This window comes from Pituophis catenifer, unplaced genomic scaffold (assembly GCF_029215685.1).
Source record: "Pituophis catenifer annectens isolate HBS135680 unplaced genomic scaffold, rPitCat1.0.hap2 SCAF_10, whole genome shotgun sequence".
NCBI classification, from domain to species: Eukaryota; Metazoa; Chordata; class Lepidosauria; order Squamata; family Colubridae; genus Pituophis; species Pituophis catenifer.
This window is the reverse complement of record NW_027256890.1, coordinates 14,045,014-14,116,852: the sequence shown is the minus strand read 5'-3', so window position 1 is coordinate 14,116,852 and position 71,839 is coordinate 14,045,014. Positions and strand designations below refer to the sequence as shown.

Below are 71,839 nucleotides of genomic sequence, written 5' to 3'. Positions count from 1 at the left end.
GGGGAGAACAGGTTTGCAGGTTCTCCTTCTTAGGATCTCCCTGTGGGATCCCTTATCTTCTCAATGGGAGAAACTCTGCTTTCATAAAGTCAGTCATGCTCTCCCTCCAGAGCTGCCGGCTCTCAGGAAACTGGCTTTTGCTCCCATTGCAGAGCCCTGACTCACCGCAGGCTTCGGGTGACTCATTGCCCGGCAGGAGAGAAGAGGCTCCCCAGGACCAGCCAGAGGCGTCTGGAAGGAGTGCCAGCTCCGTAGGTGCAGATGTTGATGGTGGAAAAGGTGGAAGAGCTGTCTCCCTGCTCAGTTTGCCCTTTCCTCCGTATGCACCTAGGACACTGATCGGCCCTCCCGAGTCTCTTTCTTAAGTACAGGTAGTCCTTGACTTACAACTATTTAGTAACCTTTCAAAGTTGCACTGTAAAAAGTGATTTAGGATTTTTCAGTTACAACCTAGTCAAAATTCAGGTGCGTGGCAACGGGCTCGTATTTATGACCGTTGCTGTGTCCCAAACTCACGTGATCCCCTTTGGCGACCTTTGGACCAGCAATGTCAATGGGGAAACCCAGTGGTGGGTTGTCCCCGGTTTGGACCAGTTCTACAGGCACACACAAAGTCCAGGAAAGCAGTTCAAGAGTCAAATGGGTCAGGATACATGGCACGAGCACACAAGGCACGAACTGGGCACGTTGCTCCAGCAAGACTTAAGTTCTCGGGGCACGATTGAGTAGGCAACACCAATGCAGCCTTTCATGAGAGTCGAGGTTGCCTCCTTGTGAATAGTCTAGCTGATAGGTATTGTGCCTGTCTCCTCTCTGTCCCCAAGGACACGTCAGGCAGCAGGTGCTTCTGGTCCTAGCCTGGAGCCTCCTGGCCAACTCACTGCAACTTGCCCATCTCAGCCTCAGCCTGTCCCTCCTCCGATCAATCCAGTTGAGGCTGCTCTGTCACGCTAGCACTCTCCGACCCCTGATCCTCATCAATACTTGTTCCCGTGCTTTCCTTTGCTGATTCAAATTCCTCCTCCTCCTCTGAAGTCATGTCCAGAGATGGGTCCAGGGGCAGATCCGTGACACCCATTGATTCTGCTTGTCAGAAGTTGGCTGGAAAGATTGCAAATGGTGATTACGTGACCACCAGGATCTGGCAAACATCATGAATACCTGCTTATCAATGAAGCTGTATACCATCTGTAAAACATTTTGTGCCAGTTTTCTCCTAAGTTATAAATTTTTGTAAATTGAAGAGATTTGTTCTACAGTTCTTCCCATGGTGTTGGTTTTGTGATTGTATCACTGAAGAGGAGCCAATCATTTGATGATGTTGGTAATCAACAAACTGGGGGAATAATTTGAAAATGGGCATCTCCATGAAACCTTTCTGAGCAGATCATAATGATGGCTTAGCAGCTGCCCTTTGGACTAAATGAGGACGATCACAGATGGCTTCCGATTTAGAGGAAGTAAAAGCTGTTGTTCCATCAGGCAATGTTTACATCCTTATTTGAATTTGGTGCCTTTGCAAGCTCACAACATTCTTTGCATAAGTGTTTGATGATGTATGTCTAGTTACACTTTGCTTTTCAGCTGACAGCCTGGACCTCCTCTTGTTCTTTCCTCTCCTTCCTCTTCGATTCTCTCTTTCCTCATATCTCTCTCATTCCTGCTTTGAATGCATACAGGCTAATAAAGAAGAAAAAAGAATGATATTGCCATAGGTGTGTACTACAGGCCACTCAACCAAGCAAATTAGAGGAACTTTTTGCCAATCAGTGTGTTCAGGAAACAAACCACAGTAATAATGGGGGACTTTACCATGACATCAACTGGGAGACACACTGGGAAATCAAACATTATTAAAAGGTGCCGATACTGCAATATCAAACATAAGCACTAGCTCACTGCAAGAAGCAGTACAGCACAGTTGACAAGAAAGAAATGGTACAGTCTGGGCACAGATATGAGATAACCCAAAGAAATACAGCAAGAACAAGCTTGGTTAAAGGAGATGGAGAAGAGTAAAAAAGATTGAATGAAAGAATTTATAATAACAGCAGAAATGGCAGAGAAAAGGGCATGGAATTGGTCAGCACCAGGTAGAAATGAATTGCATGGATTTTGGTTGAAACATCCAACTAGTCTACGCCCTAACTGATGTGATAGCTGGTCTACAGAGAGGCCAATGGAGAGGAGATCTCTCATATACGACTACTCTGGTTAGACCCTACATCGCTTTTGAGCTCAGAGGAGGTCAGCCAAGGGTTGAGATGATGAGTAATACTGTAAAGCAGGAGATAAAGTCAACAGAGCGATTAAAATTTACTGGACTTTAAAAATGCCTAGGTAAACAAAGAGGAGTTTTGCTTGCAATTTTTGGAAAGTTAAAATATAGAGGCCAAGCCAATATCTCCAGGCTTGGCCTGGAGAAAGCCTTTGCTTTTTCTTTGCATGGCAAAGAAGCCATCTTCCAAACAGCCTGAGCAGACCAGGAGGTGTGAGAACAAACACAACTGTTGCTATTAGGGACCTAAGCCATTTAGCGCTTTCAGTAAGGTCCAGTACCTTGAAAACAACTGTGAGAGGGACTTTGGAATCCTAGTGGACGATCACTTAAACATTAGACAGCAATGTGTGGCAGCAACCAAAAAAGCCAATACAATCCTTGGTTGTATAAATCAAAATCACGCAAAGTATTAGTACCGCTTTATAAAGAATTAATAAGACCACACCTGGAATACTGCATCCAGTTTTGGTCACCACGTTACAAAAATGTTAAGACTTTGGAAAAAGTACAAAGAAGAGCAACTAAGATGATTAAGGAGCTGAAGACAAAAACATAAGAAGGATGTTGTAGGATTTGGGTATGGCCAGTCTAGAGAAAAGGACTAGGGGTGACATGATAGCAGTATTCCAGTATTTGAGGGACTGTCACAAAGAAGAGGGGGTCAACTTATTTTCCAAAGCACCAGAAGGCAGGACAAAAAGCAACAGGTGGAAGCTAATCAAGGAGAGAAGCAACCTGGAACTAAGGAGAAACTTCCTAACAGTGAGGACAATTAACCAGTGGAACAGCTTGCCTCCAGAAATTGTGGGTGCTCCATCACTGGAGGTTTTAAAGAAGAAACTGGACAGCCACCTATCTGAAGTGGTATAGGGTCTCCTGCTTGAGCAGGGAGTTGGACTAGAAGACCTCCAAGGTCCTTTCTACCTTAGCTCTAACCTGATTGAAAAGCGCTCCAAGTGGGCAGTTTAATAACTTTATTATCATTGTATGTGTATACGCAGTATACCCTTACAACGAAATTCACTTAACACCCAGAGACCAGCACATATAACAATCCCCAAACACTCCCACCCACCACAATTCCCCATCCCTAAACCACCCAAACATCCACACAACAGACCAAGTAATACTGTCCAACAGCTCACTGATGGTGGCCCTTTAGTTCATTGTTGAGCGCAATTATAGCAATTATAGTTTATTAATATGATTTAAAACATGACTCAGGCTGTATCAGTAAAAAATTCTTTGTCTGATGAACCAGGAAAGTTTTTCTGGAACAAATTTTTGTCCTTAATCCCCATTTTCCTCCACCAGTTTTTTTCCATCATTTTTCCATCAGATACTTATTCTGAAGTTTGGGGGTAGCGGCTTCTAGCAAACTAGAAGGCTGCTCCAATTCTCCAGGGGGAAGAATGCCACCTGCTGGCTCCCTTGCAAAGTGCAATCCCAAAGCCTCATTACTGTTGAAAATAAAAGGATGCAAACTCCTAGAATTATAGTTGCAAAGTATTCAGAAGATGCCAGATAAGGAATAGTTACATTAGATTAAGAACTGAGCCATATTTTACCTGTTTATATACACCTAGATTTCCTTTCTCCCCCTCCAAAAACTGCCTCCCCCAAATTCAGAAGGGAAAAAGAGGTAGCGTAGTGGAGAGGGCATTGCTTAGCTTTTTCTGATTTTGTTGCTTCCTCTATTCAGATCAGCCTTTCCTCTGCCCGTTTCTGGTTTGGTGGATTCAAACCTGCATTTAATCCATTAAACTATACCTAACATAAAATGTAATGGAAGAGAGCAGAAGAAATATTTTTCCTAGTTTTGGAAAGTTTATACTGTGTTTAAATGAAACTGGAGTTCTTTCAGGGCTTACACTGCAGTTGGAATGGATGAGGTCCCTTCCAACTCTGTTATTCTATTTTTTAATGTTTCTTCAGTCAACTCTGGCTAAGGAAGCCATAGCTTAGAATGTAACCAATATATACAGCAACTTGAAAACCGGTATATACAGCACACTGAGAGTACATGTTTGATTCAATAAACCACAATCAAGGAATCCATGTTTTCTTATAAATCGAACCACTTATTTTTTTTCAAACAAACGCTAATATTCTCACAGTTTTGTCCCTTGACATTGTGGTGGATTGGGCTCTTTCTTGTGCACAGTGCAAAAATGGGATTTGGAGTAGAAATAACCAGCAAATCCTCTTGGCTGCTTCTATCCAGGCAGTCCTTTTGGCCTCCAACCTCTGGTGAGCAAAACCCATCCATACGTTACTTAGTCAAGTCTGCTGTTTTTGCTGCTAGAACGTTGTCTTCTGTTTCAGGCCTCCTTTCCCACATCCCTATCTATCTTCTTGAAGGACTGTATCTTGAAACTCATAAATCTGCAGCTTGAAAATCCAGCTATCCCAGAGAATAAAGGCGTAGCTTTGGAGATAAAACGGGAATGCAGACAGCCAAATTCAGCTTCTCAGTGCAGGGAAGATTTGACAATCCTCAAAGGCCTCCTCTTCCCTCAATGCAGCAGCACTGAATTGCCAAGTCTTGTGCCAAGGGCTAACTTTGCTGCTGTTTCCATGGTTCCGGCTGCTTTTGGGAAGGTGGCAAAGGGGTGGTGGTGCACCTGGGAGATTGGTAATGTCTCTAGCCACATTAGCAAAACAAAGAAATTCCTTGTCAGTGAAAGATTAAAACTCTGGGGGTCCATTAAATTCCTAATTTCTATTCCTGGAAAATCGTTATAAGATTTATAAATGCAGTAGTCCTTGACTTATGACCACAATTGAGTCCAAAATATCCATTGTTAAGTGAGGCATTTGTTAAATGAGTTTTGTTCCATTTTACAACCTGTCTTGCCAGAGTTGCTAAATGAATCATTGCAGTTAAGTTAGTAACACAGTTATTAAGTGAATCTGACTTCTCGATTGTCTTTGCTTGTCAGAAGGTTGCAAAAGGTGATCACGACTATGAGACACTGCACTCGTCATAAATTATGAGTCAGTTTCCAAGCATCTGAATGATCCTATGACCATGGGGATGTTGCAATGGTCATAAGTATGAAAAAAAGTCATGTCATTTTTTTCAGTGCCATTATACCGGTAGTTTTAAACAGTCACTAAACAACAGGTTATAAGTCAAGGGCTACCTGTAGAATTTGCTAAAATTTAGTATCAATTATCCTGTTAGGTTCATTTCTCCTACAGGAAAACATTTCCTTGATATTTGTGCTCTCTGCTTGTAATTCTGAGTTTTAAAGAAATAAAGGTTTATTGAGAACTCTTTTTGCCTATATTGACTGAATGCAGTCATAACATGCTAACAGTTATTAGGTTAATCCTTGTTGCAATTTAAGACTGTTAGCAGTTTACCACAGCCACTGCTACAAGTAATAAAACATCCACACTACAATAAAACCAAACATAAATCTACAAGAGTGCTGAGCCGTTATCAACTCAAATAAAATTTTTATTTAAAAGCCCCATTTTTAATAGCTTTGACTAGACTCGTACATTTAAAGAGATTTTTTTATGAAGAATGGAACATTTCTAGTTTACAGAGACTACTTTACTCATGTTGTACAAGCATGTACATGAGAAATCCAACTATTTTGGTTTGTAAACCATGGCTTGTTCCATAGTTTAGAATTTGCTGGCTCACTCAAAATGTTAAGACAGCAGACATGATAAATATCTAGTGCAAACCATAGTTAAATGACAATAATGTAAGTTGCTGTAAAATACTAACTGGGTTCCTATATTCTAAGAAATGAAAACATCGCTTTGGCTGAGTAGTTACCCGTACCAAGCTGTTGCTTCTTTAATTATGGGTAAACAAATCAGGACTTAATCTCCTGTATGAAGGTGCATGGAAGAACTATTGGTAAAGCAGCTGGAGGAAGTCTCTGTATCTCCTCCCCAAGAAATTTGTTGACAGGAATAAAAAAATCAAGGTTTCTAATGGAAAAAGCATGTAGATTTCAATCATGTGACTATCCAGTATGGAACCCAAAGCTGCTACTTGGATTGATTGCATTCCTGAGCATCCTCATGCAGCACTTATATAGAATGAAGATGAATGTACATGTCCCAGGATATTGTAGGATCCAATCTGGGTTGGTCACCGGGACCAGATGTTTCGTCTTCCGAGTTTTCGGACTTGTGCTGAAGCCCATCTTCAGGGAACTTCTTTCTAGCCTTTTTCTCTGGAAAGGAAACCTTTAACATCCCAGAGCAATTAGCTACTTTCCCATACCGATGTTTTATTTCACTATTTCTTGAACACAGGCTTGCTAGCTTGCAACCCAGATTCCTAACCATGTGAGGAATGTGCTCCTATAGTTTAATATTTAGAACATGGGTTTATTGCATTCTTTGACAAAGTGATTAAATTAGTGGATCAGCAAAATGCTGTGGACATAATATACTTGGACTTCAGTAAGGCATTTGACAAAGTAGATCACAACTTGATAAGATAGAAAAATGTGGGTTAGATCACCATCAGATGGATTTATAAGTGGCTGACCAACTGCACTCAGTGTAGTCTTTAACAGAACTACATCTACATGGAGGGAAACATGAAGTGAGGTACCCCAAGATTTTGTCTTAGGCCTAGTACGCAACATCTTTATACATAATTTAAATGAGGGTTAGGGTTCACTTAATGGCCCAACTCCCCCACTGACTTTGCTTGTCAAACTGGGAAGTTTGCAATTTGTTTTTAAGTTATGGGGTATTTTAAATTTGTTCAGCCAAATTATTTAATTCATTTTTATTCTATTTTAAATTTTTGTATTTATGTGTTTTATCCTGTGGCTGTTCACCACCCTGACTCCTTCGGGAGTAGGGCGGTATAGAAATTTAAACAAACAAACAAACAAACAAACAAACAAACGTATGTATGTATTTATGTATGTATGTATGTTAAAGGACAGCCAGACTTTGAAGGGCAAAACTGATGCAATTCTCCTTAGCTTCAGCTTAAGTGCCATAAAAATTTCTCTTGCTAATAGAAGACTCAATTGCTAGTCTAGTCAGATTTACATTGTGATAGGAGGGAATGCCATTTTATCTTGGTTCTTTTTGTTTCCTTAGGACAACAAAATGTCTTAATTTGATAAAAGTTGAGGGGAAACTGGATTTTCTGGTTAATCCTATTCTCTTTATTACTATCACAGGAGGAAGAAAGGGGGATAATTGCTCTTCTGAACACCAGATGGTTTAAATCAGTTTTCTTTTTCAGTTTCTACCATCCCTTAATCTTTCCATGAAGTTTTTAAAAAATGATATTTATATCATGTCTCTCTTCTAGAATCTCAAGGCAGCATACTTATTGTAATATTCTCTTCTTTCCTCTTAAGCAGTTCACTCCAAAATAGAGGCTTAAAAATACTGAGGTGCTACTGAGCTATAATTTACTGGATTTGGAGGTGTTCTTGAAAAGACTTATTGTAATGGACAGATCTGTCAGGACATAGTAGTTGAAGATTTTTAAAGTTTACATTGACCATAAATTGTCTCCGATCCCAGAAATAACAATCTGAGGTAGGTGAATGTTGAAATTGAAAAATCTTCTGTCTCATCTCAACTGTAGAGTTTAATCTACTGAAAGTGGCTTTTCATTCAACTACTTAACTCTGTAACCACCATTCTACCTGATTCAGTTTTGTTAAGTGTTGATGTTTGGTGGAGAACATCCGAGATGCCATAGAATTACTTTATCTTCATTCACCACATTATTTTGCATTCTTGTTTTTCTCCAATCTTCATATCTCAATGGAGAATTCTGGTAATGTGTTTTCTTGATTGCAGTTTCCTTTTTAAACAGATATTATTCCACTATTAAATGCCAATTTATAATAGTCATATTATTTACATTGATAAATATATGGTATTTTTCCAATTATATGGTGGAATGCAGTGGTTAGAATGCTGTATTGCAGACTAATTCTGCTGACTGCCAATTGTCAGCAGTTCGATTCTCACCAGGTTCAAGGCTGACTCCATCTTCCATCCTTTCAAGGTCAATAAAATGAGGATCCAGATTGTTGGGGGCAATATGTTGACTATAAACCACCAAGTATAGAATAGTATAGAAGTCTAAGCACTATTGCTGTATGCTTTTAACTAGATATTTTATAGAGTAATTCTTACAGTTGGTTTGCAAACCAAACATCTCTTATGGGATGTGTGTAAACATGTTCATCCTTAAAAGGAAAATATTTCTAGCTCAGGGTTGAAATGACGTGTCCTTGGTGCTTCCTTGAGCGTGATAGTTTTCTTGCAGATGTTTTATAACTAGGTAACATCATTAGCGCTAATAAGGAGCGGTTGGTGGTTTCTGAAATGTTTTTGATGTATGCCAGTGTTCTTCTTTTTAGGGCTTGTGTTGGGTTGAGTGGTCAGGCACTTTTTGATAAAATTAAATGAATATCCATTTTGTTGGAAGATGTTGTTTAGATGCTCTATTTCCTTTTTATGCTGTTCAGGATTGCTGCAGTGAATTTGTGCTCATCTAAATGAAGTTATTAGACAGCTTCACTTGTGGGAGGTTGGGTTACTGCTTTGGTAATGAAGCACCTGGATAGTATGGGTCGTTTTTCTGTACACTTGCGTTTCTAGTTTACCATTGTAGTCTCTGCTGATCAGGATGTCCAGAAAGGGTTGTGAGTTGTTCTTTTCTTCTTCTTTGGTAAACTGGATTCCTTTCAAGATGTTGATAGTTTTGTGGGTGTTGGTCCTTTTTTATTATGGTCAAAGTGTCATCTACATATTTGTTCCATGTTTTCGATTGTATTTGAAGAAGGATTCCATTGCATAATGACCCACATTATAAATTCTGAAAGTGATTATCCTATAGGTGTACCTTTAATTGGTTGGTAAGTTCGTCCATGAAATTGGAGGAATGTGGCTAGGCAAAGGTTTATGAGATCCATAATCCTGGGTGTTTCAAACTTTGTGTATTTGGTTAAGTCCCCAATACTCCAATCAAGAAATTGCCAAATAAGCCAACAGTAACAGCTCAACCAAAGAACCTCTAAACATTAGCTAAATCAACAACAACAAAAAAAGCATTTCTATAAACTTGCCAAAAACCTGGGTATTTTTTGTGTCAAAAATATGGGTATTTTTTTTATTCCTAGTGTCAAATTTTGGAAAGGACTTTGTATTTCAAAAATGCAAAGAGCTTTAAGAGTTTTTATATAAATGTTTGAGTACTTCCTAACTCAAAAGGGTAGAAAACAATAACACCTATTTTCAGTAATCCTGTTCAGATATTGTTCCACTGGCCAAAAAGCATTTGAACAAGCAAATCAAATCCAAACCCCATCAGGTTGGAAGGTCACATTTGGGACTGAGGACTCAAATTATCCACTACAATTCTAAATATTAATTTCAGAAAATTGTAATTAAAGAAATAAGGGACATTAACTTTAATTTAGAATGTGCTGAATTACTCATATATGGAATTACCAATAATTGTATTTGCAATTTGAATATGTACTAGAACTGCACTGCTTTCCTGCAAAGAACAGGGTAAAGATGTTTTGTACTTTTGGATCTCAACCTGGAAAAAAATGGTGTGGGCACAAGAAAGTATGACACAGTGGTCAACATCTTCTTAAAAAACATGTGTCTTTCCCTGGTAACTGGACAAGCTATGAAACAAGGAGAGGCTGAAAAGATGCATGCATGCAGAATCTCCTTTAATTCAAACATTTGTTTTCCTAGGATACACTGAAATATATTCATAGATGCCTAAATCTGATCTCTTTTCGCTATACTGGGCAATTAATTCATAGGGTATTTTAACTATTCCTTCCACATGCAAATATCTAGAGGGTAAATTTAAAATGGAATATACTTATTAGTATAATTCATAGTAAATCCTTGAATCTGCATATTTATGTGAGTAGAAGGGGTGAATCCACCATATCAAAGCCTCTCACAACTTCCTACAGTATACGTCTGTTGCTATTAGCATGCCATAAACATACAGAGTACCCATTCAATACTGCAAGACGATACCATGCAAAACTGAAAGAGCTGACTATATACTGTATTCATAAACATGTTGCAATTATGACCAAATGACATAATTAATTGAACGCAGCATTTCTAGAAAAACAAAGAAAAATCCCTTGACTGTATGTCACAAATACTAAAAAATTGCACCTTGGGGTTCCAAGAATATTCCTTTTCAGGCAGTCTATATTAAACTTATATACCACCCAATTCCAATGACTAAGCAGTGCACAACAAATTACAATATAACCAGTAAAATACTAGGAAATAAATGTTTCCCCAGTTTAGTAAAAAACGATAAATCTCATGGCAGTTTCATCAAATGTATTAAGGAATACAAGTTAAAATTGGTTTTAGCAATCTGTGTGCACGTGTGTACCTTCAAAGTAACTGTTGACTCCTGGGAACTGCCTGGGCAAGTCCCTGAAGTTAACAGAATAAGAGAGTTGGAAGGGATCTTGGAGGTCTTCTAGTCCAACCCACTGTTCAAGCAGGAGACCCTATGCCGTTCAGGACAAATGGCTCTTAATCCTCCGACTCTCCTTTCCCCTCTCTATCCTTTCCCCTCTATTAATGTCTCCCACAGCCCAAGAGCACAGCAGCAGTCCCAGATAAGGAGGGGCATGGTGTAAGCAAGATTTTTGACTGTCTGCAATGTTTTTCTAAGTGCATTTTTGCCTGTTTCTTAGGATTGAGAAGGTATGACTTGCAGAAAGTTTCCCAAATGGCTTTGTCCCTAAGATACTATTTTTCATTTTGTTATTCATTCTTCTGAGTTGTCTTCATATTCAAGAAAAATAGGCCATTAACCCCATAAACTTTGAGCTTTCCTTTCTAATTTACCCTCTAATCTATCTCCAAGTGGAATATGTTACAACACAGCATAATCAGAAATTCCAAGACTATTGGGGTCTCAGTTGACAAGAAAGTAAATGGCACTTATAAATTATGTCATTGTTGTCTTTTTTTAAAAAAAAAAACCTTAAAACCATTAACCCACTATTTTAAATCAACTGCAATCACAACAGGTAGGAATACATAATCTTCTAGATCCAGCAACCACCAATCAACCACTGTAAAATCGAAGTGTGCCAAAACAATGTTATATCCTTTAATATGCATGGCCTTCAAAATGAATCCGACTTTTGGTTAAAACATTCACTGGCTTCTCAGGTTAAATAGTGAAAAAGACAAATTCTGCATCAACTTGCACATTAATGAAAACCTACCGGTATGTGTATGAACTGAGAATGTGGGCAGGTACAAGGACCAAAATCTTCCACTGGGCTTACAGAAATCTTAAATCCTGATTCAGAATACCTGTCCTAAAATCATTCCATGCTGCATGATACACCAATAATCAGAGCTCAATATCCTAAATGAAATTTATTGCAAAGCTATTATCAGATTTATTCACTTTCATTTTTGTGAAATATGCATTTGTTTACTTCATAAAAAAATTAATGGTTATTACTAAAACAGCCTTAAATACACATCAGAAACATCCTAAAAGTGCTCACAAACAGGACTGTATTCAGTAACTTGCAAATTTGTTCAACTCTAATGAGCAAAAACACATTTCCTGCTTTTCCATACTTGCTTGAGTCCATAAAGGGCTGCATGGCAGCATATTAAGTTTCAATCATTCTTATATCCAGTTTTAGTGATGAATCCAATAAATATATGAATAATTTAAAAGCTTGTTACAGTTTTAATAATCCGATTTGATGTTTCAATACTCTTTTGGTGTTTTCTTCAAGATCAATCACTTAAAACTCACCTTATTCTTCTAAGTTATCAAAATTGTGTGATGTAAAAATGGAATGGAAGCAACCACGTGAACAAAGAAGAACATTTCTTCCATAATACGAAAAAGTAAAATTCCTGAAGGGCTTTATTAAGAGAATGACATCAGATGTTCTGATTTGTGTTCTGAAGGGTTCCCCCCCTCCCCAGTTTTAAGAATTAAGAAAATTCTTAACAAAAAAATTAAGAAAATTGGAAAAAATAAGAACCACAGATCCAAGCCCAACTGCTTTCACTGAAATGCGTTCCTTGTTGGCTAAGCTGCATTTGAAAATTGACTTTTTATCACCTATAAAGAAACAAAACACAATGTAATGGGGATCAGAAGGTCATGTAAATTTTAAAAAGGCTGTCACATGCAGTCATGAAAATAAACAAAGCACAGCCAATTATTTCTTTTCTTTTGCTCTCCATCTTAATTGGTAATATCAATAGCAACCAATACTAACCCCCCTGTGTAAGTTATATAGTAAAAATTTGTTTTGATTAGAATCCTGAATGCATCAGATAGCAGACAATGGATGGAATTTCCACTGTGATTTCTCATTACCTAACAATGCCCATTTACAATGCGTTAACAATGTAGTTGTCAACACTGCTATTAAAAATATCATAAATTCCCATAATGATATACTGAACTCTCTAGTTGAGCCAACATTCATCTAGTAACAATTCTTGCGATTTTGTGATCCAAGAAACGCAGGCGAGTAAGAAAGAACTGACATTTTTTTAAAAAAAATATTGATGTGTGTCAAATTTTCTACACACAGACACAAAAATACATACAATATCGTGCTACTGTATCACGGAACCCGCAAATCAGTTCATTATAACGCAAAGATTGCCGAAAAGCTCAAAACTCCTGTTATTTTCTTCAGAACCATCGCAACCACCTTTTCCCCCTCCTCAACTCCGAATTTATACCCGGACGCGAGAGAGAAGCGCGGATTTTTTTTTTTTTAAATAGCGGTTAATTTTATCCCCCCCGAGGGGAAAAAAAGCTATCTGAGGCGATGACAAGACGGTCAACACAACATGTACATCAAAAGCCAGGAGCACTTCGGTATAAGAGGGACCATTTGCAAAAGAAGACAACCGACGGTTTAAGAATACGTTAAAATTCCTGAAAAATCGCGGGAAAAGAGAAAAAAAAAGTAAGGAGCCGGCCGGCGAGGGAGCAGCGGCGGCGGCGCGCGCGCATCGAAAATACAGCCCGCCGCCATCTTCGGGAGTGGAAATGCCGCGCTTTCTGAGGAAAATAAAATGGCTCCTTCTTCTTCTTTGGGAGCTGAGGATCCGCGCGCGCTCCAGCCAGGAGCAGAAGGAGGAGGAGGAGGAGGAGGCGGCGACGATCCGTTAGCGCGTCGACGGGGGGCTGGGTGGGTGAGGAGACGCGTGCGCATGCCCGCCTTTCGAACCCTCGCGGGGCGAGAAGCTGTCACCTCAACCGCCACTCTCCCCCTCAGCAGGCCGGGCGAGAGCGAGCTCCTCACGCGCGTGCGCCAGCTCCACCCTCCCTCCCCGCTCGCTTTCAACGGTCACCTGAGGCAGGAATAAAAGGGCGGGGGGGGAGGAGGAGGGTAAAAGCGCCACTCCCCCCTCAGGCCGCCTCTCGCGCTGCCGTGGCGCCATGGGTGCTGGCCACGTGACAGGCTGTCCCCCAATCGCCGTCGAAGGGCGCTGTCGCCGTTGCTCCGCCCCCTCTTTCTCCTCGCCGCATTGTGTGAAGGGAAGAGGAGCGGAGCGGTTGTGAGGCCGGATCGGATGAGAGCGGCCTCGAGGGGTCGGGGAGGAGGGGTGGGGGGAGAGGCCCGAAGGTAACCGTTTCCTTCAGAGAAGGGGAGAGAGAAAGGAAACCGACGGCTGTGGAAGAATTGAGGCGGAGGGGCGGCGGATTGGACAGCGAAGGGCTGCTCTGACTTTGAAACTGAGGAGATAACGGACGGGAAGCGGGGGGGGAGGGGTCAACGGCCGGGAACACCGATGGGCGAAGGATGTTAATCTGGGCTGGAAAACTCCTGTTTTGCGAAGGGCAGAGGTAGCTTCTGAGGAGGGGAGCAGAGGCGGGAAAGCAGGCAGGTTCCGCTTTTCCCTCAGAGGAAGGGGCTTGGCGGGTGGGGGAGGGGCGTCCGTCGACATCATGGCCTTCGCCAACTACAGCAGCCTGCAGCGTGCTCAACTCACGTTCGACTATCTGCATACCAACTCGTGAGTAAGGAAGGGAAGAAAGCTGTGGGTTGCCATGTAGCATTAAGAGATTTCTTCCTTGGATCTTGCCAATAACTACTGTACTAATCCAAAAAAAAAAAAAAAACCCACACCATTGGGTAGAAGCTAATCCTCGTGGGCAATCAGAAAACGAATGAAAAGCTGCTTGGAATCTCTGACGTGAATCAGCTAGCTGAAGAAACTCCTCCAGCTCAGGATTCATTGGATCCCGAGGAATCTTTTTTTCTTACCTTTTAAAAGTGCTTTTGGCTCAAGGAACAGGAAAAACGGATTTAGAAAGATTACGTAATAATGAAGCAAGATATGGAATTGAGAAACGGCTGCAATATCTGAAAACAACATACTCCATTAAGATGTACTGCATAACTATAAAGTTTTGATAGCAAAAAGTGTATAGAGAATTCTGCAGAGATATTCGTAAAGAAGCCTAGGATCACTGATCGACTAAGAAGCATAACTTTTAAATAATAGAAGTAGGTAGGTAAGTATTTTCACTATATTGGAATGAGAAATGGGTTACTAATTTAGTACCCTATTCTCAAAATGAAATTAGAGGATTTGACTGAAGATTTTAATCCACAAGAACAAAAAGAGTGAAGCGACTGTCTAACTACTGCCAGTTGAGATAGACTTGATTTATAAATGTCTGCAAGTTCTTGATGGTGATACACTGCAAAAAGCTACAATACTCCACAGCGGAATATCTACATCTTGTTTTTAGTTAGATTACTTGTATCAACAAGAAGATACACCACTTGCCAGCTTCTGAATACATGTCAAGAAAGAATGCATTTTATTTAATAAGCGACATTAGATGTTGAGGTGTGACAAAAACTGCTCCCACAATTTGACGGTACAGAAACTACAGAATATGGCATGAAATGGAATAATAACAAAATAGTTCTAAAAAGAACAGCATATATGAGGTGCATACGATAAGATTTGCGATGCATTTCAAAGAAGAATGAATTCTTTACAGTTTTGTCGGATTTCTCTTGCATAAAGGAGAAATAGCTCTTGCAGTGAAAAAAACTAAAAGAACAAGAGAATCCTGATAGGAAAGATGCAGAGATGATTACTGAATGTGAAGTTTGTGATACCTTGCTATTCTATTAGTGAAAGAGCTAATAGACCTTAATTATGACAATGGTATATTCCTAGAATCTCCTTGATTTAATGAAGATGTAATTGTGATAACAGGAAACTCTGGAATCTTTGATAGATGTATTTGTCACTTTCCATGGCAAAAGCTACTAAATGGAAAGTTGGACTGAATTTTTTAAGTTTTTGGCTAAAGAAGAAAAGGGACTTCCAATCTGGAAAGGTATGATAATGTATAAGTCTATGGCCTTGTTCTCTGCTCTAAGCAGGGATGTTCACATATGATCATGGAGCAATGTGAGGCAGTATGTTTTTCATTTAATTTTTCATACAGTATCTCAAATTGTTCATTCCTTGAGATCCGTCAGAATTGGCATATATTAAAATCAGGTCCTGGTTTCCTCATTAGTTTACAGGATGTTTGAAATGTTATGATTTTAGTATAATATAGAATCTGCTGAAATTGTACAACTGATCAGTCTTGTAGAATGATTCCTGAGCAGTTTAAAGGCTAAAGTTAAAAGTGTTGATATTCAGAAACAGGAGAGACTGGTTAGTCTTTGACTTACAACCATTCATTTAATAACCAAAGTTACAATGGCTGTGACAAAAGTGACTTAGGGTCGGTTTTCACATGACTATTGCAGCAGCCCCATGGTCACATGATTAAAAATCAGCCACCTGGCAACATGCTCATGTGATCATCTCTTCCACCCTTCTGACAAGCAAAATTGAGAAACCAGATTATTTAACAACCATGTTACTTAACAACTGCAGTGATTCACTTAACAACTGTGTCAAGAGAGATAAAATGGGGCAAAATTTCAGTTATCTTTGAGAACAAAGTGAAGATTATACATTCAGATTATAGATATAGCGTAGAAAGTAACAAAGCACAAGGTTTGACTTAAGACATTTACCCGGTAACTACTTAAATTTAAACAAGGTTACTCGGCTTTAAACAGTGTTTAAAAGATAACTTAATCTTGCTACTTGGGGAATATACAGGAGAAATTAAACCAAGTGGAAATGGGCGTGAATAAAGGTGGATATGTAGTAGACTTTGTGATAAGATTGAGCTCAACTCCTGGTGACCACATGGTTCATCCATGTAATTTTCTTGGCAATATAGTGGTGATTTACCATTTTTTAAAATTTCTGAATCTAATTTAAAACCTGATAATTTTCCATGCAGGTTCTAACCAGGTCCAGTTCTGCCTAATTTTTTTTGAGATAGTCAATATTGCTTCCTGTTGTCATCTGCTGAAGCAGGCTTTGTAGTATTTCAGTAAAATAATGTTCTGTGTCAAATCAGCTGTGTAGGTATTTAGTGAATGTGTGAAGCTGAAAATTATGCAGTTTCAGGTGTATTTAATGAAAATATTACACATACAGAATAATAGAGTTGGAAGGAACCGTGGAGATCTTTTAGACCAACCTCCTGTTCAAACAGGAAACATATACCATTTCAGACAAATGGCTGTTCAGTCCCTTAATAGTCTTCAGTGTTGAAATACCCATAACTTCTGAAGGCAAGCTGTCCCACTGGTTAATTGATCTCACTGTCAAGAAATTTCTCCTTGGTTCTAGGTTAGTTCCCTCTTGTTCGTTTCCATCTGTTGTTTCCTGTCTTGCCTTCTTGTGCTTTGGAAAATAGGCTGACCCCACCTCCTTTTAGTAGCCCCTCATATTGGAACACTGCTATCATGTCACTCCTAGCCCTCCTTTTCTCTAGATTAGCCATACCCAATTCCAATTATGTACTAGTCCATATGCAATAAGGAAAGGTGAGAAAAATCCACCTATGACTTAATGAAACTTCAGAATATTGAATGATAACTGATAGATGTTTTGGGGAAAAAACAACAACTTTATTGAAACATAAGACAGATCTTTAATAAAATTACACAATTGAAGTTCACAATAAATATAAAAAGTGGTGTACTATATTAATAGCAATAGCACTTAGACTTATATACTGTTTTACAACCCTCTAAGCGATTTGCAGAGTCAGCATATTGCCCCCAACAATTTGGGTCCTCATTTTGCCCACCTCGGAAGGATGGAAGGCTGAGTCAACCTTGAGCCTGGTGAGATTCGAACTGCCAAATTGCAGTCAGCCGGCAGTCAGCAGAAGTAGCTGCAGTACTGCACTCTAACCACTGCGCCACCATGGGTCATTCTTTCCTGTCAGTTGTGTCTTTCCTCTTCTACCTTAAAGATTCAGTGGCTATTACCTGTAGATTGATGGAGAGAAGAATATGTTAAGAATCTTTCTGTTGGTTTTGCCTCTTCTTGGAAGATAGACATTTGGAGAACCATCTTCTAGTTCCCTCTTTCCCAAATTCTCTGCTTATTTTCAGTAGTTCCTTGTGAAGATTCTACAGTTTTCCACAAGTTTTGGTAATAACTGGTGAAAATATTTTATACCGCATTTTTTAAAATAAAAATAATATTGCATCTTTGAAGAAAACTGCTTGCCTGAGAACATCCAGATGACCAAGTCCATCTAGACACAATGGAAATTGGAAAATAGTGTGGCTTTCTGAAATAAGATTTCTCTATGCATAATTACTAATGGGTCTTGATTCTTTGGATTAGACCCAACTATTATTTTTAAATCATTACTATAGATGATAAAATTACCAATTTACAGTAGAAACTGCTCTTTTTATGTAGAATTCCTAGTTAGTATATGAAGCTAAAACCCAAATTACATGGTTGGATTCAATTATATTTTCGCTGGGACTTAGGGAATAAAATAAAATTTACAATACAACCTGTCTTGCCGTCACAAGATCAGATTACATTTCCCATGTTATGTATGGAGCATTATAACCTTCTCGGGGTGCTTCCAACAAGCAAAGGGAGTGGGAGAAGCCATATTTATTTAAAGTTCGTAATGAAAAAGGCTGAAAATCAGGTGCAACTCGTTAGCAACAGATGTTCTGGTCCCAATTGCGGTCAAGGACTATCTGTAAATTGTTTCCATGACCTGTTAAAAATGAATAAGATTACCGTGACAGCACTTGGCCTTAGCAGAAGCCTTGCTGATTCCTGTTCTTAGTTCTATGGCATATAGTGTTAGCAAATGGATACTAAATTGATATAAAAATGTAAACATCCCATCTTTCATCGCTTACTAGAAATTGGAGGTTTTATTTTTCCAGTCCTTGAAAAATGTGTAAGCTTTTCTTAGAAACCCAGTACATTCATATTTGAGTTCTTTAAGAATCCAAATATGGTTAGTTTTGGAAGCTAGGATTTGCTGTTCTTTAATAGTCAAGTTTACAATATAATTTCTTGTTATTTCTGTTACTCATCTGGTGTAACGCTGTGCTTGAGCTGCTTTTTTTGGAAAGCAAGCTCAGGCATAGTGATCTGTCTTATCTCCTCAAAAGGGAAGATAGATGCTAAGACAACTAGCTTGAAAAAAATCCTAGAAAACCAACCTCTCGCTTAATGCAGTTATCCAAATTAAAACATCCTAGACAGATGTTCAGTAACTAGTTGAATAAATATAGTGAAGGATAGTTCATTATCTTCGTTTTGTAGTCAGTGTGTTCTTGCTATTATGGATGTGTTTCATTCTGTTCACATAGAACCTTCCTTTCTTTAATTTGCAACCATTATTATATGTCCTCTACTTGACAATTACAAATAACAGTTTGTGACGCTCTTGTATGGAATATCTTAGAGTACTTGAAAATTACTGTATCTCAGTTATTATTATTCAGTTGTTGACAGGCGACTTTGTTGTATCTTCTCTGACTTTGCTCATTAACTAGTCTAGCATTGATTGGCATTTGGTTATGGTACATCTTTTATGAAGTATTTCATTTCACTTACAGTACTTTTAAATAACCTCCAAGTATTCTGAAAGATTTGTCCTTATTCCCTGTATTTTAGGGAAATTTGCTTTTACTGTGAACCGGAATACGATTTGGGATTCTTTCAAGAGTCACATCACTGCTGAATGGCATGCTGGTGCCACAATGCAAAAGGCCCGTGTCATTTTAGATACTAGATCAATGATAAAATTGCCTTATTCAAGTTTTAAGAACTCAAAAAGTAGTAAAAGTGGTTAAAAAAATTTACTTTCCATTTTTCGGCAAAATAATAGTTAATGTAAATATTACTTTGAAGATTTATTATTGTATTAGTGGTTAATAATAAAATGGGATTCTACCATGGATTAGCATTGAATTGTTAGAAGTACAAATTTAAGATTTTTCTTTAATTTTCTGGATTAGGAGTAGTTATTAACATGCATTTCTGAACGTTTGCATCACCAAAAGGATGCAGAATTTCCTACAAACATTATGAAATTAGGAAATCCACTTTTATAGAAAAGAAACCTCTTAATGCTACATATGTCAAGAACGATTTCAAATTGAATTGTTAATAGTTTACACATTTGAAACATTTTGAAAAAGGTCTATAATTGCTGAAATTATACTCCTGCAAAATCTTGTCTTACTTTGAATAAACCCAGAATATGCTGCCATAGTTAATTGTAGAAATTTGTTCTGTTTTGAGGGACAGATTTATGTAATTTTCTTGGTCGCTTTAAGAACCTGTTGTAAATTAGATAGGGTCAATAATGTATATGTACACGGCTTCCCGGATTCAAAGGATTTTTACCAATTCTGTTTGGCATTGCAGAACCACACACGAATTCTTGTTTGGAGCCCTTGCTGAGCTTGTAGATAATGCAAGGTAATATACCTAACACCATAACTTTCTAGATTTTAATTTTTTTTTCTTGCATTATTCAGTCACCTTGAAGGGTGAAATGGTCAGCAAAGAAATTTGATAATACTAATTTAAAAAATAGTTTACAAAATGCTTAAATTGCACTGGATTTAACTTGCTTTCAATTCATTGTTTTATTGTACTTACAGAGAAATTGAATGTAAAGATTTCTTTTAAAAATAACTTTATATACTCTATACTGGAAATACTAAATATTGCTTTTATTGAATTTTGCTCAGTGCTAATTTACATCACCTTATTAAATTGAAAATAACACATCCAAAAGCACTGTTATGCGGTATTTAACCCTCTCCTAGAATGCTTGTATACCCATGTGATGCTATAACTTTGTGTCCTTCTATCAACTTTGCTGATGTTATTTTTTTCCATTGCGGTTACAATTCAGCAGAAATTGACTCCAGTAGAATTGCTTAGAGCTAGGTGGAGCTTTTTGACAGAATATATTCTGTTGTCAGGGTCTCTTGTATCACTCCTAATTTATGGGATGACGTTTCTCAGAGGTTAAGACACCATGTTTAAATGTTTTCTTATTTTAATTTAGTGAGCAAAGGAATGTAATGGTATATCAGCTGCATGGCTGCCTTCTCACAAATAATGAGCTATTTAAATGCCAAATAAAATGACGGGTGAAGCATCAAGTTGATTAGGTGCCAGTTTTTGTACTATAATGTTGATCAACTGGTGGATGCATGTTGCCTTCTTCACAATCGGCAACGATGGTGCTGTAAATTGGCTTGAAGTAATTCCTGTTGGAGGGGAAAACTTATACTGTAATGTGGGTGGGAATAGACGATCATGAGGAAAACCTAACCTTTGATTTGATTAAAAATTTCGAAAGAGAAAATCATAGGAATAGTGCTTGATTGCAGGAAAACATAATAAAAACAAATTCCTAATTTAGAAGGATAGCTTCTGCACGGAATATTCATATGGAATTGTGAGAATGAACAGGAAAAAGCATGCTTTTATAGCTAAATAAAGAGTCCCAGTTTGAATTTAAAACAATTACTAATTTATTTATTTATTTATTGGTTCAATTTATATGCCGCCCTTTTCCGGAGACTCAGGGCGGCTTACAATGCGTTAAGCAATAGCCTTCATACTTTTGTATATACCTGCTTAGTAGGGCTTTTGCCCCCCCCCCCCCTTAAGCGGTGTTCTTTTTTTATACAAAGTCAGCTTATTGCCCCCACAAACCGGGTCCTCATTTTACCTATCTCGAAAGGATGGAAGGCTGAGTCAACCTTGGGCCTGGTGAGATTTGAACTTGCAGTAATTGCAGGCAGCTGGTTTTACTTTAACAGTGCTTTAGTCTGCTGTGCCACCAAGGCTCTTTTGCACTTAAAATGGGCTGTTAATGAATTGATTGGATCGATTTTTTAAAAAATGGATAAATAGTATCAGCTATGAATGTAATTAAAATTGTATTGATCACAACTTTAAAGATCTTGACTGCTTTACACCAGTTAGCTCACTAGCCTTTCTATCTCCATGAAAGTGTTCCCTTTTTTGCTCTTATTTTCATCTACAATTTTAAAATACCTTGTTGCAGGGTACAATAGTGCTTAAAGAACAGATAAAAGTAACTTACAATACCTCTATCAGGTGTGATAGCTGATCTTCAACTAAAACCGATTCCTTATTGCTGTTTTGTAGAGACGCAAGTGCCACAAGGATAGATATCTTTGCTGGTAAGTTAACTTTTTTTCTTATAGCTTGCCAGATATTCATAGAACACGGAGGGCAGATTGGAAAGTGGAGTGGGTAGAACACACAGAATATGTACATATTTAACGAGAACTAAGAAAGGATTAAATGGTTTATCTGTTCACTGATTTCATTCCCAGGCCCTTACATAAGCTTTATTTCATTAGTTCTCGATGCTGTTCTACCAATAAAATATGACATCATGTATGATAAACAGTTTGAATACTGTAGTTTTTATTTCTAATATAAAAGAAGGATTATAGACCCGTCACTCAAAGTCTTCTCTTCTCATAGAGAATCGTGAAGACCTTCGAGGTGGATTCATGCTGGGCTTTTTGGATGATGGAGCTGGAATGGACCCAAGTAAGTAAAAAGAGAGGGGGAAAAAAGAATATTTCAAATTGACAGATTACAGTACATCAGGTATGGCTGATCCATTATGTTTTACCAAAGTTTGTTAGAGTATTTGTGAAGTCAGCAAAGGCAGAATGACAAAAATATATTTAAGGTCTGTTGATTTGTGTGCTCTGAAGGTCAATTTCAAAGGTGATTCAATTGAAATTTCAAATGTGGTGCCTTCAAAACTGTATGGTATTTTAATGAGTAATTGTAATCTGGTAATCTGCACACAAAGCACTCACTTCTTCAACTTGATACTTTTTGACTTGTCATATTAGTGATAATGAATTCGTGTATTTGTATAAGAAATCTTTATTATTAAATAGTCTGAAGTGGAGTATTCCAGAATTTTTTAAAGAAAATACTTATGTGACTTAAACTATCAGCCAAGTGGATGATCATGTTTTTTTCTTAAAACATTACTACTGCTAAATTGTAAAGTCTTTTTCAGTTACAGTTTTGAAATTATAAAATATTCAGTATTATAAAGAACAATTTTAAGTATAAAGAATAGCTCTTTTGGTATCATTTGCTTTTTTATATTTGAGCCTCCATTCTTGTTTATTTCAGCTTCCATTCTATGTTTTATCTACCTGTAGTGTTGGTTTTGAAGTAATAATATTTTACGCAAATTTCTCAAAATACAAACTTAATTAAAATTGCATTTGACAATTTTTTTAAAAAATAAGGATTTCTTATTCATAGCAACATGATAAAACCAAAACTATGGATCAGATATGTATACGACATCTTCACCATAATAAAAAGGACCAATTAGAGAATACCCACAGAACCACCAATAACATTTTTAAAGGAATCCAGTTTACTAACGAAGAAGAAAACAACAACTCGCTACCCTTCCTGGACATCCTGATCAGCAGAGACCCCAATGGCAAACTAGAAACGCAAGTGTACAGAAAAACCACCCATACGAACCAGGTGCTCCACTACCAAAGCAACAACCCAACCTCCCACAAGAGAAGCTGCGTAAGGACTTTATTCAGACAAGCCCAAACGTACTGCAACAACCCGGAACAGCAGAAAAAGGAAATGGAGCATCTATACAACATCTTCCAACAAAATGGATATCCACGCAACTTTATCAAAAAGTCCCTGACCAGTCAACCCAATACAGCACAACCAACACAAACCCTAAAAAGAATTACACTGCCATACATCAAGAATATCTTAGAAACCCCCATGAGACTATTACAACTACATGGAATTGGTGTAGCACACAAGCCAACTGCCCTTCAAAACATCCTAAGCAAACCAAAAGACCCAGCAACCCCAGAAGAAAAAACAGGAGTTATCTACAACATACAATCTAAGAACTGCAACAATTAGTATGTAGGACAAACAGGTAGGAGGCTGGCAGAATGCATCCATGAACACCAACTACCAATCAGAAGCCATGATGTAAATCTTTTAATTTCACAACATATAAATAGATATAACCATAGTTTCAATTGGGAAAAATGTGACAATCCAAGACCAGGCCAAATCCAAAAACACTGGAGAATTTCTAGAAGGCTGGAGCTCTTGACAAATTAGCCATCAATAGATACATAGATACGAACAACATCTATAGACTATCCTAAAGGGACTATCACCGAGGCAAAAAAGAAGACCCAAACACCTCTCCACCAGCAATCAGCACCCAGATCAGCATAGATTAACTCGAAGGTTAACATCAGACTAACAATCAAGTAAACAACACCAAAGAATCTCTAAGACCGCCCCAACCAGCACTGACAGAGCAAGCCACCACTGCACTTCTTACTAGCACTGTTGATGTTACCTAGTTGAGTAATGAAATGTTGGCAAGAAAACAAGCTAGCTCAGAGATCACCAAGGACCCCAAGCTAGTCGACTGGTCCAGGTAATGCTGATCAAGTACTTCTGAAACCACAAGATCTGTCTGTCATGAGGAGCACCTAGAACCCTCCACCAAGTTGGCTGGCGAGGTGGAGACTGACTTGGCGACATTTCACGAATGCACTGGCTGGGAGCAATGAAACCCTTACACCCCATAGAGGAAGGATTCACCCCAGATGGGAAAGGGGAGGGCCAGTCCTAGGCGTCGCAACATATGATGTTTCCGATGTGGCAAAAAATGGCCACCAAGCGCGCCAATTGTCCTTCCCGGGGCCAAACACAAACCCCTACAAAGCTCCCAAGAAGACTTAAGCAACCTTTAAACCCCAAGAGGAATCATTAAGAGAGATTGAGATCGTAGAGTTCACCCCATCGTCCAGCGATGGTGAGGGAACTCCGATCAAAGGCCCCAAGTTGGATCAAGACAGTGACAACGGAGAGAAGACAACCCTATGATAAGTGGCCCCTAATCCCAGTGACAATCAGCATAGAACTAATGGTGGCTTCCTCGGGATGCAGGGCATGATGATGGTTTTACTGGACTCCAGATGCACCCGTTGCCAACCATAGTTAGCCTAAATGTAGAGGAGAGGCTTGGACCACAACTTCAAGAGTTAAAAACTCTAATGGCCTTGCAGTTAGATGGTTCGCTAGCAGGGGACCTTTTTGACTGAACCAGTAGTAATAATAAGTAAAAATGGGACCTCACAAAGAGACTATTAGATTCGTTGTAGCCCCAGGAATGGACCATCCCATGGGGCTTGGTTTGGCTTGGCTGGAAAAATGGAACTTGTCTATAGACTGCAAGAGAAAAGTGTTAAAAATCCTCTGGCAAAACCCAGAACGGGAAGCCCCAAAGAAAGTAAAACTAAGTAACCACACACCACTTATTAAGAAAGTGAAAGGGGGAAACACTGCCTCAACCCAAGAGCGGAAAGAAGCAATTAGCGCCATACCTAGCAAATACTGGAGTCCCACCACCACCACAGACTGCGATCGAGATCCTACTCAGGGCCAAACTACTGAATCCTAGACTTTACTTGATGACACCAAGGGAATTGGAAGAGCTCAGAGTTTTTATTGACAAGAACGTGGCCAAGGGGTTCATCCGGCCAGCAAAATCATGCATGGCTGACCTGGTGGTGTTTCAGGAAAAAAGGGCAGACTCTCTAAGATCGTGCATTAACGAGGAACCGGAAGCATCACGGCGAGACTGGCTGGAAAATAGCAAGCTCCGATGAGCTTCACGAAAATCCAACCAGACAAACCGCTGTCAGGGGGTCTTCGGACCGGAACAGTCCTGTAGGGACGCTGAAGAAGGAGAGGTGCCTCAGATGATCAAGAGGAACAGGCAAGTTTCTCGAAAGGTCGGAGGCAGCTCTTCAAACCGGTGGCAGGGGTGGCGGCCATTAAAAATCACCGCTTCGAAGCTGGGGCAACCGCAATAAGACTTCGTGCAGGAGCGGTGTTTGAACGGAGTACTGGTACTGGGTGAGCAATTGGCCAACTCACAGGTAAACAAGGACATTATAAAAAGATACCTTAAAAGGTGTCCTGGCGAGGAAACAAGTGGCTAATTGGCACTTGGGAATTTTAATGGAGGGAGAAGAACAAAGAGGAAGTTAAAGTATTAAAGCCCAGAAAAGAAAATTTTATATTTGGATTTAAAATTGAATTGGAGAAATTAAAACTAATACAAGAAAAAGAAACCCGAGGGGAAGTATTTTTTAATGAGGATTTGAAATAATTTTGACAGTTTTGAAATTTGAAGGAAGAACAAAGAGGTTAAAATATTAAAGCCCAAGAAAGGAAATTTTACAACTGGATTTAAAACTGAATTTAGAGAAATTAAAAACAAAAAGGAAAAGAAATTTGAGAGAAAGTATTTTCTATGTGGATTTAAAATACTTTTGCAAGCTGGATACTTTGTTGTTCTGAGAATTGTGAGTTGGAGAGAGACGTCTGGTGGAAAGAAAGCACTACAATGACCGGCTAAATTGAAAGAAATAACAACAGTGACCTTGATCATTACAAGAGTTTGAGAAATTTAAAGGAGTATTTGTTTCTACTTAAACAGCTCGGTCTCGACTTCTAAAGGAGGTGGAAAAAAATAAAACTTTAAATTGGAGTGGATTGGACAAACATTTGTACTGGATATCATCTGGAAATTAAAAACAGACTATATGGACTTAAATCTTAATTAAATATAAGTTAAAATATCAATAATTTTTTAAATTGACAATATGGAGTCTTGGATGTGTGAGGAATTAATTGAGATGCTTAAAAACGTGCGTGAATCAATAAAGGGCAATAAAAAGTTAGAAACCTTGTTAGAATACACGAAACAGGAAAAAGAGAATATAAATGAGAAACAAAAAAACAATATTGAAAGTAAAGGAATTGAAGGTAAAAAGTTAGATGATTACACTGTGATTTACAGTGGCAAAAAAAGAATGGATAGGGGGGAATATTTTCCAAAAAGAATCAATCAAAGGGGAAGAGAAGGAAATGGGAAAAGATTAGGTAAAAACTTGAGGCGAATGATGCGAGTAATAGACTCAAAAGTTAGAGAAAGGATTCCTTGCGTGATTGGACACACAAGGAATTTGTCTTGGTGAATACACTCTCGGTGTACATACAAGAAAAGATACATTTGTCAAGAACCATAAGATACAACACTTAATGATAGTCATAGGGAAACAGTCAATATAAATCTTAAGGATACCGGCAACAAGGTTACAGTCATAAGTGGGAGGAGATGGGTGATAGGAACAGTGAGAAGATTAATAGTAATGCAGACTTAGTAACTAATTTGACAGTGTTAAGGGAAAAGATATAATAAATATAAAAAGAAGAAGACGAGAATGGGATGAAGGGAGAAAATTATTAAGAAGTGGAATTCTGGAGAGACCAAGAGAAAATGGTTAAAAGGGGAAGAATAGTGGAAAGAATGAAGGGAAATAAGATATATTAGTAGATCTAAGGGAACTGTATAAACATTAGTAATTGTGAATGTAAAAAGTAAATATGATGATGTATATTGTGTATTGTAAAATGATCAGATGAAATATGAAGTAATTTGGTTCAATTATGAAAATAACAAATCAAGAGATAAAATTGAAATGTAAAAACCTGTGATGGGGATTTTGAAATAATACGTTGTAAATGATGAAATAAAATAATTGATGCGATAAGAAATCAGGAATTAAGGGCGGATAGTGATATTGTTTATTATGTACTTAGAAGAGATTAAGATGTGGAAGGTCAATTAAGTTAAAGGGTTTCAATGTAAAAATAGAATAAGGTAAAGTACATTGTTTATAGCCAAAAAATGTGATGGGGATTTTGAGAAATATACTTTATAAATGGAGAAATAAGATAATTAATTGAAGTAATGCTAAGAAATTAGGATGGCGATATTGTTTATATATTACGTATTACAAAGAGATTAAGATAAGATAAAAAAGTAGGGAAAAAATATCATGGCAGAAATTGAAATATGTAAATTGTATTTGAAAAAACAAAAAAGGAGATTGGAATAGATTATAAAAATCAATATATAACTATGTTATAAGTTGTATAAGATGTGACCCGGTCAATACTCTGTTCATAAAATATGTATGTAAAAGAAAAACTTAATAAAATTTGTTAAAATAATAATAATAAGATTGTGCATTAATTACCGCGGCCTGAATGCGATTTGTATGGAGAATGTGTACCCCTTGCCAATGATGAAAGACATGTCAGTCTACAATTTGGCGAAAGGAAAAATTTTCACCAAATTGTGTTCAACATATCTTTCAAACTGTCAAAAGTCCCTTTTGTATTATTGAAGGTAATCTTTCTTGCTGGCTTCTTTCATTAAGGGTTTTTAACCGTTGCCTGCCCTGGGTGCTGATTTGTTCACCTGAGTGCCTTGAATTTGCCTACTATGTTTGCCCGATCCACATATCTCATCATCTTGGATCTGACAAATCCACGTTATTTTTATTTATTTATTTTTGTACATAGTTTCATTAACAAGTGCCCAAGAGTGGAAAATATAGTTACAATGGACATAATATCTTGTAAAAGCTGTACACACGATTATAGTGGACGGTCCTATACCTTGGACATGGCAAACTTTTACTAGATCTGGTTGTTGTTTTTTTCCTGCCTGGCTTGTAGCATTTTGGATTGATAAGCATTTCAGTATTGCTATTGGCTCAAGCTTATTTCCTTGAAACATGTTCTTTGATACTATCATTTCTTTGTATCAGAACTTTAAGGCGCTATAAGGTAGTCTTCACTTACCAACCATAATTGGGACCAGCAACTCTGTCACTAAGCTACATAGTCATAAAGAGAAATATCATGTGATCAACTTGTGATGTAATTTTCAGCTGTGGTTGTTAAATAATTCATCACAATCACTAAAAGTGCGTGACTGCAGCTTGCAATTTCCTGCTGGCTTTCCCAGTGACTTGGTCGAAAACTGACAAAACATTACAAATGGCAACAATGGGGCTGCAGGACCCCATGACTATGACATACGCAATCGCATAACTGGGAATGCTGTGATAGCCACAACTTAGAGGACTGTTGGTCATAACAGTTTCTATTCTATAACAGTCTATTTTCAGTTTCTTCATAACTATGAAGGGTTGTTAAACAAGCAGTCAGTAAATGAGGACTGTCTGGAGAAGACTGTTTCAGATATTGTGCCAGTTGGTTTTAAAATGGGATGAGAGAAATTCGTGGAGTGTTAAGCTATCAGTGGCTGCCAATTTTGATAGCTATTTAATACCTCCAGTTTAATTACCGGTTATTGGATAGTTAGCTTGGAGTTCTGATTCATACAGAAATTACAGTATGTCTTTTACTCTGGCTTATTTAACAAAAAAATGTTTTAGTCTAATGAAGCCCATTCTATTTGTATAGAAAGGAAGGAATAAATCATCTTTGTTGTTAAAATTATGACCTCTGGTGGTTAGGTTCTATGAAGAAACAATAACATAACACTTAATACAACTTTGAAGATAGTTTAATATTTTCAAAATCCACGATCTCTTTCATTATGTACCTGTTATATGGCTGTCCACAGCCAGAGAAAGGAAATGGGTTTGAATTGTATCGACGGTTTGTTCACCTGTCAGGCATCCATGCAGCTTTGCATTTTTAAAAATTACATCATCACAAGATTAAGAAATCAAGTAAAGGGCAACAGAAGCTTTAAGCAAACGCTTCCATTTTTTTGTGACCAAACCATATGCTGCTGAACCGTAACATCTAATTTATTTATAGAACTAACATGAATGAAGTTATTTGGAACACACAGAATAAATGGATGAAAAGAGATGGTATGAAAATGCTATAATCTAGAAAATGATTTGGTGGCTTTCCCAGTACAGAAAACAATATTTCTTTGCAACTACATCCACACTACCGTACAATACAATGATACCTTTGTTATTATTGAAGATCAGTTTGAAGCTTACCGTCATCAGAAGAAGAGAAACCTCCCAAGTGGCTTTGTGAATCTGTTCTACCTTTTAACATACCGTCCTACCTTCTGAATAGAGATTGTGAAAATTGAAACATACCTCGAAGAAACCTTTATCTGAAGCTTCAGTATCTTGAGGGAGCTAGTAATATATGTATATATTTGTTGTATTACTTTCAGATGATGCTGCAAGTGTAATTCAATTTGGCAAATCTGCTAAACGGTCACCAGAATCCACACAGATTGGACAATACGGAAATGGCTTAAAATCGTAGGTATATGGAGTCCCGTCTCCCAAGTACTTTTTGTGTTTCATTAAAATGCTAAAAGAAAAATTTACTTACTTGAAAGTAAGCCCAATGGAAAAAGAGTATCTGCGTCCAAAGATCTTCAGTTAAATTGAAAGACCTGGTGTCTTTATACTCAGATTTCATTCTTCTCAGAAGCTGCACTTTTCTGAATTTTTGCTTAGCCATCTCCAGAGCTAACAGGATTTTCAGTTAGTTAAACTGAAACTGTGATTTGTTCCCTGCCGTGTCATTTTCAGTATGTCCTGGCAGGATTGATTTTGATATTCCATAAGCTGAACTCTTTCTGCAGAGGTTCCATGCGGATCGGCAAGGATTTCATCCTCTTTACGAAGAAGGAAAACACCATGACGTGTCTCTTCTTGTCTCGCACGTTTCACGAAGAGGAAGGCATTGATGAGGTTTGCAAGTATTTTGCCTTGATAAAATAGAGAACACGCCAGTTTTTGCAGGGCCATCGAAATAGAATTATCCTAAAGCAATTTTTTGTTTTTTTAAAAAAAATAATTTGCAGGTGATTGTTCCGCTGCCTACCTGGAATGCCCGCACCAGAGAGCCTTTGACAGACAACATGGAAAAGTTTTCCATCGAGACTGAATTGATTTACAAGTATTCTCCTTTCAAATCGGAGCAGGAAGTGATGCAACAGTTTGACAAGATTTTTGGAGAGAAAGGTAGTGTATTCAGCAGACTTTTAAGGGATAGTATTCTTTGAAATCAAGAGAGTTTTCAACGTAGCGTATTTGTCCGTGTGGCTATTATCTATTCGAAGGAAGAATGTGCACGCGAGAGGATTAACTGTGTCTCTTACAGGGACTTTGGTGATCGTCTTCAACCTCAAATTGATGGATAATGGTGAACCTGAGCTAGATGTGACCTCTGATCCCCGAGATATCCAGATGGCTGAAACTCCACCTGAGGGAACGTAGGTTTGATAGAATCAGCAATCTAAGCTCCGGTTTTATTTTTGTCTTTAATCAAGGATGATATAATTTGCATGCTGCTAATCACTCAGTTGGCAGACGATGAATTTAGTACAATAAGAGAACGTTTTTAGGATGATGTGCGCTCTGCTCTCTCTCTGATGTGTACGCCTGTGTTCCGTTTCAGGAAGCCAGAACGCCGTTCTTTCCGGGCCTATGCTGCTGTGCTCTACATTGATCCCAGAATGCGGATCTTCATCCATGGCCACAAAGTACAAACTAAACGCCTCTCCTGCTGCTTATTCAAACCTAGGTATGATGCATAGCCAAGTTCTTTTACAGCCAGCGATTTCTCTTCAGATATCAAAACAAACTCAAGTTGCTATTATCATATTTTGGACGACCGTCCTGTTGAAATCCCCTTTTGGTTTTGCCAATCTTTCAGACCATATCTCGGCTTCTCTCATCACAACATACTTCAAATTTAGCTTGTATTAATCATCTAATTCTTTCATCAGCATGCAAGATATTATGGTTATTTTTGGTTTATCAGTGTGACCTTACAAGTCGTGCGAGCCTGCACTAAATTTTGTATCCAGTATATCCCTACTCCTGCCCTTGTGTGGTATTTGCACAAGTTTTGTCCTCAAATTAAAGAGACCGGGAATGCTTGTGAAAGACTTGCAAATAAACAAACAGATAACTACTGCAGTCATTAACCAGCAGAAAGAAAGAAAAGAAAAGGGAGGAAAGTTTTTAAATATCCTGAAGATCCAAAAATATGCTTAAAGGCTTCATTCTTCTTAATTAATATCTAAAGTCCGGAATTATGGAGCCCCTGACAGATCTGAGAAAAATATAGTACAGTAGCAGACATGAAAAAATTGACTTTGCTGAGTCAAAGCCATTCCCTACTCAAACAAGTTCAATTGCTCTTAACTATTCATTGTCTAATTTTATACACCACAACACAAAACCTGGTCATGTTATATGTTACTTCAGGATTAACATTACAAAGTAAGAATTGCTTGCACTCCTGGTCATGACAGCATATTCTGTTTTACTAGCCAGGAGTGGGGCAGTTAGAGGATTTCAGGATGCACCACCATCCTTTGCACGCTTCCCAACCAGCTTCCGACAAGCAGAATTAAGGGAGAATGTGGAAGTAAAAGAAGCAAGTTGTAATCACATGATGTCTTAACTTTAACAACCATGGTGATTTATTTAACTGAATGAGAAGTGACATAACCTTGTTGCAGTCACGAGATTTTCTGCTTGGCGTCTGTGGCACTTAACAGTGGGGTTGCAAGGCAGGGTGCAGGGTAACCAAAGAGGCAGAGATGGGGGAGAACAGGTGGTTAGGAGGAGTAGAAGGAGAGGTAGTTCTGGAAGAGGTGAGGTTCGGGTCTGGGAATGACCCAGTCCGGAATGGCTTGGCTTGAGCGGGGAGGGGGATATTTGGCTAATGACCAGTGGAATTCGGTTGAGAATGGCAGTGCTGGGATTGCCATCACTGATGCAATCACGTAATGTCATGCTTTACGACTACATCACTTAGTGACAGAGATTCCGGTCCCTATTACTGTCGTAATTCATAGATTACTTTGTATTTTTAATATCTTAATGAAATTTCTGTTTGCTGTGGATAGTCAAATATCAGGTAGGTGTTAAATTACTTGATTTCAGGCTCAAAATCCACATCTGTGCAATCAGGCGGAGGGAACTCGATTGTATGACCACAGGACAGCTAGAATCATCATCTTTGGGTTCTTTTAAGATTTGTTTTGCTCAAGTAAGAGCTCATTCCAGTTAACTTTGGAACTTCTTGTAGTTTTCTTAACAGCGATATGGAAATGGTTTTCTGTGGCTTTTTCCAGAATTTTTTTTTTTCCCCAAGCATTTTGAGATCAGCAAATACCGTGTGGTTTAGCTGAGCCATACATTTTAAGAAATTGAAAGTCTGCTTTATATTGCTATATATTCAAAAGAAATACAAGCCTTATGGAGTACACCGTTCTTTTGAGGATTATGGCCGTATTAATACATTCCCTCTCTTTTTCTTGCAACTCCTTACAGGATGTACAAGTATACATCCAAGCGCTTCAAGACTCGAGCGGAGCAAGAGGTGAAGAAAGCAGAGCACATGGCTCGGATTGGTGAGTCCCCGAAAAGAAAGGAACGGCAACCCATTGAAGCAGGGACGGCTTGAACAAGCACAAGCCAAATCAGATCATTGCATTAAACCAAGCACCCACGTTTTGCACGCATTCTGTATCCAAACTGCACCGTGTTCCTACATGTGGCTCCCCAAGCCTTCTGAAAATGGTGTTGACCTTTAGAAAGCTGCCCTGGTGCAACTTTTGGAAGTTTCCTACACATTCTGGGAGCCCTGTTCGCTGGAGAAGCTACGTCCAAAAAGGAAACGGCAAAGGCAGCAAGATTCTTATGCTCCTGGAAATCACCCGGTGACCATGGAACGCTGCAAATGGCTGTAAATTCAGTCCGTCGTAGTTTTGAAGCAACTGGTTGTACATAGAAAGACTACCTGTATACATTTTCTCTGAAGATTAATTTCTCTTTTACAGCGGAAGAGAAGGCCAGAGAAGCAGAAAGCAAAGCCCGGGCTTTAGAGCTGCGGCTGGGAGGAGACCTTTCTAGGGAGTCCAGGGTAAATACACTGCATTTGACTGCTAATGTGAAATTTCGGTATCCCAAGAAGAGATTCAGAGAAATCTCCTGGAGCTGAACTGAAGAGCTTCTGGCTGTGCTTGGTAGATGGGGAGGACAAAGGTTCATGATCAAAATTGCTGGAATATCTATTCTGATGATGAATCATCATAATAATATACGTGTACATATGCTCACACCAGAGGTGGGTTTCAGCAGGTTCTGACCAGTTCTGGAGAACCGGTAGCAGAAATTTTGAATAGTTCGGAGAACCGGTAATAAAAATTCTGACTGGCCCTGCCCCCCATCTATTCTCTGCCTCCCGAGTCCCAGCTGATCGGGAGGAAATGGGGATTTTGCAGTATCTTTCCCCTGGATTGGGGTGGGAGTGGAGATTTTGCATTATCCTTCCCCTGCCATGCCCACCAAGCCATGCCATGCCACGCCCACCGAGCCACACCCACAGAACCGGTAGTAAAAAAAAATTAAACCCACCACTGGCTCACACATATAATCGTTCTATAATTGTGTTTTACTATCTGGAAAAATGTTCCGTGTCCGAGGTAGGAAGAGAGAGCTGAACCCTCTGAAACTTCAGCAGAAGCCTCTGCTTCTTTTACGATCATTTTATCTCCACAAAATTGTGCGTGCTTAACGTTTGTGGGTTCCAGATGTGTGATGTTTTCTGAAATCAATAGAACAAATACTTGTGAATAGATTTCCTGAATTGCAGCTGTGCGCTATAAACAGGCAACGGTACTCGGCCCCCCTCTGTGCTTATGGGAGCTTCAGGCCTTGAGCAAGCAAGCTGTTATTATAAAAATACAAGTGTTAAGCAGACAAATTACATTACTTCGCTGTTTTAAGTTGAGATGTTTTTTTACACCTGTAGGCTATGCTGCGCCAGGCTCAAGACGTAGCAATAACCATACGGAGAGAGGCAGATGTTAAAAAGAGGATCAGGGAGGCAAAACAGCGGTGAGTGGAAAAGATACCGTTCCTTCACGTTCCTTGCTTTTTTCTCTTTTCAAATAAGTGGTCTGTTAAAGAAGTGAAAATAGTGAAAAGTGCACTGAAAAAAGTGACTTATGTCCATTTTTCACACTTAGACTATTGCAGCATCCCCACAGTCACGCGATCAAAATCTGGATGCTTGGTCATTTGCCTGCATTTATGACGTTTGCGGGGGACCTGTGATCATCTTTTGTGACCTTCCGACAAGCAAAGTCAATGGGGAAGCCAAATTTGCTTAGCAACCATGTTGCTAACTTAACAGCTGCAGTGATTCACTTAACAACTGTGTTAAGAAAGGTTGGAAAATGTGGCAAAACTCAGCAACTTCCTTGCCTTGTAGCAGAAATGTTGGGCTCCACCTGTTGGACCTGGAAAAGAGGAAGATTTGAAATAGCTGTCAAATCTTTAAAAGGGTGAATTGTTAGAATGTTTGCAGAACACATGGCAAAGAAGCAAGGGGCTTCAATTATATTTATGCCCTTAAAAGGTAAATTTTGATTGGGCCCTGGGAAATTTTCCTATCGGGAAAAGCCATTCAGCAATGGAATAGAATGCTTCGTGAGACTGAAGGTCACTGGAGGCATTTAAATTGAGGCTGGATGGCCATCTTGTTGGAGGTGAGGTAGAAGTGGATTCTTGAAAAGGCAGAAGGGTTGGGTTAGATGATCTCCCCGTGTCCAAATACTACATTCTATGAACCCCTAAATTTGGCTAAGTTAGGAAAAGTAAGTTTATTTTTGTGGGTTTACAGATGTTTTGGACATTTTGTATTAAATGAATTAATACAGTGTTTTTGAGAAATGCTGCAAGGTATAGAATTGAAATATTTATTGATATGCTACTGAATAAGATCACAGGACGCACTCTGCTCTCTACACCTAAGAATCAGACGGGGGCAGCTGTTCCTCATAGGAAGTGATCCGTTGCCGCTCAATGCTGCTGACCAGAATATAATAACAATAACAACAACTATTGATTATTACCAATAGTCGCACCAATAGGAGCCCTTGGCTCAATGCCTGCTTTTATCCCTGCTTTTACTCTACAGGGTAGTTTCAGACTGGCTGAACTTCGCTTCATATAAAAGAGCAAGAATTTGAATCTTCTGAGTCTTCTTTTAGTGCTCTAATCATCGTTCCCCAGATAAATATCCACAGATTTTCTTTTTTTAATAAACACTTTATTAAACTTTTATTACATTAAAAACATAAAAAATTATTTCACTCAACAACAGCTAATTGTGGTGTTTTTCATGTGACAATAATTCGTGCATTATTTACAAAAATTAAATTGTGCAGATTTACATTCTTATTTCATCTATTACTTGTACTTAACAACTATCTTCAATCTATCTCCGTTCTATCCAGTTAAACCACTGTTCCCACACATTGTAAAATATCGATGTCTCTTTATCTTTTAAACTCAGCGTTAATTTGTCCATTTCTGTGCAATTCATGACCTTTTGTATGACCAGTTTCTCTGCGGGTGTACGTGGCTCTTTCCAACATTGAGCGTAGGCAATCCTGGCAGCAGTTAATATGTGTAGTACTAGATATTTTGTGCCCTTCACATGGTTTTTTTTTTGAAGATCCCCAATTGGAAGAGTTCCAGTTCTAAGTCTAATTGTTCATTAGTCATTTCCTGTTGCCAATCTTTTAATTTTTAGCCAATATTTTCGAGCCTCAGGACAGGACCACCACATATGGTAGTATGTTCCTAATATCCACAGATTTTTCTTTGACTCGATTTCCTGCTTTTCAGAGCACTTAAAGAGCCAAAGGAACTGAACTTCATTTTCGGGGTGAACATAGAACAACGCCATCTGGACGGGATGTTTGTCTACAATTGCAGTCGGTTGATTAAGATGTATGAGAAGGTGGGCCCGCAGCTGGAAGGTGGCATGTGAGTTCCCGCGGAGTCGTCAACCATACCTTTATAATTGAAGACCTCTTTTTAGAAGAAGTGGGACAGATTCTTCTTGCTGTAAAAGAACTCTTTTTATTTCTGTGAGAGAGAGAGAGCCGGACTTTATATTTTTAAAGAAAGAAACTCAGAAGTTTCTTTCTTTAAAATGCCAGGCAGATATTTGTATCGAGTGCTAAAAAAATGTGCAAATTTCATTTTTTTAAAATCCAATTTCTGTTCAGTTGCTGGCTTCTAAATTTCTTCATGGGAAATTTATTTCCAAGTAGGGTACAGCTACTCCTTGCTTACCAATCGCCTTGTTCAGCAACTGTTCTAAGTTATGGCGCTGGAAAAAAAATTTACTTTCTTTGTTCCTCAGCCAGCTAATCAGCATTATAGTCAGTACATAGGGGACGTGGGAGTGAGTGTCAGGCACAGGAGAGATTCCCTACAGAAATTGTTTGTTCTTTTTCTCCGCCTCCCTTCGCAGAATGGAGAGATTGAGGAGAAAGTACAAGAGAGTTAAGCAAACAGTCGGGAATATCAATGCTTTTTGGATTTCAAATACAAATGGGTTGATGCTAGCCGAAGAACTCAGTAATCCAATATTGGCTTTGTCCGTCACTAGTTACACTTCTAAATTGTAACAGAATCCCTGGTTGAATTTATGGAAGGAGGCTCAGTACAAATAGAGACGTTCGTTCTTCTCAGAATGGTTTGAGCTGGTTCCTATACTGAAAGTGAGGAACTGAAGAATGCAAAGGTAAAATCTCAAGGATACTTAAACCTCTGGAGAAATCTTTTTCTCTGTTTGCATGTTGTATCCGCAAGGAAAGGCCTCCCAGGGATGATTGTGCAATTGGTCTCTATGCAGTAGTGCTGTGATGGCGAACCTATGGCACGCGTGCCACAGGTGGCACACGCAGCCATATCTGTGGGCACGCAAGCGTTGCCCTAGCTCAGCCTCAGCACGCATGCGTGCACTGGCCAGCTGATTTTCGGGCCTTCTGAGCCGGCCGGATAGAACTGTCTGAATACCATCCATTTTTCACTCTTAGGACCGTTGCCGCCGCATCCCACACGGTCACATGACTTACATTCAGACACTTGACAACTGATTCACATTTATGACAGTTGCGGTCTCCTGAGGTCACGTGATCGTCTTTTGCGGCCTTCCGACAAGCCAACTCCATGGGGAAGCCAGATTCACTTAACAACCGTGTGACTAATTTCACAACAGCAGTGATTCACTCGACAGCCGCGGCAAGAAAAGTCGTAAAACGGGGGCAAAACTCACTTAACAAATTTCTCACTTAGTAACAATGGGCTCTATTGCGGTCGTAAGTTGAGGACTACCTGTAATTCAGGTCCATCTACACGTTTCCCCATTCGTTGTCATGGGGACCCATCTTTCCCGTATTCCTTCTCTTTGACACTGGGCTGTTGGGTTGATGGCCGCAAAGCTGACCCCGTGTTCCTTCTCCGTAGGGCCTGCGGAGGCGTGGTCGGGGTAGTGGATGTCCCCTATCTCGTTCTGGAACCGACGCACAACAAGCAGGATTTTGCAGATGCAAAAGAATATCGGCACTTGTTAAAAGCAATGGGAGAGCACTTGGCTCAGTATTGGAAGGATATTGAAATCGGTAAGAAGTCATTGAGGGAGGGGAAGGGAGTTGGGGGAGGAAAGGAGAAGCCCTATGAACACAAGACACATTTGACTTTTTTTTTTTTTTTAATTAAAAAACATCCAGCTCAGAAAGGCATTAGCAAGTTTTGGGATGATTTCGGCTACCTATCTGCAAACTGGAACCAGCCGCCATCAAACGAATTGCGTTACAAAAGGCGGAGAGCCATGGAGATCCCAACTACTATTCAGTGTGGTAAGCGGTAAATTGAAGTTTGCTCTATTCTGGGTTCCAAAGGCAGCAAAAGACCATTGGCAACTATTGCATTCTCTGTACCTTAGTTGAGAGACCTGGGTACAGGTGTCTCAACGTTCAGCATGCTGATTGTATGTTATGTCCTCATGTGATAGATGTGTGTTTGAAATGGCGGACGCTCCCATTCCAGCTCAGCTCTGTGGAGCAAGAATACCCAGATACCTGGATGTGTGCCATGAACCCCGATCCTGAACAAGATAGGTGGGTTAAGAGTCGGAAAGCCGTTTAAATAATTAATTGCCTCTGCAAGGTGGGTCGCTTTAAGAATGCTGCTGCTTCTCCTGTTAAACAGAATCGAGAAAAAGGATACAGCCCAGAAAGAACAAAAAAGAGCAAGTCAGTAACAGTAACAGGCTTGGAAGGGACCTTGGAGGTCATCTAGTCCAACCCCCTGCTCACGCAAGGAGACCTGTACTAGGGATTCGAACTGCCAATCTTTCTGATCGACAAGCTCAGCATCTTAGCCATTGAGCCACCTAGCCAGAAATAAGAAATAGGAGAAGAGAAGAAATTATTCGCTCAATCTTATAGCTATACCATGCCATACACCATAGAGTGCGCTATTCCTCTCTCCATCAACATTCTATCTAGCAAGCTGTACAATTTGTCTGTTAGCTATGATACTTTGTGGGTTTTTTTGGGGAGGGCAGGTGCCCTTTGAATCATTTGTATTGACTCCTGGTGATTGCCTGGTTAGGGTTAGTTAGTGCTAATCACTGATGCTCAAAACAACATGAATCCAGTTAAATGATGATTATACCTATGATGGACGTAATACCTCGGAGTACTTGGTGTGTGTTGTACGGCAATCCTCATAACAACTGTGTGAGTGGTACATCGGGATAATAATTAGGATGCTAGTTTGCACTAGTCATCTCTGCTTGTCAGATTTGCATCCCGACCTGTGCTTGCACATTGTTAACTATTTCACCAGAATCTTTCAGAGATTCTTTCCTTCCATCTCAAGAGTTCCCTGCCTGCCCAAGGAACTCTTGAGACGGAAGGAAGGAATCTGTGAAAGATTTTTGGTAAAACAGTTAACAATGCGCAAGCACAGATCGGGATGGAAATCCATGGGTTATAATCATAGAGGCACGGTGTTCAACCTGTGTTCCCCAGAAGCTCAGGTTCTGTTGAGAATCATCAACATTTTAGCTTGTGTTAAATGCATCACTGCAAAACTAAATATAGGAAAGATGTTAACGGAATCTCTGCTGATTTTTCACATTGAAAAGGGTTTCTTGGGTATCTGAAGTTTGAAGACCCAACGTGATAAAGGAATTGGATTCAGATAAGCAGCGTGCTCTGTTTAATTCAAAGCAGGCCCGTGGTGTGAAATCTCCATCTCAGTGTTAGTAATAGATCACAAAATATACGCCCTAAGCCCATGTATCTTTTTTTTTTTCACATTGCTGAGCTTTCTTTTTGCTTCTTCCTTCCTCTGACAGGTGTGAAGCTCTTGAGCAGAAGCAGAAGGTTCCCCTGAGCTTCTTGAGAAAGGAGAAAACACAGGAAGATAAGCAGAAAGAGCTGACGGAGAAAATTCGCCAGCAGCAGGAGAAACTGGAGGCCTTGCAGGTAAATTTGCATGCTGGACTCTATCGCATCGTTCAGCCTTTGTGTCCCATCATGTCCGTGGTTAAATTCTACCAAAGTATTGGCAGATGTTCACAGTTGGAGCTCAAAATCATCCAGACATCCATGTTTCTACAAATTCTACAAATCTTTTGATTCTACACTAATTAAGAAACATAGGCATATATAAGAGAGTACTTTAGAGAACCACTTTGGTCTAGTGGTTGAGGTCCCGGCAGTGGTGAAATCCAATTTTTTTTACTACCGGTTCTGCGGGCGTGGCTTGGTGGGCATGGCAGGGGAAGGATACTGCAAAATCCCCATTCCCACCGCACTCGGGGGCCAGCCAGAGGTGGAATTTGCCGGTTCTCCAAACTACTCAAAATTTCCGCTACCGGTTCTCCAGAACCTGTCAGAACCTGCTGGATTTCACCCCTAGGCTAGAAACCAGGAGATTACGAGTTCTAGTCTCACTTGACGGCAGGAAAGTTGGCTGGCTGACTTGGAACCAACCATTTTTACCCCAATCCACACCCAGGGTTGTTGTTGAGTGGAAAAAGAGGAGGAAAGAGTATTCTGCATTTTCGTGGCCTTGAGTTAAAATAATAAAGGCGGGTGAAAAAAATAAATAAATATTTTATTCCACTTGCTCTGTCCAGAAAACTACCCCAGTGCGTTCTCATGCTGACCTGAAGAAACTGCCTCTGGAGGTCACCACGCAACCTATACTAGAGGTAGGTCCCTCCTGCCACTGCTATTTACAGAATTGTCCTCTTCCGTTACATCAAAAGTAATTCAGTTAGTCCTCTGGTTACAATGGCAATTGGGACCGGAATTTTCATCGCTAAGTAATTTGGCTGTAAAATACAAGGTCGCACAAATACGTTGCTTAGTGATAGCCGTTCCAGTTGCCATTGTCACCCCAGAACCCTGCCGGTTGTTAACGCAGGAAGAGGCGGGATTCCCAGGCAAAGAGCATGAGGGATACCACCAATAGGTGTTACAGAGTGCATAGTTACTCCGGGATAAAGATGCTGTGGGCAGGTGCTATGAACCACAGGTAGGCTGGTAGGGGCTACAGGCACTCTGGAGGCCTGTGGAGCCTTAGATGGAAACTACAGAGTGTGGATGGAGGCAATTGCTACAGAGTGTGTAGTAGAGGTCTTGTACTCCTCAGTGGGGCTCCTCGGGGGTGGGTGGGGGGAAATGGCAGGAGTGACTTTAGAGAAGTGTCTTGGGATCTTCTCTGCCAGCTCCCCCATCGATTTTGCCTGCGGGGAGACAGCAGAGAAGGTTGCAAACAGTCATCCTGTGACCACAAGAATCTGCAACTGCTGTAAGTACAAACCGGTTTGCCAACTATGTGGATCATGCTCACGGAACATGTTAACGTGGCCAGAGCGTGTGAGGATCAGTTGTTTATAAGTACCGCACGCTCGCCTCAATCCTAACCTTGAACAGTTCACTAAAAAGTGGTTCAGAGCTGAGGGCTTACCTGTCTTTTCATAATGTCCTGGCAGAACGCGGACCTAGGGGTCAAATCCCAGCGGCCACGATCTCCCCCGCTGCCAGATGTGATCAAGAATGCTCCACGAAGGCCTCCAGTTCCTCCATCTCCTTCCAGGCCCCTCAACTCTCAGAAGAAGGGCCCCCCACCCCGAATAGCCATCGGCTGCCCCAGACCGCAGAACATGGGGCACCAGGAAGAATCCAACCTTTCCCGGTTACAGTATCATCTGGAAGGTCCTCGGAAATGCTCCCCATCCACCTTTGTAAGGCCTCTGTCCAGATCTGCCTCTATTGGAAAGATGGCCCCCGAGCCTCTCCACGATGCCAGAAGCCACCAGAGATCCCCCAGCCCCAAACACTTAAAGGTGCTGCTTCCACCAAAGAAACCCGCCTTAATCAAGGCTGCCCAGGTGAAAACCCTTTTTTCTTGGGGGGAGGGGGGGGAATAGGGGAGGGTGGGAGTGCTGCTTCCTTTGTAGGATGAATGCCCACTGCCTCAGTTACTATTTCAGCACTGCTGTAACTGCAGACAGTTGCAGTCTGTGGCAGTTCCTAAGTGAGAACTACCTGTAATATTTTAATAACAGTCATATTATTTAATAAATTTACATGTATTAAATGTATACGCTGCCCGAGTCCCAGCTACTTAGTCAAAGACCTGCAGGAAGATACTGTCAAGAGTATATATGGAGTTCGAAACAAAAAAATGCAGAGTGATGGGCATTTTTTCCTGCTCACTTTGCAGAGACAGGAAACGTGAACCATTAATGCAAGCCTCTCTCATCTCTGCAGGCTTCCAGTTCCCGGAAGAGAGGCCTTAGCGCATTGGAGGATGAAATGGAGGAGGAGGTTGGACTGAGAAGAGAGAAAAGGAAACCAGGCAAACTTGTGACAGTGAAGGAAGAGAAGAAAGACTCGACTGAGGTGGTAGTTGAAGTAAGTGGGGCCCGTCTGGGCAGAAGTAGAAACTAGAACCCTATGACTAGAAACGGCTGTGACTCTCCCAGCTCAATGGAAATCCATTGCAGGAGTGCACAGCCTCCAGTCCTCGGGATGTCGCTGAAGGCCTGGCCAAAAACGTCTAGCAACATCTAGAATACTACCTGTGAATCCCTTGATTTTACTTCGTTGCGTTAACCAAGAGGAGCTCTGATAGTGATTACATTAGCCCAGTGATGGCGAACCTTTTGGCCGAGATAATCTCAAAAATTCAGAAAATGCCTACCTTGACCTTGCCAGCATGTCAGCCCCTCTATTCCAGAAGTTGTTTCAGAAGGCTGTGCTCCTGCAGGCCTTTGAAAACCACACGCGAACGTTTCTGTGATTTCCAGGGGCCACACAAGAGCAAGGCCCTCTCGCACGACTCCCAGAGGTTCACCATCGCTGCGCTAGTCAGAAAGATCTGTATGGAGAATACTTCACCCTTCCTTGGTAAAGTGCCCCATGGTTTTATATTCTCATGTAGGCATCACTTAAACATTTTTTTATTAGCCCACTCAATTCCTAAATAACATTCATAGCTTATTGCTGTGGAACAAAGCGATTCTCCTAATCAGCCCACCATATTGCTACATAAAATGAAGTTGATATAGTATCGTAGTTGGAATGGAATAAATTGAAGCTGTGTTAGATCTTGGGCATGTATCAACATCAAGGCTACTCCTGTCTCCAGCCTAGGCTGTGTACTAACATATCTTACGTAGCTATGGCACAGGGTTGTCTGTACCTCTTTCTATAGAGCAGGGTATGACATTTCCAGTTGTGCAAAAAGAAACACAAACTTCTGTTTCGGATGGTATTCTGAATGTTTGATCTATAAAGTACAATGATGAAGATGACTGATTTTGGAATATATTTGGCTTCTCTCTGCTTTCAGCTGACGGACAGTGCAGGAGAAGAGGAATTAGCACACATGAAAAGAGCACAGAAAGGTACTTGGGCTTTTTTTTTTTTTTTAATTTGATTTATATGCCGCCCTTCTCCGAAGACTCAGGGCGGCTTACAATGTGCTCAGCAATACTTGGCCTCTTGCAATTGTTTTTAAAGAGAGGTAAATCGTGGACGTGCTGGCTCAGTGGCTAAGATGCTGAGCTTGTTGATCGAAAGGTCGGCAGTTCAGCGGTTCGAATCCCTAGCGCTGCGTAACGGGATGAGCTCCCGTGACTTGTCCCAGCTTCTGCCAACCTAACAGTTCAAAAACAGGTAAAAAATGCAAGTAGAAAAAATAGGGACCCCCCTTTGGTGGGAAGGGAACAGCGTTCTGTGCGCCTTTGGCGTTGAGTCCTGCCGGCCACATGACCACGGAGACGTCTTCGGACAGCGCTGGCTCTTCAGCTTAGAAACGGAGATGATCACCGCCCCTTAGAGTCCGGAACGACTAGCACACATGTGCGAGGGGAACCTTTACCTTACCTTAAATCATGCATAGATTATACCCACCACAAGAAAACTCTTCTCCACCTCTTTCTGTTAACAGGATGACTTAAGTGAGGAGCCTGTGGCTTTTCAGATGCTGCGGAATTTTAGTTCCTTGCAGGCCCAGCCAGCTTTCCCCTTGAATCTCAGTCTCGTAAACAGCACATTAAAGCAGTGTTTCTCAACCTTGGAAGCTTGAAGATGGGTGGACTTCAAGCTACCAAGGTTAAGAAACACTGCATTAAAGGAAGTGCCCTGACACTGATAGCGGCTCTATCCCATTTAAAAAAAAAAAAAAGATTGTGTGATTTGAACTTCTATTTGCTCTTGCTATTTCATGCAAGAGCATAGAGAGTGCCAGAGTCCCGCCAGTTTGTCAGCCAGGGCTGTTTGCTGGTCTCTGAGCCGCCTCTCCCTTTCTGCCCCTCTCAGACAAAGGGCAGCACGTGGAGGTACGAGTGAACAAGGAGTGGTACACGGGCCGAATTACAGCAGTCGAGGTGGGCAAACAGATGGTCCGTTGGAAAGTGAAATTTGATTACGTCCCAACCGATGTTACCCCAAGAGATCGATGGTAATTTTTAATCTACAGATTCTGGAGCAATGGAGGGGAGGGGCTTTGGGAGGCTGGGGCACTTAAAAGTTTTGCACGATGAAGCAGCTTGTTGGAAACATGTCAGATGGCCCTGGGTGAGCTAACTCTTGCTAACTAGAATGAGGGAGCTCTGCTCTGTAAATGGTGAGAATTATCCACCTTTTCATTTTGACCCAAGAACAATGTCCAAGACTGAGAATTTTTGAATTTAAGATAACTCATTCTGGATCAGATCAAAGACTTTTCCCCCCTTTTTGCATCACATCATTACTAAATTATTTCCCAGGAAGCTAATACAGAAAAATAAACTCTCCTTGCGTGTTCTGCATTTCATGATGATCAATTGACATAATATTGACATTTAAAAAGTTGTGTTACGCATTTTAATAATTTTAGCTCTTTTGTCAGGGAAAAAAAAAGGCGAGGCAGTTATTGTATTTTTCAGAGTATTAAGATGCTCCGGAGTATAAGACGCACCTTACTTTTTGGGGAGGAAAATAACGAAGAAAAAATTCTGCCTCTGCCTACCAGCATCCATCAGTATTCATTTGGCTAGCATCCTGTCAGTATGTGAGAGTTGAGGGCTGTTTGGAAACTGAAACAGTATTTGGTGTGTGAGCAACAAGGAAGGAGACAGCAAGGAGCCTGGGCGTGGCTTAGGTCTTCAGCACATTATTGCAGCCTGATTCAGCACCAGCAACTGATTGGCAGGTGAATCAGCCTCCCAGAATACCCCCAATCAGCTGTTCCAGGCTGCAGGGATTGCCACAGACCATCGCCGCCTCCGTGCCTCGTGTTTTTGGCTACATTCGGTGTATAAGACGCACCCAAATTTTCACCCTCTTTTAGGAGGGGAAAAATTGTGTCTTATACTCTGAAAAATACGGTAACTGGGGAGACTTGAAAATGGCAGAGACTTGTGATGTGCCTGTTGCTCCATTCAGGGTGGAGAGAGGCAGTGAGGATGTGAGGCTGATGAGGCCCCCGTCTCCAGAACACCAAAGCCCAGATACGCAGCAGCAGCAGCAAGAACAGCAGCAGCAGCAAACGAACGGTCCTTCCGAACCTTCTACCTCCGAGTATAGCCGAATAGAGCCAGATACCACTGGGCCCGGCAGCAGCCAAGAGAACGCGGACTTCTTAGCACAATCCCTACGGTGAGTGTTCGGTGCAGTGTTGCAAAACCATTCGCCACAGTAGTTATAATTTGGTCTTCCGTCATCTATGTCATCCTCTATCTCTAAGCCAACATAGTTCTAGGCTGCATAAACAGAGGGATAGAATCAAGATCACATGAAGCGTGAATACCACTTTATAAGGCCTTGGTAATAAGGCCACACTTGGAATACGGCATCCAGTTTTGGTCGCCACGATGTAAAAAAAAGATGTGGAGACTCTAGAAAGAGTGTAGAGAAGAGCAACAAAGAGGATTAGGGGACTGGAGGCTAAAACATATGAAGAACAGTTGCAGGAACTGGGTGTGTCTAGTTTAATGAAAAGAAGGACTAGGGGAGACATGATAGCAGTCTTCCAATATCTCAGGGGCTGCCCCAAAGAAGAGGGAGTCAAGCTATTCTCCAAAGCACCTGAAGGCAGGACAAGAAGCAACGGGTGGAAACTAACCAAGGAGAGAAGCAACTTAGAACTAAGGAGGAATTTCCTGACAGTTAGAACAATTAACCAGTGGAACAACTTGCCTCCAGAAGTTGTGAATGCTCCAACACTGGAAGTTTTTAAGAAGATGTTGGATCACCATTTGTCTGAAATGGTGTGGGGTTTCCTGCCTGGGCAGTGGGTTGGACTAGAAGACCTCCAAGGTCCCTTCCAACTCTGTTATTCTATTCTATTCTCATTTTGCGTTTTCTGAATAAACTAAGCAGCCTTTACGATTTCATTTTGGGAACAGAGGTTGGCGGGGGTGTATTACCATTTAATGTTGCGGTCATTTTGATCGGCCAATTTCTTCAACTTTTGCAATTTATTCTGCTCATGGAAAAGAGCAAGTCAGATTAATAAAGGAGAATATTTGTAGCTCAGGGTTGACACCCCCATCAAGAAACTGCCAAAGAAGCCAACAGCAAACAGGCCAACCAAAGAATCTCTTAAGACCACTCCTGCCAACGCTGACAGGCAAGACACCAGAATATATAAACAGCAAACAGCACTCCTTACTGATGATGTTACCTAGTTGGGTTATGAAATGGCCAAGTTCAGAGAACATCAAGGACCCCTCACTAAACACACTGAATACATATTTGGATTGATTGACTGATTAGGTGCCATCAAGTTGATGTCAACTCGGCAATCGCATAAATGGACCCTCTCAAAAGATATCTAGCCTTTCCCCAACTTGGCCTTCCAACGGCACATCCTTCGCCACTGAATGCTGATTAATTGAATCTTATCTACCTTGCTGGATTGTCCCCTTCTCGTTCCGTCTTTTCCCAGCATGAAAGACTTGTCAATAAAGCTGGGCTTTTGCACAATATGTCTAAAAACATGAAAAGGAAGAAGAGCTAAATGCCCATCTTTGAATTCTATACCCAATATCATTTTCTATGCTTTTTGTGTGTGTGTGTGTTATTAACTGCAAATGATGTTCTGCTATGTAATTTGCCTGTCTTCTCTTTGCTTCCGTAGGAATTGCTTGCGTTATTTCTTGCCCCCCAATTTCCCCATCTCCAAGAAGGATTTGACTTCCATGAGCTCACAAGAGTTAGTGGCATTCCCTTTGGTGAGTCCTCTGTCCAGCTGATAAAATTCTCACATACTTCCCCAGATATATCCTTGAGGGTGTTTTTTTTTAATGAGATGTAGTTTTTTGGAATCAGAAGTTTGGTATTGCATCCATTGCCGTCTCCTTTAATATTTGTGAAATGTGTTCCTAAAATAGGAGCAAAATAGCAAAAAGAAGTTAGAATTTGAGTCCCTGCATTAAAATTCATTGGTTATTTAGAGAAGGTACCGTATTTTTCAGATTATAAAACGCACCAGAGTATAAGACACAGCTTAGTTTTTGGGGAGGAAAATGGGGGGGGGGGGTTGGAAATCTGCCTACCAGCTATCTGGCTAGCATCCTTAGTCTGGTCAGCTTCAGCACATTAGTTTGCTGGTTTTTATCCCCTGCTTGGGGATAAAAAATAGCTTCTAAAGCACAGCTGATCTTTGGAGAGAGAAGCAATGAGAAAAGCAGGCAAAGCACGGAGATCACTTCCTTTGCTAGCGCCTCCTCATTAGGGCTGAAAAAAAAACTTCACAGCTGAGAGTCGGAGGGAGCAGGCAAAGCACGGAAGATCACTTGACTGAAAAAAAGCTTAGCACGGAGATCACTTCACTCGCTAGCATCTCGTTAGGGCTGAAAAAAAGCTTAGAAAAAGCTACATTCGGAGTATAAGACGCACCCGAATTTTCAGCCTCTTTTAGGAGGGAAAGAAGTGTGTCTTATACTCCGAAAAATTAAATTATAAACATCCCAAAACACGACATAATCTTAACCTGTTGCTCAGTATTATGTGATAAGAATCAGGGCGACTTTGACTGGAAGTGCAGTAATGAGTGTCTTTCTCTTCTTGCTTGGAGCAAATGGAAGTCCTTTCGCCTTGTTTCCTTGTAACCCTTGGGATGTTCTCCTCCATGCCTCCCTTTCCACAGAAAGAGTATTTTAAGCAGTACGAGGTGGGCCTGCAGAACTTGTGCAACTCCTATCAGACCCGTGCAAACGGTCAGATCCAAGCCTGCGAGGAGAAAGTTCACATCCTGGAGCAGAAGGTCAGAGAGACAAACGACAAGCTTCAGAAGCTGAGGACGAACATCGTTGCTCTACTGAAGAAAGTACAAGAAGTAAGTTGGATTATCTCTGGTTTTGAGCTCTTTCTCAAGAGGTGCAAAACTGACCCTTCCCTGAACTCTCAAATCAAATCTTTATTATGGTCAAAGACCAGCAAAAGGTTTTGCACGTGGATCACAGCCAATAAGCTGCTTTGAATCGCCTTTTCTTTGAGACGTTTCTAGTAATCAGGAGTGACGAGAATTACAGCCTTAAACATCGGAAATGAGCAACTGTTCAACTCCTGTTAACAAATCTCAGCTTAGATTCTCAGGGCGTTGTTGTCTGCCAAATTCTCTACTGTGTTCTTCGTAATTACTAAGGGTCACTGCTTGAGTGGTGCGGTGGCCTAGAGGTGGAGCTCTTCCCCCAGCATCAGGAGGCTGTGAGTTCGATCCTAGGTAGAGGCAGATATTTCTCTCTCTGGGCACAATGAGAATATATCTGCTGAACAAAACTCCACACTGGCAACAAGAAGGGCATCCGGCCAGTAAGCACTCAGCTCCATTCAGCTGCCCAGACACCATCCCGCAAGGGATTATGGGGTCGTTAAATGAAGATGACTGCTTGAGTGTTTTGCTCCTAAGATGGACGTTATATGAAGTAACGTTTTTTTCCTGCTGTTTTAGGATATTGATTTCAATTCAGATGATGAACTGGATGCTTACATCGAGGATCTCATTACCAGAGGAGATTGACGAGCCCAGCTCCAGCATCTGGGTGAAATCAGAAAGGAACATGGTTACTGTGTCCTCTGGGTCTCCGGTAGGTGTAGAGCAAGCAGCACAGACGGATGGGCCAGAGCTGAAGCCGGAGTTTTAGAGACATGTGTCCCTTGTAGAGTATGTCAGTGTAGAACATATTCGTATTTTTCTCTTTTATATAATGAAAATAGCCACTGTACTGTTAAGGTTTCTAACCTTGTTGTTTATAAATATTTTATAAATATAAAAAAAAAAAACCCTTAAAAACCCCCAAAAATATAATGGTTCATGGAACAAGTTTTATTTGTAGTATGGATGGGTTCATTTTGAATTTTGATATAACCACTGTTCCCCTTGGAGGAATGTGCTGGAGCTGGTAAGAGAATCACATTAGAGCAATTTGCCTGGTGCCGCTCTTGGAAGGAGGAGAAAATTTAGCTCCAAAGGTGCAACAGAATTGTTTGTCTAATTGGAGAAATGCATTTTTCTGACAGCAGGAGGGGGTATTGCCGACCAGGACACCAGTTTGTGGCTCACCTCCTACTTTGCATTTATGCTATTTGGAACATGACACATGACCACAATTTGCACGCTTCATCTGGAGCTGACCGTGTTCTTCATCTTAAACTGTGGGAAGGGAGGTATTTTATCTTGCTGGTTTTTGATCCGTGCCCTGGTATATAAAAAGCTGGAAGCTAAAATTGTACGTTACGCTTCTTTAGTCTCTGGACTGAAGGGAAACCACGCAATCAGCCCCTGAACCTAACAGAAATAGGAAGGAAAATAATCTCAAAAGCCTGAAAAGCTACCTTTGCTTCAATAATAGCCATCAGAAAAGAGAATTTTCTGAAGAGATAGGGGCAAAAATGCATTCTTGGTTTGGTAAGCTGTATCTGGTGGTAATTTTTTTTACAAAAAAAATAATAGTGTATTCCATATTAATATCAGTGAATTTAGGACTGTCACTGGAAGGTTTTTAAGAAGAGCTTGGATAACCATTTGTCTGAAACGCTATAGGGTTTCCTGCCTAAGCAGGGGGTTGGACTAGAAGACCTCCAAGGTCCCTTCCAACTCTGTTATTCTATTCTGTGTTCACCCATGGTTGAGCTAACCATGTTTTATTTGATTAACTGAGTTTTCTGGTTTGGCACAATGCATCGAACCGTTCACTTACACAGTCCAGATTTGCTGAAATGCAGGTGGTAAATTCTGCGTGTCATGCAAACGAAGGTTTTCTTTTGAAAGTTCCTCCCACCCCAGAGTTCAGGCAGCCCCGTTCTCAGCTGACAGGTGGTTGGGTGTATTTGAAGCAAGCTTGAGGGTCCTGCCTTGAGTGGTGTCACTTCAGGCCAAATGCAGTGGGTTGTTGAATTGTTGCATAGATCATTGTGTTAGACCTAAAGAACTTTATTAAGGAAGGGTGGGCAGTCTTCCAGTACACAATGAATTCCATAAACACACACACACACACACTCCTTTCATCTTCAAGCTATTTCCCAACAAAATCCCTTTGACAAGGAGGCTTTCTGCAGGCAAGCACAGCTGACCGAAAGTCACTATAACACCCAAGCTGAATAAAATGCAGGGGAATTTTTGAATTCAGTCTTGACTTGGGCTGCTGCCTTTAAAAAGAGAGATCAGCCACAAAACAGGAAGAGAGGCTCTGTCTCAGAGGAGTATCCAGCGAAGGTTCAAGGACTGCGAAGACAACACCGAGCCTGCAGCTGCTAGAAGCATCTAAGAGACCTAGAAAAATAATCTGTTCCGATTAAGATGGCAACAACATACAGTAGCTCCCAGCGGGGGCCCTCCAAAACATGGGAAATGGCTCTTTTTATATAGAATTGTGCAGAAACTTAATTTTTAGGCAGCCATCTCCTTCAGAGCCACTTAGCCATCACGCTCTTAGATGAAACAGGGTTTTTTCCAACCTGGGCTTTATGCAAACTTTTGGGAGAACGGGGATTTGGAGTGGCTGAAGGTCGATTCCCATTCTGCTTCCGTGATAAGTGGAAACCACAAGCAATCCTTCGTAGGAGCGGAAACAACAGGAACAAGATGGCACCTCACATCAGACTGAGGATGTGCATTATGGGGAATGGATACACAGTTTAATGGGCTAGCTAGCCGAACACATCAGAGACCAGTTAACAAGCAGATTTTTACACAAGATGGTCATGTCTGGCAAAAGAAGTGTAACGGTGCCATTTCTGAAGTGGCCACAATCAATGCATTAATTTATCAAATATATATGCACCCGATTCTGACCTAGGCTTCCCCAGCAGTACGAAGCTGAGTCCGCGTCCCGATAAACCCTTTTTATTTAATTTACAGTGAATTCCTCTTCAGGAAAGTCTTTCCTCTCTCATAGTCTTTTAAGATAGTTCACAATTACCGAGTGGCCAGGCCGATATCTTTCAGACACCACAATACTTGGCAAGAACGTAGGAACAGATCTTCACCCAAATGAACTGATTGTCTCCTGCAAACTCCCCTTCGCTCCTCTTTATTCCCTGTGGGAGGGGCCATTCACCGTCCACCTGTGGCTTTACTCCTGAGTTGACCCTTGTTCCTTAGCTATTCCCTTCTCCTGGCAGCTCTGCGCATGTGCATGCTGGGAACAGGATCTAGCTGTTCTGTCCCACTGATGTCCAACTCCAAAGGCAGCTGACAACTCTCAGACGGCCCTGGCCCCTTCTCTGCCTCCAATGCAGAGCACTCGTCAGAGCCTTCCCCAGACTCCAGGACTGGCCCATGTTCCTCCCCAACCTGCTCACTGTCCGAATGCTGCCAGATCTGCTGGTGGGCAACAACACTGGTATAAAGAATTCTGATTAAGCTCTGCAGTTCTAGAGAACGTTATGAACGAAAATGGGCAACCTTCATTCTGGATTTACACACAGTTGATTCCCGAAATTCCTTCAGGAGATGCCGAATGAAGAAAATACCGTCGTCCTGTCTCTATGTTGCAAGTTACAGTGGTCTAATATTCTCCAGCCTACCTTAAGAGTGATGACAAACAGCCCCTGCTTGATTTCATCTTGGTTTACACCCCACCCCGTCCTCATAATATTCCCTTTTGGCCATCAATCTCAATCAATCCATCAATTAGAAAATACTCCGTAGCTCTTTCGATAACCTGCCCCAATGTTGCACCTTTCCCCTTCTGGCTAACCCACCTTCACTGCAAAGTTCGAATGCAGCTCTTGCCAAAACGAGAACCTCCGGGATATATGGAAAAACAACTCCATCTATATTCCAGCTACGATATGACCCAGCTTGTTTGGTGTTCTGGGAGCTGGTCCATCTCTTGTCTCTGGAAAGCTGATCTAGAACCCGGTGCTTCCCATCAAGGAGTCTGACTAATGGCAAGAAATCGGGAGCTGTATAATCCCAAGCATCAACAGCGGGGGTGTCAAACTCAAATCAGGCTCATAGGGTGCTTAGGTCTGTCCTGTGGGCCCTCCCTGGAAACCGCAAAGGACTGGCCCGCAGCCAATGAAAACGGAGCTCAGAAGGGCCACACGCATGCCTCCTGGGCTCCGTTTCCAGCCATGACTGCCTCCTGCAGCCCTCTGCCGGTGAAAACAGAGGGCTGCAGGAGGCCGTCATGGCCGGAAACGGAGGCTCGATGTGTGATGTTGAGCCGACCACGCCCTCGCGGGGTCAAACAACCCTGATGCGGCCCTCAAAGAAATCAAGCTTGACACCCCTGATCTAGAGAGCTTGTCATTTTGTAAATCTCCCGTACGCCTTCCTATCAGCAGTCTGATGCAATTTCTTCGTTTCCGTAGGTGGACCCAGGAGAGAAGTTCTCCAACCCGAAGTATTTCTCCGTCCCTCAATGGCTGAACCTCTCCTCAAGTCTCCCTTCCAGCTGCTGAGACGTTCCTTCCCCCCCCCCACACACACTCCCTTCCCACCACCCTTATCACTGTGCTCCTTTTGTGATGGTGGGGGTGGGGCCTCTTGCCAAGGCGGTGCAGCTGCTTAGATCGGCGCCTGGCTTGATGAAAGGACCTTCATGAAAAGCCCGGCAGCTGAGATGGTACATTGTCCAAACTGCCAGCTTCCCCAAAACCTGAGCTCAGCTGCGGAGATACCCCCTCCCCCCCTTATCCACATGGCACCCCACATTCCCCGGACAATCTCCGTTGCAAGTTGAAGGGTGGCCTACCCTGCACGGGTGTGTCATGTAGGCCGCCTGGGGAGAGAATTGCCTTCCTAGTTCTCTCTGCTGTCTAGAAGCCCCCTATCCCTTTCATGAGATAAGAAAAGCACAGCTGTTGCTCCTCTTCCTCTTGCCAGCGGGGCGGGCCAGGGGGGGGGTGAGGAATTGGGGACACACAGTTCGCGTCTGGGGCCGAACCCAAAAGATCGCCAAGTTCTCTCGTTGCCTCGTGACACAACTGAAGCCTTGTCATCTTCCTCTCCGTCCTGGCAATTCTACCTTGGCTCCCTTGGGCAGATGTCCTGCAGATGTGGGACAGGGCAGCTTCCCAGGAGAGGGCGCAGAATAGCATGGCTTTGTGCTGTCTTTTCCGTGGGTTCCCCCAGCCTCCCCGTTTCCCTGGCTCCGGTCAGCCGTGCTGCATCTCTTTTTCCAAAACGGCTGCTTAGGCGTTCAGTTCGAACCTGGTCGGCGTGAAGCTGAACGACAGCAGCAGAAGTCGTCGTCTTCAATCATTCAAAACCATCATCAAGCCTACTTGTACCGTAGTCATATTTTCTTAGCCAGACTGGGACAAATGAGAATTTGGTTCCAGCAGATCTAGCATCAGCAGGATGGAGGTTTTGTCATACAAGGGCCTTTCATAACCATACCATCTCTTCGGTAAAGGTAAAGGTTCCCCTCACACATAGGTGCTAGTCGTTCCCGACTCTAGGGGGCGGTGCTCATCTCCGTTTCAAAGCCGAAGAGCCAGCGCTGTCCGAAGAAGACGTCTCCGTGGTCATGTGGCCGGCATGACTCAACGCCAAAGGCGCACGGAACACTGTTCCCACCGAAGGTGGTCCCTATTTTTCTACTTGCATTTTTTTTACGTGCTTTCGAACTGCTAGGTTGGCAGAAACTGGGACAAGTCACGGGAGTTCACCCTGTTACGTGGCGCTAGGGATTCAAACCGCTGAACTGCCGGCCTTTCGATCGACAAGCTCAGCGTCTTAGCCACTCAGCCACCGCGTCCCTTATCATTGGGGGTGTCACAAACCTCAATCACTGACCAATCCTAGCTGCCGGGGTGAAGGTGGACAGGTGACAAAGGGGCTGTCATGAAAGGGAGGGGCGTCTGCGTGGGGTGAGAAGAGCTCTGGGGCTCTGGTCCCAGGTAGTAAAGGTACTAATAGGAGCTGTGTGGGCAGAGAACAGGGATGAAGGGATCAAATCCCGAGAGTTTTCCGACTCTTGAACCAAGAAGGAGGAGTTTGCTTCCCCTGCTCCAAGGGGGTGGGGGGAAAGAACAAGGGGAGGGGAGGTAGAAATAAGCAGAAGCAGCAGACAAGGAAATCTGATATAGATTTATAGACTCTCGGAGAGAAAGTAGGAATTGTTTGGCTCATAATGAGAGCATTCAGGATCACAAATTGTGCAAGTGACCAAACTCCCATCCGTGACCACGGGTGCATAGTTGGCTTACGGAATTTAAAATTAGCATGGGAAGAGCAACGGTGATGGGCTTCCATGAGTTTTTTTTGTTTTGTAAAGAATGGGGCCAATTCACCAGGACATCCAAAATTACCCCCAAATAGTTGGCACACATTCAAGATTTACAAAGAGGGAGGACATAAATTAGTCTAGACTTTACAACAGTGTTTCTCAACCTTGGAAGCTTGAAGTTGGGTGGACTTCAACTCCCAGAATCCCCCAGCCAGCGCTGCTGGCTGGGGGATTCTGGGAGTTGTAGTCCACCCATCTTCAAGCTACCAAGGTTGAGAAACACTGCTCTACAACATCACCTTATTAACACCATTTTCACACCTAATTTTCAGATACTTCTTAAGGTTGTATCGGCAAAGTTAAGTTGTAGAAAACCTTCCTTTGCAGACATAACACACAAAAAAATGCCGGGATAATCTGTGGTTTATTCTGTTGCCAAAATCCAGCTGTTTTTTGCACGTCGTGCAACGATTTATCACTTAATCCAAATATTACGACTTGGTTTCAAACATCTCATCTCGTCAAACTCGAAGTTTAGCAGAAATCTAAGCACGGATCTGATTTTAAAATCCTTGGTGGTTGTGAACAGAGGCATAGAATCAAAATCATGTCAACTATTAGTACTGCTTTGTAAAACTTTTAGTAAGACCGCATCTGGAATAACTGCGTTGGTTTTCTTTAAAAAAAAAAACATTTAAAAAAAAAGAGGTTGAGACTGGAAAAGTGCAGAGGGGAGCAAAAACATGAACAGATACAGGAATTGGGGTTTTTTTTAGTGAAAAGAAGGACTAGGGGTGACACGACAGCAGAGTTCCAATATTTGAGGGGCTGCCCCAAAAGAGGAGGGGGGTCAACCTATTTTCCAAAGCCCCTGAAGGCAGGACAAGAAACAACGGATGGAAACTAATCGAGGAGAGAAGCAACCTGGAATTACTTCCTAACAGCGAGGACAATTAATCCTTGGAACTACTTGCCACCAGAAATTGTGGAAGTTTTTTTTTTTTTTTAAAGAAGAGACTGGATGGCCATTTGTCTGAAGTGGTACAGTGGTCCCTTGCTTGAGTAGGGGGCTGGACTAGAAGACCTCTAAGGTCCCTTCCAATTATTCTGCATTCTGAATCCAGCTTGGCGTCGCCTCTCCCCCCAACCCCTGCAAGGGGAAAAAAATCCCTTGGCTTCAGGCATCGGCCGCTCCTCCCCACCTGGATGAACTTGGTAGTACAGGGGTTTAAGGCACCCTGTTATTAAGCTGGTTATTAAGACCAGCTGCCTGCAATTACTGCAGGGTTCGAATCTCGCCAAGGCTCAAGGTTGACTCAGCCTTCCATCCTTTCTAAGGTAGGTGAAATGAGGACCCAGTTTGCGGGGGCAATAAGCTGACTTTGTATAAATATACAAAAGGATGAAGGCTATTGCTTAACATTGTAAGCCGCCCTGAGTCTCCGGAGAAGGGCGGCATATAAATCAAATTTAAAAAAAAAAACAAAAAAAAAAACCCTCCCCTCCTCTCCCCGTTTTTTCCAAAACTCCGCTCCAGAGCAAAACAGCTAAGACAAGAACCGACTCTATTTTAATTTTTTTTTTGTTGTTGACTTTATTGGGTACAAAAAGGGAGTTGCCCACCGCAAGGACCTGCCCCAAAACGGTGGGTTCCCGGGTCGCGAGAGAAGAACCAGTCCGTAGCCAGGGAAGGGAAAGTTCTCAAGGACGGGGACGGTCCAGGTGGGGGGCGCCAGCTTGGCGATCCTGGACAAACCCCCCCCCCACTCCTGTCTCCAAAGGCCGTTTTGGCGATCCCCGAAGCCGGGAGGCGCGCAAGCCTCCTTTACACCTTGGTACCCGAGGACGGCAACTCCGACTTCTGCGTCTGGCCGCTGAGCGTGGACGAGACGGAGCCGGCGGGTCCCCTGCGTGGAGAGCGCAGCCCGAGCAGCAACAAGCACTGTGCGCGGAAGCGGCCGTCGAAGAAGGCGTAGAGGAAGGGGTTGAGGCAGCTGTTGATGTAAGCCAGGCAGGTAGCGTAGGGGTGCAGGCGCAGGATCAGGTCCAGCCAGGCGCAGGGCAAACTCAGCAACCCCACCCAAGCCAGCACGTAGAGGCTCTTCAGCAGGTGGAAAGGCAGCCAACACAAAGCGAAGACGGCAACCAGCGTCACGATGATGCGTAAAAGCCGCCGGCGCTGCCGGCTTTCCTCTTTGCGGGCTCGCCGTCGGAAGTGGCGGCTTACAGCGGCTCCGATGCAGCAGTAACAAAGCGTCAGCAGCAGCAGAGGCACCACGAAACCCAGCGCCGTCGTGGCTAAACTCAGCGCCGCCAGCCAACGCGCTGCCTCTTCGGGGCTGCCGGCCAAGCCGCTGAAATCCATGTCGCATTCCACCGCCGAGGTGTTGCCCGCGCGAGGGCTCAGCCGAGTCTGGCGCAGCAGCAGCGCCGGCAGCGCCAGCAAGCCGGCTAACAACCACACGGCAGCCAGCGAGAGCAGCGTCCAGGTGCGCGGCCGCGGGGACGCGCAAGAGGAGGAGGAGGAGGAGGAAGAGAAGGAGGATGGAAGCCGGCCGGCCGAGCGCGGCAGCGCGTGAACGATGGCCAGGTACCTCTCGAAGCCCAGGCAGCCCAGGCAAAAAGCCGAAGCGAACATGTTGAGTAGCACCAGGTAACTGCTGAGCTTGCACAACGCCGAGCCGAAGGGCCAGTGGAAGCGCAGCGCGGTGTAAGCCGCCCAAAGCGGCAAGGTCACCACGAAAGCCAGGTCGGCGAGCGCCAGGTTGCCAATATAAGCGTCAGCCGAGCGGCGTTTGCCAGGCGGGCCCCGCCAGACGGTGAAAATCACCAACCCGTTGCCCGACAGCCCCAAAACGAAGACCAGCATGTAGAGGACGGGCAGCAGCGAGAATGAAAGCTCCCAGTCCGTCTCGGCTTCTTCCCACGGGCAGCCCCCGGGACCCCAAGCCGCCTCGCTCCAGTTGCCCGGAGGCTCCTCGTCGTAGTCGTAAAAGGAGCTCTCCATCGCTGCAGCTGCCCTTTGCCTGCCTCTGCCTCTGCCCACTTTCGACGGGCGCCGCTCAGCCAGGCTGGGCTGCGGGGTGGGAGTGCCAGGGGCGCTTAAGGAGGGCTGCGAGCCTGACCCCGCCCTTCGCTGAAAGAAGGGGGGGAGGGGGGGATGAAAGCCCTTGGCGGGGAAGAGGTGGAGCGGGGGGGGGGGGGGGAAACCCCAGAGAGACAATACCTCCATTAGCCTTCCCTCCTTCCGAGGTCGGTGAAACGAGGACCTGGATTGTTGGGGACAAGAGGCTGATTCTGTAAACCGCTTAGAGGGGGTTGGAAAACACTGTAAAGCGGTATATAAGCCTAAGTGCAATTGCATCTATCTATGTCTCATCTCTCTCCCCCCCCCCTCTCTCTCTCTCTCTCCTATCTACCTATCATCTACCTACCTACCTACCTACCTATTATCTATCTATCCTATCTACCTATCATCCATCCATCTGTCCATCTATCCATCCATCCATCCATCCACCTCTCTCTCTCTCTCTCTCCTATCTACCTATCATCTACCTACCTATCTACCTATTATCTATTTATTTATTTATTTATTTATCTATCTATCTATCTATCTATCTATCTATCTATCTATCTATCTATCTATCTACCTACCTACCTACCTAACATCCATCCATCCATCCATCCATCCATCTCTCTCTCTATCCTATCTACCTATCATCTACCTACCTACCTACCTACCTACCTATCTATTCTTTTTACCTATCATCCATCCATCCACCCATATCTATCTATCTATCTATCTATCTATCTATCTATCTATCTATCTATCTATCATCTACCTATCCTATCCTATCCTATCCTATCCTATCCTATCCTATCCTATCCTATCCTATCCTATCCTATCCTATCTACCTATCATCTACCTATCTACCTATCATCCATCTATCTTTCTATCTGTCTATCTATCTATCTATTTATCTGTCTGTCTGTCTGTCTGTCATCAGAATGCAGTGTTGTAGATTAACTCTGCCTACTGCCAGCAGTTCGATCCTGACCAGTTCAATGTTGACTCAGCCTTCCATCCTTCCAAGGTTGGAAAAATGAGGACCCAGATTGTTGGGGGCAAGAGGCTGACTCTAAATCACTTAGAGAGGGCTGTAAGGCACTGTGAAGCAGTGTATAAGTCTAAGTGCTATTGTATCTATCTATGTCTCATCTCTATCTATCTATCTATCTATCTATCTATCTATCTATCTATCTATCTGTCTCTCACTGTTTCACTCTCTCTTTCTCTCCATCTCTGCCTGCCTGCCTACCTACCTATCATCATCATCTATTATCAGAATGCAGTATTGCAGACTTCCTCTGCTCACTGCCAGCAGTTCAATCCTGACTGGCTCAAGGTTGACTCAGCTTTCCATCCATCCTTCCAAGGTTGGTAAAAGGAGGACCCAGATTGTGGGGAGGGCAAGACGCTGACTCTGTAAACCGCTTAGAGAGGGCTGGAAAGCACTGTGAAGCGGTATATAAGTGCTATTGCTGTTGGCCAACTAATATTTTTAATATTTTTCTGTGAGTTCTGCTGCTCTTCCTTTTGGGGGGCCAATCGGAACCCCCAAAATAGAGCCCTTCTCTGTGCCAGGGTCTTTGGGCATGCAAACAAGCAGTGCAGGTTGCCAGAGAAGAGTCCCTGCTGAAAGAAGGACTGTGTGGAAAGAGGAGCCAGGAAGTCCTGCTCAAATCTTCAATTCAAGCTATTGGCTTGTGAAACTACTGTAGGGTTGTTGTTGTTGTTTTGTTGTTGTTGTTGTTGTTATTGGGTGTTCTGGCTGGAGACACACACCAAAAAGATTTTTGGCTGCCTGCTCCAGCTGCAAAAACCCAGATGGCCGGACTAATGGCTGAATGGAGCTCTTTGATGCCTTCAGGTGGCCGTTCAGATCTTTGCAGCCCACTCTAGTCTCCCATCTGGGCCTTGGGCTGCCCGGTTGGTTGTCGCTGCGCGCACCCCTTCCCCGCCCCCTTCACACCTCCCGAGACACAAAAGAGGATTCAGAACCCCAAGAAGGCACAAGGGAGACTCCTGTGGCTTCCTGCTAGCCTCTGTGTGGGAATTTTCCAAACCGGATGCCCCATTCATTCATCAGGGCACAAGCGCTTAGGGCTGGCACCCCCTCCTCTCACTGTGAGAACCCCTCAACAAGAGGCTATAAATCCTCGCCCCCCCCTCCCGTTCACATGGCAGCAGAAATGGAACGATGCCATGGACTCTGACACTCTCTCTCTCTCTCTCTCTCTCTCTCTCTCTTTCCCAGCATGGCAGAGCTGCACACCGAGGCGCACCGCCTGACGGTCCTCTAATTACGTCCCGCTCTGCAAATAAGGGAGTGGGGAGGGGGGAGGAAAGAAGAAGGACTTTTCATCGGGATGCTTAGCGTGTCCTCCGGATGGGTGAGGAAGAGGAAGGAGGAGGGTGGAGGAGACCCCCTGCTCGATGACGCCTGCAAAGATGTTCGAGCCTTTTTTTCCTTAAAGCGGTGTTTTTCTCAACTTTGGCAAGCTTGAAAGAAGTGTGGACTTCAACTCCCAGAATTCCTGGCTCGGGGAATTCTGGGAGTTGAAATCCAGATACCTTCAATCTGCCAAGGGTGAGGAGGTACACTGCCCTAAAGGTTAAAGAATCACCAGACACCTTAAGGGATTGTTCTGCCCTGGCCACGGATCCCAAAGAACACAGCACACACAAATTCTGAACAAAACTTAAGTTTACTCAAATAATGTAGTTTTAACGAATGCCGGCTGTTAATAAGCGTTCTTAACAGCCTGCCAGAATTCCACAGATAAGATAGTCGGAGTCTTATTGGAGTTGGCAGAAAGCCCAGAAACCAGGTTGCAGAGAAATCCCAATGCGATGCTTCGCGAACTAAAGTTGTTTCCTGCAGCTTGTTGCAAGCTGTGTTCTTTCTTAAATAAATAGGCTAAGGGAGTGGCCAATTAACCCCAAGCCTTACTCTCGAGGAGACCTTCTCCTGAGGAACCACTCCTGCCTTTTGGCAGGCCCCTGCATTGAGAAGAGGCTCCTCCTCTTCATCCTCTGTACTTAAAGGAGCCTCTGGAGGTTCTGAAGGCCCTGGCTGAATCCCTGCCTCTGGCACCACATCTTCTTCAGCCTCCTCGCTGTCCGACTCGAGCACCAGCTGCACAGACTGCTGGCGCGGCACCACACCAGCCTCCTCGTTGTCGGGATCAGCATCAATCCGTGCAGGCCACTGGCGGGCCACAACAAGGATGCTGTTTTGACCCCAACTTCTCTGTGGTTCAAGAAAGAGGATTTAGAGCAGGGGTGTCAAACTCAATTTCATTGAAGGTGGCATCAGGGTTGCGTTTGACCTTGGGAGGGGCAGGGGGCGTGGCCAGGGGGCTGGACTAGAAGACCTCCAAGGTCCCTTCCAGATTCTATTCTAGTCTATTCTAGTCTATTCTATTCTAGTCTAGTCTAGTCTAGTCTAGTCTAGTCTAGTCTAGTCTAGTCTACTCTACTCTACTCTACTCTACTCTATTCTTTTCTTCTACTCTACTCTACTCTACTCTACTCTACTCTACTCTACTCTACTCTATTCTTTTCTTCTACTCTACTCTACTCTACTCTACTCTACTCTATTCTTTTCTTCTACTCTACTCTACTCTACTCTACTCTACTCTATTCTTTTCTTCTACTCTACTCTACTCTACTCTACTCTACTCTACTCTATTCTTTTCTTCTACTCTACTTACTCTACTCTACTCTACTCTACTCTATTCTTTTCTTCTACTCTACTCTACTCTACTCTACTCTACTCTACTCTACTCTATTCTTTTCTTCTACTCTACTCTACTCTACTCTACTCTACTCTACTCTATTCTTTTCTTCTACTCTACTCTACTCTACTCTACTCTACTCTACTCTATTCTTTTCTTCTACTCTACTCTACTCTACTCTACTCTACTCTACTCTACTCTATTCTTTTCTTCTACTCTACTCTACTCTTCTCTACTCTACTCTACTCTACTCTACTCTATTCTACTCTACTTCTATTCTATTCTACTCTAGTCTACTCTAGTCTATCCTATTTTTTAATTCTCTACTCTACTCTACTCTACTCTACTCTACTCTATTGTAATTTTTTTGCACTGTGCTGAAATGAAACCCACATAAAAACACATTAGGACTTTGAACAAGAGGAGCACACCGAAACTGCTTCTCCCCAGTGCACAACGGTGCCTCCGTTTCCGACGCCTTCCGTATCTTGCAGAGCTTCAACTTTGCAGTCGGTCTCTCCCGTTCGTTGGCTGAAGGCAAGGAGGGTCCTTGCTGCCCTTGGACAGCCAGCCTCCCGAGTTGTTTTCCTTTCCCTTCCCCGGTGTTTTTCCAAGGCCTGCCAAATTGCATTCCCCGAAGGCGATAAGGGGCTGATGACTGAAATGGCAGCAGAGACATCTTGGCTCTGGGATCCATCGCCGGGATTGAGGGGGGGAGGGGGTTGGGAGTGTGTGAGAAAGGTCCCTCCCAGCTCCTATTCTATTCTATCCTATCCTACTCTCTTCTTCTCCACCTCCTCCTTTCCTTCTTCTTCTCCTTCTCTTCCTTCTCTCCTCCTTTTCTTTCTTCTCTTTCTATCCTGTCCTACTCTCTCCTCCTCCTCCTCCTTCTCTTCTCCTCCTATCCTCTCTCCTCCTCCTTTCCTCTCCTCTTCCTCCTTTCCTTTCATCTCCTCTTCCCTTCCTCTTCCCCTCCTTCTCCTTCTTTTCCTCCTCCTCCTCCTTTCTCCTTTCTCCTTCTCCTTCTCCTCCTCCTATCCTATCCTACTCTCTCCTCCTCCTCCTCCTCTCCTCATTCTCTTTCTTCTCTTCCTATCCTATCCTATCCTATCCTATCCTATCCTATCCTATCCTACTCTCTCCTCCTCCTCCTTCTCTTCTCCTCCTATCCTCTCCTCTCTCTCCTTCTCCTCCTTTCCTCTTCTTCTCCTCCTCCTCCTCTCCTTTCATCTCCTCTTCCCCTCCTCTTCCCCTCCTTCTCTTCCTCCTCTTTCTCCTTCTTCTCCTTCTCCTTCTCCTCCTCTCCTTCTCCTTCTCCTTCTCCTATCCTATCCTCCTCTCCTCCTCCTCCTCCTCTCCTCCTCCTTCTCCTTCTCCTCCTTCTCCTTCTCCTATCCTATCCTACTCTCTCCTCCTCCTCCTCTCCTCCTCCTCCTCCTCCTCCTCCTCCTTCTCCTTCTCCTTCTCCTTCTCCCTATCCTATCCTATCCTATCCTATCCTATCCTATCCTACCCTATCCACAGAAGATAAATGAGCACTTTAAATTACTGTGGCCAGCCAGGTCATTCGGGCATTGTGATTCTCAAAGGTTGAGGGACAGGGGAGACTTGCGAGGTGATAAGAGGGGTGTCACTCCTGGCCTGAAAAAACAGTTGCACATCCCTGTTGTGAGAAAAAAAAAGGAAAAACGGACCCTCCCCTCTCCCCCTCCCTTCAGACACTTCAGGATGCAAGGCCCATTCCTAGGGATTCCCATGGGATGTCGAGGCTCCTGGGCTGGAGCGTGTGAACCTCTGCGAGAAGGAAGGATTCCTATTCCTTTTTGCCAAGTGGGAGACCCAAGGGGGGAACCAGGTTTCGCCGGGGCTCTTGAATTGCCGTGAGATATAAACACAGAGTCCACATTTTGTGGCGGTTAGAGACGAGAGGTAGAAATTAGAGTCAGAAAGACGATGAGTGTTTCTATTAAAAATAGAGAAGGTTTAGAACTACAACCGTTATAATTAACCAAAAAAACCCAAAACATGTAAATAAGCCAATATAAAAAGAAACTTAGTTAAAATTATTTGGTGGGTATGGCTATACTGTGTATACACGTACAATGACAATAAAGTTATTACAAATTATTATTATTACTGTCCCCCCCTTTTATTCGTATTCATTTCATGTATTCATAATCATGTTTATACTTATATTTATTTATTTGTTTGTTTGTTTTAATTTGTATACCGCCCTTCTCCAGCAGGACTCAGGGCGGTGAACCGCCAGAATAAAATAGAACACACAAAATTTAAAAACAGTTTAAAAATAATTAAATATTTTTGGCTGCAATTTAAAACACCCAATTAAAATCAATTAAAATTAACCAAAGCTGTGGGATCAAGCCAGCCCTGTTATCTGTTATCTTATACATGCTTGACAAAATGAATGAATGAATGAATGAATGAATGAATGAATGAATGAATGAATAAATAAATAAATAAATAAATAAATAAATAAATTTAATTCTACCTAACTTAAATTTACGGAGGCTGAGAAAGGTCACTCTAGGGCAACAGAGGACACAATTTCAAATCATTTCCATGCCCCCCGCCCCACCCCACAAATCACTAGGGCAAGCAAGCTCGGATTTGCCTTTCCAAGGGCCCCCCCCTGACCTTCCTGTGCTGCCAAATATGAGTCCTTCTTCCCTCCAGGGATGAAACCATTCTTATACCTGCCACAGGTAACAATGAGAACACCTGATAGCAATCTCCCTCTGTAAACCAGGTGTGACCATTTTACTGCAGGGGGGGGGGTTCCCCCAGTGGGCATTAAAGCAAAACACCCCAACACCAACAATCCCACAACCTTCTAATTTCTACAAACACCCCCAGGGTAGGCAGGTCCCTGCCCCTATTCAGGAAGGTGATGGGGTTTTAATTAACACTTAATCCAGGTGGAAACTGCCCTTCTGCCCATTCCTGGCCCTTCATTTCCTCTCCCCCGAAGGAAGAGAGATAACCCTTCCAACCCAAAAAAGGAGGAGTCCTGCAGAAGATGGGGGGAAATTGCTTTTGGCCAGAATGGGTGGTTTATTACAGGACGGTCACTGGAAGTTTTTAAAGAAGAGATTGGACAACCATTTGTCTGAAACGCTATAGGGTTTCCTGCCTAAGCAGAGGGTTGGGCTAGAAGACCTCCAAGGTCCCTTCCAACTCTGTTTATTCTATTCTATTCTATTCTATTCTATTCTATTCTATTCTATTCTATTCTATTCTATTCTATTCTATTCTATTCTATTCTATTCTATTCTACTCTACTCTACTCCATTCCATTCCATTCCATTCCACTCTACTCTACTCTACTCTATTCTTACTCTTCTCTTCTCTTCTCTTCTCTTCTCTTCTCTTCTCTTCTCTTCTCTTCTCTTCTCTTCTCTTCTCTTCTCTTCTCTTTATTCTATTCTATTCTATTCCATATTTCTATTCTATTCTACTCCATATTTCTATTCTATTCCATTCCATTCCATTCCATATTTCTATTCTATTCCATATTTCTATTCTGTTCTGTTCTATTCTATTCTATTCTATTCTATTCTATTCTATTCTATTCTATTCTATTCTATTCTATTCTATTCCATTCTATTCTATTCCATTCCATTCCATTCTACTCTACTCTACTCTACTCTATTCTTACTCTTCTCTTCTCTTCTCTTCTCTTCTCTTCTCTTCTCTTCTCTTCTCTTCTCTTCTCTTCTCTTCTCTTTATTCTATTCTATTCTATTCCATATTTCTATTCTATTCTACTCCATATTTCTATTCTATTCTATTCCATTCCATTCCATTCCATTCTATTCTACACTACTCTATTCTATTCTTACTCTTCTCTTCTCTTCTCTTCTCTTCTCTTCTCTTCTCTTCTCTTCTCTTCTCTCTTCTCTTCTCTTCTCTTCTCTTTATTCTATTCTATTCTATTCCATATTTCTATTCTATTCCATATTTCTATTCTATTCTATTCAAGCAAATTTGCCCCACCCCCCCACCCCCGGGAGAAAGATCTCGGAGGCCCACAGGGGTGAAGAGTTCTGCCAACCATCATCCCCGTTTGTGTATTCGGAAGCAGCAGTCTCCCCCACTCCCCCCCCCCCCGTCCGAGACCTTACTGGAAGTTGGAAACCAATTTGGGAACGTGGCCTGTTCCATCTCACCTTTGTCAGTTTTATATCTCGCCGTTCTCGGGGGAGGGGGGAGGGGGCTTGCAAATTTATCTGGCAGGATCTTTTAATGAGCGGTTGGCTTGTTTCAGGAACTCTCCTGCAAAACAAACACACTCGGGAAGGGGTGGTGGTGGTGGGATGCATTTTTGATCGATCGGATTTCTCTATTCACAGGACATGCTAGTTTTTCCCAAAATTAACCTCACGATGGCTGACCCCCCCAATCCCCGTTCCATAGGAAGAATAGAATAGAATAGAATAGAGTAGAGTAGAGTAGAGTAGAGTAGAGTAGAGTAGAGTAGAGTAGAGTAGAGTAGAGTAGAGTAGAGTAGAGTAGAATAGAGTAGAGAAGAGAAGAGAATAAGGAATAGAATGAAAATAGAATAGAGTAGAGTAGAGTAGAATAGAATAGAATAGAATAGAATAGAATAGAATAGAATAGAATAGAATAGAATAGAATAGAATAGAATAGAATAGAATAACAGAGTTGGAAGGGACCTTGGAGGTCTTCTAGTCCAACCCCCTGCTTAGGCAGGAAATCCTACACCACTTCAGACAAATGGTTGTCCAACATCTTCTTAAGAACTTCCAGTGTTGGAGCATTCACAACTTCTGGAGGCAAGGAGTTCCACTGATTCATTGTTCCCACTGTCAGTAAATTTCTCCTTAGTTCTAAGTTGCTTCTCTCCTTGATTAATTTCCACCCATCGCTTCTTGTCCTGCCTTCAGGTGCTTTGGAGAGTAGCTTGACTCCCTCTTCTTTGGGGCAACCCCTGAGATATCGGATCACTGCTAGAGAATGGTTGCATTGGACCCCAAAGGTCCATCTCTCTCCATCTTAATCTGGGAATTGTGTGAATCCTATCCGAGGACGGTTCGAGTGGAAAGAAGTGGTTTTGAGAGCTTTTTAAACACAAGCGGAAATGTGGGTGCGATGTTTCTCTGTTTTTTTTTTTATTATTATTTTGTTTTTAGTGTTTCTTGAGAAATGCATTTGAAAAAAGGACCTTAGCTGCTCCAGATGGGTAAATCTGAAGTCCTCGGAGAAGAAGTAGGTTAAATTATCCCTTGTCCTTTCTCCCGTGTCCTATTCAATATCTCAGGGGCTGCCCCGAAGAAGAGGGAGTCAAGCTATTCTCCAAAGCCCCTGAAGGCAGGACAAGAAGCAACGGGTGGAAACTAATCAAGGAGAGAAGCAACCTAGAACTAAGGAGAAATTTCCTGACAGTGAGAACAATTAACCAGTGGAACTCCTTGCCTCCAGAAGTTGTGAATGCTCCAACACTGGAAGTTTTTAAGAAGAGGTTGGATAACCATTTGTCTGAAATGGTGTAGGGTTTCCTGCCTAAGCAGGGGGCTGGACTAGAAGACCTCCAAGGTCCCTTCCAACTCTGTTACTCTATTCTGTTCTGTTCTGTTCTGTTCTGTTCTGTTCTATTCTATTCTATTCTATTCTATTCTATTCTATTCTATTCTATTCTATTCTATTCTATTCTACCAGTGGTCCTTGGGCAAGACGAAAACCTGATTTCTCAACCCCTTTACCAGGAAGAAGCGACCCAAAATCTCAGGCCCGTTGACTAAATTTATCTCTCTGCAGCTGGCTGAGATGTGTTTGTGTGTCTCTCTCTCTCTGTGTCTCTTTCTGGGTGTGTACTATATATCTATATATATGCTTGTTTTTATCCCAGCAAATGCTGCTTGAGGCTGGTTTATATTCTCCGCTTCCTCCTTCGCTTTCCACAGAGAGTTGACTAATTGTAATGCCTTCCTCCCCGTGCCTCATCTTGCTTTCTTCTCCAAAAGAGCTTTCGTCTTCTGGAAGACAGTCAGCGGAAAGGCAGGTTCCTGTTTATGCCTGCCTGCTGGCCCAAGGAATGGTGACCTCCTTGCTCTCGGCTCCTCGGTGACCCCGGCTGGGCTGCACCAGAGCAGCCTCTTCACTTTGCAAAACATCCCCTCCCGAGGAACAATAGCCTACCCAGCCCTGACCCACCGAGGCCTTCAAGATCGGGAGATGGAGAAGACGAAAGGGCTGGTCCGCAGGGGTGAAATCCAGCAGGTTCTGACAGGTTCTGGAGAACCGGTAGCGGAAATTTTGAGTAGTTCGGAGAACCGGCAAATGCCACCTTTGGCTGGTCCCAGAGTGGGGAGGGAATGGGGATTTTGCAAAATCCTTCCCCTGTAGCGGCATGGGAATGGAGATGTTGCAATATCCTTCCGCCAGAAGTGGAGTGGGAATGGAGATTTTGCAGTACCCTTCCCCTGCCACGCCCGCCAAGCCACACGACGCCCACCAAGCCACGCCCACAGAACTAGCCGTAAAAAAAATTGAGTTCCACCACTGAGAGCTCTCTTTCTCAACTTTGGCAACCGAGTAGCCTTCCCCTCCCAGAATTCCCCAGTCGGTTGTTAAGTGAAGCCAGGTTCATTTAACACACCAGGTTCCTAACTTATGAACGGGGCAGTGATTCCCTTAACCAGGGTGGGCCAGAAAAACGGGGCAAAACTCCCTGAACAAATGTCTCACTTCACAAGAGGAACTGTGGGTGTTCTGTGCTCAATTGCTCAATAGAAATAGAACAACAGAGTTGGAAGGGGCCTTGGAGGTCTTCTAGTCCAACCCCCTGCTTAGGCAGGAAACCCTACACCACTGCAGACAAATGGTTGTCTAATCTCTTCTTAAAAACTTCCAGTGATGGAGCACCTACAACTTCTGGAGGCAAGGAGTTCCTCTGGTTAATTGTTCTCACTGTCAGGAAATTTCTCCTTAGTTCTAGGCTGCTTTTCTCCTTGATTATTTATTTATTTATTTATTTATTTATTTATTTATTTATTTATTTATTTATTTAATTCAATTCAATTTGTATACCGCCCTTCTCCTAGTGGACTCAGGGCGGTGCACAGCCAGAACTAAAACACATACCAATACAAAATTTAAAATTATTAAAAGAATGACATACTTTGGCCCAAATTTAAAACAATTCAAATTAAAACCCATTGACAGATTAAAAGCTAAAAAGCTAAAAAACTAAAAAAAAAAAAAAAAAAAGTTTAGTTTCCACCCATTTAAAAGATTAGTTTCCACCCATTGCTTCTTGTCCTGCCTTCAGGTGCTTTGGAGAATAGCTTGACTCCCTCTTCTTTGGGGCAGCCCCTGAGATGTTGGAAGACTGCTATCCCTGCTACCAATTGCGGTCATAAATTGAGGACTACCTGTACAGCCTTCCCTCCTCCCCCACCCCCTCCCAAAAACAACTTTCAAATTTGGGTTGGGAATGGTATTCCAGGAGCTTCCCAGCAGGCGGTTTTTCCATTTCTGAATTTGGCCTGGGAGAAAGGGAGCTTCCTTTTTTTAGCAGCATCTTGGCAGATGTGACGACCTCTGCCAGACATTTAAAAAAAAAAAGGACTGATCCCTGGGAATGTTGGAAATCCTTCCAATAATCACGTCTGCAGGAAAATGTTGATTTATGGGGCCGCTGATTGCCTTTCCCAGCCTGTTGGTGCAATTAAAAGGAGATTGGAAAATGTCATGCCCAGGCAAATCACGCAGTGGTGAAATGCCAATTTTTTTACTACCGGTTCTATGGGCGTGGCTTGGTGGGCGTGGTGTGGCTTGGTGGGCGTGGCAGGGGAAGGATACTGCAAAATCCCCATTCCCTCCCCACTCCAGGGGAAGGATACTGCAGTGTCTCCATTCCCTCCCCACTCCTGGGGGAAGGATACTGCAAAATCCCCATTCCCACCCCACTCTGGTGCCAGCCAGAGGTGGTATTTGCTGGTTTTCCGAACTGCTCAAAATTTCCGCTACCGGTTCGCCAGAACCTGTTAGAACCTTCTGGATTTCACCCCCATTTCAGGTGCTGGGGAACTGGCTCACATGTGAAGTGTTAATACTACTTAATAATGCTTTGGTAAGGCCACACTTGGAATATGGCATCCAGTTTTGGTCGCCATGATGTAAAAAAGATGTGGAGACTCTGGAAAAAGTGCAAAAAAGAGCAACAAAAATGATTAGGGAACTGGAGGCTAAAACATATGAAGAACGGTTGCTGGAACGGAATAGAATAGAATAGAATAGAATAGAATAGAATAGAATAGAATAGAATAGAATAGAATAGAATAGAATAGAATAGAATAGAATTAGAAAAAATAGAATAGAATAGAATAGAATAGAATAGAATAGAATAGAATAGAATTAGAAAAAATAGAATAGAATAGAATTAGAAAAAATAGAATAGAATATAATAGAATAGAAAAACAAAGAATAGAATAGAATAGAATAGAATAGAATAGAATAGAATAGAATAGAATAGAATAGAACAGAATAGAACAGAATTAGAAAAAATAGAATAGAATAGAATAGAATTAGAAATAATAGGAATAGAATTCTTTATTGGCCAAGTCTGATGGGACACACAAGGAACTAAGAGCTGATATCTGATCGATGGCACAAATCAATCAATCGGTTTCATGCATTAAGTTAAGTTGTTGTTTTTTCCCTCCGTATTCTGACCGCAGGAAGGACAGGCAGCCATTCCACAGGTGTCGGAGAGAGATAAGTTTCCCCTCCTTGCTCCCCTCTCCTACAGGAGAGAATGGCTGGCTAACTTCTATTTACTAAAGCGCCTTACAAACCCTTCATCCATTCCCCCCCCCCCACCTTCCTGCCTTGTTCGCCTGTGGATCACAACTAGATCTTCATGATGACTAGCACCTTAAAGGCTCTCTTAATTGCGCCAGGGAGTTAGGGGTAAGTCCAACGAGGAAGGAAACTTGAATTACTGTTTATTTATTTATTTTTCAACTTCTTTTTCTTGCATTCTTTGCATTTTTTCCTAGCAAAAGTTAACCTCAAAATAAAAAAGAAAACTAGCAATTAAAAGCTTCTACATTCAATCCCCAGGACAGAAAACAACACAGCTTAATTAAGGAAATCAATGAAGGGGCCCAGAAGGAAGGGATCCACTAAGGACTAACCCCTCCAGTCAGGATCAATTGGGAGCAATTAACCCAAGTGATGCAGAGAAGAAACCTTTAATTAAAGGAACAAGAGGAGCCCAGCATTTTATCTTCCTTACCATCACTGCAATAACACATACTATAGAATAGAATAGCACAGCACAGCACAGCACAGAACAGAACAGAAGAAAATAAGACCCTGTCTTATATTTCTTTGAACCCTGAAATAAGCGCTTGCCCTTATTGCCATGCGCTCAGCTTATTATCAGGGGATGTCTTATTTTGGGAAAAACAGGGTATCTATCTATCTATCTATCTATCTATCTATCTATCTATCTATCATATATGTGATATTTATTTCTCTATCTATCTATCTATCTATCTATCTATCTATCTATCTATATATCATATATGCGATATTTATTTCTATATCTATCTATCATATATGCAATATTTATTTCTATATCTATCTATCTATCATATATGCAATATTTATTTCTATATCTATCTATCTATGTATCATATATGCAATATTTATTTCTATATCTATGTATCCATCCAGCTATCTATCTATCTATCTATCTATCTATCTATCTACCTACCTACCTACCTATCATATATGCGATATTTATTTCTATATCTATGTAACTATCCATCCATCTATCTATCTATCTATCTATCTATCTATCTATCTATCTATCTATCATCTATCTATCATATATGCGATATTTATTTCTATATCTATGTAACTATCCATACATCCATCTATCTGTCTGTCTGTCTGTCTGTCTATCTATCTATCTATCTATCTATCTATCTATCTATCTATCTATCTATCATATATGCGATATTTATTTCTCTATCTATCTATCTATCTATCTATCTATCTATCTATCTATCTATCATATATGCGATATTTATTTCTCTATCTATCTATCTATCTATCTATCTATCTATCATATATGCGATATTTATTTCTATATCTATCTATATCTATCTATCTATCTATCATATATGCGATATTTATTTCTATATCTATCTATCTATCTATCTATCTATCTATCTATCTATCATATATGCGATATTTATTTCTATATCTATCTATCTATCTATCTATCTATCTATCTATCTATCTATCTATCTACCGTGTTTCCCC

General features: G+C 42.0%; 2 protein-coding genes across 3 annotated transcripts; one reads left to right on the top strand and one right to left on the bottom strand.

Moving 5' to 3' along the window:
* The first annotated feature begins 13,924 nt into the window (after positions 1-13,924).
* Positions 13,925-49,748, top strand: MORC2 (MORC family CW-type zinc finger 2). 2 transcript variants are annotated; one of them, XM_070950626.1, is made up of 26 exons: positions 13,925-14,317; positions 20,105-20,158; positions 21,872-21,906; positions 22,217-22,285; positions 29,862-29,952; positions 30,282-30,390; positions 30,504-30,663; positions 30,803-30,914; positions 31,100-31,225; positions 32,989-33,068; positions 33,498-33,580; positions 34,472-34,557; positions 36,355-36,495; positions 37,987-38,141; positions 38,250-38,378; positions 38,534-38,639; positions 39,887-40,016; positions 40,673-40,747; positions 41,534-41,932; positions 42,315-42,458; positions 43,399-43,453; positions 44,370-44,511; positions 45,477-45,689; positions 47,173-47,266; positions 48,184-48,372; positions 48,988-49,748. In XM_070950626.1, exons 1-26 carry the CDS (start codon positions 14,250-14,252, stop codon positions 49,054-49,056), a joined length of 3,114 nt encoding a protein of 1,037 aa, XP_070806727.1. In that variant the 5' UTR covers positions 13,925-14,249; the 3' UTR covers positions 49,057-49,748. The 2 variants fall into 2 exon arrangements, with proteins under 2 accessions (XP_070806727.1, XP_070806728.1); XM_070950627.1 differs by lacking the exons at positions 13,925-14,317; positions 20,105-20,158; positions 21,872-21,906; positions 22,217-22,285 and having other exon boundaries at positions 29,913-29,956.
* Positions 49,749-56,297: 6,549 nt separating this feature from the next.
* Positions 56,298-57,763, bottom strand: LOC139321843 (apelin receptor-like). Its single transcript, XM_070950760.1, has one exon. The coding sequence runs from the start codon at positions 57,723-57,725 to the stop codon at positions 56,544-56,546; it is 1,182 nt and encodes a 393-aa protein (XP_070806861.1). The 5' UTR covers positions 57,726-57,763; the 3' UTR covers positions 56,298-56,543.
* Between the last annotated feature and the right edge of the window lie 14,076 nt (positions 57,764-71,839).

Excerpts from the sequence above, each read along its gene's own strand:
- MORC2 (XM_070950626.1), top strand. The coding sequence starts at position 14,250 with ATGGCCTTCGCCAACTACAGCAGCCTGCAGCGTGCTCAACTCACGTTC. Across the intron at positions 30,391-30,503 it reads AAGAGGAAGGCATTGATGAG|GTGATTGTTCCGCTGCCTAC; the intron begins GTTTGCAAGTAT and ends AATAATTTGCAG. Across the intron at positions 40,748-41,533 it reads CCACGCAACCTATACTAGAG|AACGCGGACCTAGGGGTCAA; the intron begins GTAGGTCCCTCC and ends ATGTCCTGGCAG.
- LOC139321843 (XM_070950760.1), bottom strand. The coding sequence starts at position 57,725 with ATGGAGAGCTCCTTTTACGACTACGACGAGGAGCCTCCGGGCAACTGG.